This window comes from Vigna radiata, chromosome 7, assembly GCF_000741045.1.
Source record: "Vigna radiata var. radiata cultivar VC1973A chromosome 7, Vradiata_ver6, whole genome shotgun sequence".
NCBI classification, from domain to species: Eukaryota; Viridiplantae; Streptophyta; class Magnoliopsida; order Fabales; family Fabaceae; genus Vigna; species Vigna radiata.
In genome coordinates, this window is record NC_028357.1 from 44,638,907 (window position 1) to 44,701,733 (window position 62,827).

Here is a 62,827-nt window from a genome sequence, read left to right on the forward strand (position 1 = left end):
AAAATAGACATATTAAAATCAATTATTAAATCCATTATTAATGAATTAATTTAATGTAAAATGTAGAGATAAAAATAATATTGTAAATATTAGAAATTATATTAGATCGTTTAACCGATCTAATTTATACGTATTAGATTGGATATAAAGGAAATTTATCTAATATGTATATATTAAATCAGTTAAAAAAAACAATGAATCAAATTAGTATTCTTTTTCATCATGTCCAAATTCATAATTTATAATTATAAGAATAGGAAATGGAAGAAATAATACAAGGATTGTAACACAATTTTTTTAGTTGTGAAATTTCATCATTAAATTTTTTTAAATACAATATTAATAGATATTTTTTTAGTGGTGATTGTGGTGGTGATAGTAAGAACACTGATACTTATATGTAAACATGACTACGATAATTAAATCATATATCAACAACAATGTTATTTATCAAAATCTAGTAAGGGTGGCAAAAATTACATTATGAAGTTTGAGACAAATGAAGAGATGGTGAAGAATGTGATAGGTAAAAATAAGAATAAGATTATTTCTTACAATGATGTAAAATGAAGAGGCAAAACTATCATCAAAGAACTACAATAAAAAAAAAATGGGTGAACATAGAGGAACCGTAATGTTAACTAGGAAAATCAATACATTGTTCAAAGCTCAATTGACCATTCAATACAAAGAAAAAAAGAAACGCAACGAAAATATGAACAAGAAATATCGTAGAAAGCACTTGAGCTGTTGTCATATCCATTACATGATGACAATTTATGATAAGGCAGAAGTTTAAATGCAATCATTATTGTATTGTAGTCAAGACGATAAGTCTGATATATTTTTAAGCAAAAAAATTAATGGATAAAATATCGATGAATAACTTTTGAAGAATCATTGTTGTGTATTTATCATTTTATATGAGTGTTATAAAATCATTATTTTTAATTAAGAAACAAAATTAAAAATAGTTTATATTGAATCTATTAAGATACTAATTCAAAATAAAATAATACATGTCAACTAATTATAAAAGAAATAATGTTACCTTACCTATAAATACAAACTCAAAAATTTCAAATATCAACTAGAAGGATTTGAAATATAAATATTTCAATTTTCAATTATTATTTAAAAGTACATAAAGTACATAAAGTATTAAAAATATAAAAATTTCAATTTTCAATCAACTTATTTAACCAAATAGTTTATTGAAATTTTCACTTTAATTTACATTGTGTTTCTTTTAATGAATGTGTTGTGCACCATGTTAGAATAGCGAGGAATGAGTGTGTTTATTTGGGATGACTTAAGGGTATTTAGAAAGATTATTTTGAGTGAAGGGTAGGATGGAGAATCCTTGACAACATAAGGGGATTGCAAAGGAAAATGAGGTCAACAAGAGTGATTTTACACAAAAAGTACTTTTAAACATTGAACATCTAAGAAGATCCAAGAAGGAAGAAAAAAATAATACCAATTATGGATTAACCCAACACAGAGATAATAATAATAATATATATTAATTTTAACCATAAAAGAAAAATAATAATATTACAATTTAATCTATTAATTTTTTTTTATCTTCATAAACTTTAATTTTAAATATCATCACCTTCACATCTAAATCTCTTAAAATAAATAACATAAACTTTATCTTTAAAGTCATTCATTTACTTCTCATCAAATCCATCAATAAAAAGTGAACAAAGCCTAAAAATGAAAAAAAAATAAATAAAATTGATGTACCTAACTATAAAGTCAAATTGTAACAAAATTAATCTAGATCTTTCCTTAAGGTTTATCACTTTATACAAAAGTTTGATTCAATTCAATTATATTTAAATGAGATTAATTACGTTGAACTTATAAAAGGTGTATCTTATTTTATGAAAGATTATTTCGCATAAAAATTTGATACTGCTTGCTTAAGTATATAAATGTTTTTCGAGGTGATGTGACATGTAATTGAGAATAAATTTACAATTACTTGCTGCCGTAGACATATTTGTCTTCTGTAAAGTATATTACAAATAAAAGTTCATTAAATAAAAATGAAATTTTAGAATTTTTGTTGTTTATGATGAATTGTAGTAAAAAAAATATATTTTAAGAGATAATGTTTAATTATTATTATTAACATTTATTTCTAAACTTAAGAAGAAAAAAAAAAAGTCAAGAAAGGCAGACACACTTTATTTTGTCTTGGATACAGGTAAAGAACAATTGGTCGTGTTTTAACAGTGAGTGTGCAAAGAATCCAAAATAGGAGGCTTGTTTTAACTTTAAAGAAGTCATAAAAGCATGAAGCATCGGTTTATGTCATTGATTGCATGCGCTCATCAAAACTCAATTTTCGCCTAACTCATCATTATTGGGATGCAACTGCGGGGAAGACCAGTATTCCATTCGTCACCTCTCATCACATTAACTTCTTCACTTTCCACCTTTCGTTACCAATTTTTCATCTATTAATAACACATAATATTATCATTATTTATTATTTAACTCAAATACCCATCAGGAAAATAGTTGACTCGTTTGTTTTTTTAGTGATGCCAAGCAAAGGAATGAGCTCAACTAGAAAAAAATAGTTATTCAGAAACTATTTTAATTAACGTGCGAATTGAATGGCTGAAAAAGATAATGTTAAGGGACAATAATAATGCGCGAGAGAATGTGTCAACAATGTTTTGTCCTCATTATGCAAATTGGGCACCTTAATTGATTGAGTTTGAACGCAAATTTCATTGGGTGAGAATGGAAAGAAGAATACAAAGGCTTGAGTGGAACAATGAACATTAGCCAGAACTTTTTTTTTTTTTTTTTTTGACTATTTAAACTTTGGCTGTTTTGTCTCTAGCAATAGCATTTATATTAAGTATGATGCCGTAATTATTTTCTCCATTTGAAAAGACTTTAGGTGATTTCATGAGCCTAACACAACACTTTTTTGTGAATCTCTCTTTTCCCTTACACCAAAGCCGTGTTTCTTTTGTTTACCATCATTTTACTTCTTCTCCCTCTCCAGCACATTCAAATTTCAATCTCTTTCTAAATTATTTACCTCAGTATGATTGTGAAAAGGTGTTGTTGCTTCTTAGTTGGTTTCTTCACAAGAGAAAAGTTTCCCCACTACAGCCTTTTCAATTCCATTCCCATCCCCACCAATAATAGAGAAACTATGATGATTCCAAGACGCCCGTTATTTTCATCCCTACACCACCACCCTTTGATTCTATTCCAAGGATCCTTCCTCTATATGCTCACAGAACAAACCTTAAATTACTTTTAAACATAACACAAACTTTAATCATACAATTAGTGAATTAGGTTCGATATTTGTGATGAAAATTAAAGAAGAAAAGCACATTTCCCACAAGTTTAAAAATTTGACATTATGATAGGGTGACAGAGGAAAAGGGTAATTGATGGAATGTAATGAGGCAAAAGGTCCCATAAGACTTTTCAGTATTGCAAGGCAAACCCCACTTTAGCATGCCCTTTTTTTATTATTAAGATATGTAAAAAGTGGATGATAATCATGTCATGAAGGTCAAACTTTAAGCAAACACATAGAGGAGCAAATCACTCACAACTGGGAAGAAATTAGGGCCATCTCCTCTTAAAAGTTTTTTGGTAGCTTCTTGCACTCAAAGCAAGTAGACTTTCCTGCCTCCCCTCAATCTCTTCTTCCACAACTATTCTCCTATCTCTCTCTCTTTTCTTCTTTTTTTTCCCCCTTTTTCAAGTTTAGATTAGAATAAAAGAAAGTGCTCTTGCTTTTTCAAGAGACGAAATCAGTCGGCAGAAGAGCACCAATCAAGCTAAACAAGACCGTTGGTTCCCCCTTTTCGCAGAACAAGAATTGTACCATCATTTCCTTTTAAAAAGGAGCTATACGGTGAAAATAAAGTGTGAACAAGATGTTTTTTTCATACACCCATCTCACTCACCTCTCATAATTACCAAAATTAATTCATCTCCACCATTAAATATTTAATGCTTAATATCATTAATGTAAAACTTTATAGGGTTTTTTTTTTTAAGGAGATCAACCAGATATCATTGACACAAAGCTTTTCATACATACACTTATTTAAATCGATCATTAAGACCAATTATTCCTTGTGAAATACAACATAATAACATAATAAAATAGAAGCTTAATCGTTATATAAAGAGTTGGTTTAATCATTTGTCAAGTCTTTATTTTAGATTAAATATCTTTTTTTTTTCATATTTTAATTGGATTTTTATTTTGTTAAAATTGCAATAATTACACGTTAAATTGAGTCTAACGACTTATAGGTAATTCTTATGTGTCTATTTTATTTTACTTTTTTAAAACAAATTAAAAAGAATGAATTATAAATTAAAAAAAAAAATGTATTAAATATGGTTAGAAACGACTGAAATTGTTACAATTTTTATAAAATAAAGATTCAATTCATATTAGAAAAAAGAAATGGAGAAATTTGACATTTCCACTCAATTTTCGTGAATGATTAAGTCTAAATAATTATATAACCTTGAAATAATTTATAAGTTTTTTTTATTCAAATATATGATTTAGTATCATGCTTTAATTCCTAACAATAAAATAAATAATGTATTAATACGTGCGCTGTACTATTTTACATTATATATTGTTACTAAAGTTATATGAATGATTATTTTCGATGAACAGATAGTGTAATAAAATTACAAGTCTGTTAAACTTTTATATTTGCCTTTGTCGTTTACGTGTAAAACGTCCATGTAGTAAAAATCACTTCATATCGGAGAGAATTCTTGATCATAGTGGAAAATAAATAAAATATTAGGGTCAGTCTGGTTGTAGAAAATTGACATGTACGAGATAACGAGTTTCATCATCATTGTCATTATTGTACGCACAAAGATTTTAAAAAATTGGCTTATAACAGATAAAAAAAATTAATAATAATCTCAATGATTAGATCAACATTAATAATTCAAATTATGTGTTTAATTGCAAACAGCCCGCAATCTTTTCATTTAAGAAAGAGAATAACACAAATTGTTCTTAATCTTTTTATTTAAGCAAAGAAAAACACCATCTAATGAAAAATTTAAAATCAAACTTTAATTATTTAAGATGTGATCAACAAATCACAAAAGTCACGAGCAATTCACATGTGAGATTTGTAACTAAATACAGAGTCCGAATCATCATTACTTTAATCTAGCGTTAATTTAATATTTTCATTTATCATAATAATTAACAGGTCTTAATCTGTGAAATATGTTTCGCGTATGATTGTATATTAAAAATCACCCAGGAAGCGAACATTTTTAATCACAGTCATTATATTAAAATTAATGGTTTATGTTTTGAATTTGACATGGGCATTTTTTTTTTTATGGATGAACTGAACAATAATTATAATTATAGTTATTTAATTTAACCCATTTTATGAGATCAAGATTGAAAATAGAGAACAAATGTAACTCAATTATAATTTCAAATAAATAATGAAATATAATTTTTTTAATAATGGAATTTCCTTCTATTTTAACGTGTATTTTATCTATTTATATTACTCCCTACGTATAATACACGTTTACAAAAGTACATATATAATATAACAGAATATTTGTAACATTAAATTTCAAAAAGCTATATGTAGATGCATACATCTTAAGTTTACAAAAATTTAATACATTTAACTATCTTTATGTATTTTTTTTCTACTTTTTATAATGTTGTATGTTTCCCTACCAAATATGATTACATAAATAAATATAACAAATTACTTTAAGCCACAAATACATGAATAACCAACTATATACCAATAAAAATAGTGTAGTTAGTTGCTCTCTACATCTTTTATAAGATTTGTATTTTAACTAGAGTGATTACTTAACTTTATTTATAAAGAGTTTCGATATAATAATCTCATTTAGTTTTTCAACACCTCGAAATCTTGTATATGTGATTAAATCGTCATTAAACATTGGATATTGTATTTTCTTCATAAACTTTGTAGTTAATACTATAACTCTAAAGTCAAAAATATCATCCTATGTATTTTTAACACATACCCATAAAGCATAAGACACCCACAAGAAATAACATAGGCATAAAGACAACATATTCATATATTACATTATGTCAGAACAATAGTGATGCAACTATTCTTTATTGTCAAAAAAAGATTAAAAAATAATTGATTCTAGAGATATAATTTTTTAATAAAATAAAAAATAAACACCCATAATTTATTCATAAACTTCTTTTATATATTTAAAAAATTATCCCTATAGATTTTTCTGGTCTTAAAATATGCCAAAAATATTGCTGATATTAAAAGGAAAATACAGTAATTCACTTTATGCATCTAATAGTAATCATTAATTATTTTGAGGATTCTTTTCTAACCCTTCACACACGCAGGTTCATGCTTCAACCAAATCATTTATATTGTTCAATCCAACAAGAGACGTATTTTAATATTTTCAAGGGAACATTGTATACAGTAGGAAAAAAAAAACATTTTATATCGAAAATGTGAAGTCGCACATTTTCCGTATTTAATTTATCTATTAAAAAGTAATATCTGTAGGAAATGATATTTTTGAAAAGTTTCGTACAAAAATATTTCTAAAGGCCGAATGAAAATTTATTTGTTTCAAATTAAAATAAAATTTGTGATGAATTATTACTCTCCTTAACTAATTTGATATTAAAATAAAATAAATATTTCAATAATAATATTAATATATTATTTTAATTTCAACAAACAAAATTAAATTGTTTATAGAAATCCTAATTCTTAGGATTCGTATTTTCCAAGGATGAAAAAGAAGTTGCTACCAAACCCTTAACAAGATTAAAGATTTAGCTTCTAGTTAATTTTTTTTAAAACGTAAATATATATTGAGAATGATCAAAATATAAAAAAAAAATTATCATTTACGTCCAGAATTTTCAAAAACAAAATGAATTAAAAAAAAATGAACTCTTTAATTATTAATAAAAACAGACGATTTTGTTTGAAATAAAAAACAAAAGTGAATAGAGTTTTACGCTATTGTTTTTTCTTTTTGATAATATTTGGTGTATATGTTGAGGTAGTTTTAGATAATAAGCAGAGACAGTTTGTTTAAGATATAAAAAATGGTGAAAGAAAATTGAGGCGTCCTGATTAATTGTTTTGATGTATATAAAAGGGTATGTTTTTAGGTTGTAATTGGTGTTTGAGAAGATAAGTTTAGATTGGATGATTTAAGATGAAAAATACTTATAAGGTATTTATGGTTGGAAATCTTACATCGACGTAATATATTAAGTGAGTGTAAATTTTATTTTACAAAATCGATCGATTTTGTGGAATTGAGTGAAGTTTAAATTCACTTTTAACATCTATAAATGGTGTGGGGAATATATATGAATAATTTAACATAATTGCTTCAAATGAGTAATGGACGAAGAGGAAATCATAAAAGGGTAGCTAGGTCCTTATGATGAGAGGAGCACCGCCCCATGTAATGGCTATAAATAATGTGTATATATATACAATTTTTGTATAGTTGGTGACATAAGGGATAAGAAGAAGATGCCAAATTCCCACCTCAAAAAGCTTTAGTTTGAATGAACAAAGCATCTTCTTTACTTAAAACTTTTTGATTACATGGAATCCTTAAAGTGTTACTAACTATAGAAAAACCCACTTAGATGAAGCCAGATGAAAAGTTACTTTCTCTCCACTAACAAATGCTGTTCAGGTTTTGTTCATCTCCGAAAACCATTAATCAATATCTCTCCCACACTTTACACACAAGCTTTTAGCTACCTTTCTACCACAAATTAACAACCTGAAATCGAAAAGATACCATGCTGCTGCCTACGTAATACACTTTAACCACACCACCCCCACCTAATCCTTCTACTAAGATTCTTCTTCTAACCCTTAAAATCAGGGTTTTTTAAATCTGCTTATTAAAGTTGTGACAAATCTTTAAGATACCCATCCCTTCAAGGGACCTACAACAATTCATTCACTCATAATCACCACCCAACTAATCTCATTCATCTAATTTACTCTCCTAATCTTTTTTATTATCTCTGCTTCCATTATATAATAACCAATCATACCAAATGTTTTTCCTAACATTAATTTTCTGTAGTAGATACTAACGAAATTAAAACTCATGTGGTGACCATATAAGGATATAGAACCAATACCCCTTCACTAAATCTATATAGAATATTTTATTCCCTTCACCAATTTCGTCATTGTCTCATTTACTAGCTTTTCAAAATCGTTTACTTATTCCTTCTCTGGAGCTTGACTTAACTTTTTTCTCGGAATAAAAATAACATTTATTTAAAAATAAAAATTACTTTATATTTTTTTTCCTTTGGTTTTAAAATATTATATAAAATAAAGTGGAAAGACAAAATAAAAGAGGAGTAGAAAAATAGAGAGATAATTAACTTTTTTTTACTTAATTTTCGTTGAAATTCTTTCTTTCAAAAAAATTAAAGAGAAGCTTTCACTCTAAATAGTGGTATTTTAGAATTTCTTTTTTTGCCGTGGACTATTGGGGGTGTGAATGTCGGTTGGCCCACTAATTTTGATCCGGATTGGAACAAAGCGATTCACAAAAAACTAATACGATGAAAGGCTGACTTACATAAATTAAAAAATATTTTAAAATGTTGTTTATAACTTTTTAATCCTAAATTCAAACATCTTATCAAAATAAAATAAGGATTTATTCTAAGTATAAGAATTACAAAAGAAAACTTCAAGGCGAAAAATTTACTGTAAGTAAATAAAGAGAAAATACGTGATTAAAAAAATTAAACTGAACCATATAATAAAAATATAAATTTATAAATATTAATATATTATATTAATAAAATAATGAATAAAAATGTTTAATCTCTTCAATAAATAAATAACAAAAGACTAAAAAAATTAATATGAGTTAGTCGGTGTAATGAATTTGAGGGAGAATAATTAGGTAGATTTGAGATAATTTGAAGATAATTTTTTTTGTTATTTATTTGAGTGAATTTGAAGGTAATCGAGAATGGATTTGGAAGTAATTTTTTTTAATCTGTCACATAAATTAAATCCTACACTAATCCTCACAAACTTTATTTTCAAATTCATCCTCATTTAGCTCTAAATTTTCTCAAATAAACAACAACAAAAATTATCTTCAAATTCATTCAATTATTCTCCCTCAAATCCACTCAAGTGAATAAGGCATCAGTCTCATATGATCCACTTCACATCTATAGGATAGTTTGTTTAATCATAAAATAAATATTTTTTTAAAAAAAATCACTTATTTAATAAGTAGATACAATTTACTTATTAAAATAAACTGAAATTTGACTATATTTATTTTAAAAATCATATTAAACAAACATATAAGAAAAACATAAATCGTATTTATTAAAAACATTTTTTTAGAAAATAAACATTAAGAAACCTTCCCTATATTTAATTTGAGCTAATTTTATTTTATTTTGAATGTTAAGAAACTCACAATTATAGATATTCTATATAGTTTTTAATGCCACGAACTTATGGTATGTTTTATTATACTATCTAATAACAGAATTTTAAATTTTTTTCTGTTTTAAATTTATTAAAAATTTTAGGAGGAAAATCAAATTCTTGTCTTAAATATCTCTTTGATTTGAAGGAAAAGAAAAGAACTCTTAGGTGACCAGTTTCTGTGTAATTTTGGAATCTAATATTAAATTATTATACATATAAACTAAAAATATAATGGAAAAAAAATGTGTATAATGAGAATTAGGAGAAAAAAAAGAAATAAAGATTTAAAAAAAAGTTATATTCTTAAAAGAAAATGTTGAAAGCAGATGAAGCATTGAGAAGAAGATAGTTTAAGAAGTGAGTAAAGTTATGGCCATGCGCATCTAGTTCTTTAGACCATGTTTGGATTGGAAGCTAGGCATAGGCATATCATTGTCTTTCTCATTGATTTTTATAGGACCTACACATTCAGAATGCATTCAATATAAATTGAGACGTAAACTACTTTCAACCAAATTCATAATTGCATCAAGCTACGATTACCATCTGCCCTTATCCATCGTTCAATGCATCTATGAATTTAGGTACCATATTTAATACCACCACACCTTCACCCAAAGTAATAAAGGAAAACATATTCTTCTCACAACACAAATTCATTAAATAAAACTATATTTCAAAATTATTTAAATTCATTTTTTTTTACTTTTAATTTATTAAATAATTGTCTTTAAAATTAGCGATCCAGAATATTACTACTTTAAGTTTGGTTTTTAATTATTTCGGTGACTAATTTTTTAAACTCGGATATCATTAATTCAATATCTATAAACAATTTTCCTCGTAAATATCTTCAGTACATCTAATTGATAGATATAACATTTAGAAGTTTCAAGTTTGGTTTAGGCAATTGAAATAAAAGAAAAGAGACGTATGAAATGATGTATAGGATGTTTATTGGAGTTTATAAATGCAACTTAATATTACGATGACTTGATTTTATTCATTTTAATATTTTCAGTGGCAAAATAAGGTAAAATAAGTTATTTTTAGTTTACATCTTTTTCAAATAAAAAAAATTTTAACGTGAGCGAAAACGACAATATATTGTACCTCCAAAAGCAAAGAATTTTAGTTTAGCTATAAGAAAATACACTGTCAAATATTAAAATAGTCTAAGACTCGGTATTTATTTTTAGTATCTTAGTTAAAGAATTAATCTAAAATTATAAGAACTAGGATATATATATATATATATATATATATATATATATATATATATATATATATATATATATATATATATATTGTAATTATCCATACACAAAAGAATTATTATTTGTAGTTTTGTCAACTAGTTAAAGGATCATTGACTAAAATTTTTTTATGGTTTTATTCACTTAATCTGTGATGATTTTATTAAAGATTGTAATTGTGATATTTTTCACTTATATACATATATTTCCTCAATTCATTCATGTTATTCATATGGATACACATAAAATTCACTGATTAAACATATATCATATATAATAAAATTATCAACTTAATTCATTTCTTACATTTCACACGCAATTTTTTTATCAATGATTACATATCATAACATAAATGACTGACAATGTCACATATATTTGACTCTATTTTTAGAAAATATTAAATTTAAAAAGGATTGAGCCAGAAAACTGTGTCTACTCTTGTTGGAGAACTTTCATATATATATATATATAAATAATTACAATATGTCAAGTTGATTTTCAGTCCACTAAATAAGCTAAAATATCATATACATTTATTACATTTAATTATACTAATTAAGAGAATAACCATTGCATATCTTTTCCATTGACAGAAAATTTACACATTTAAATTAAACTTTGCACCTATCATGTTACTTTTACTAAATTATCTCAAACATGGGAATGTATATACTCATGTGAAAGGTTAAATTATTATGACCCACCAAATATAATTCTTTCTCACATTGCATACTAATTCTTAGTAAATTTCCACCTTTGAATATTTTTTTTTCTATAAATCTAATATCATAAGAATCAAGACATTTATTTTAAAATCTCAAATTCAATCTATATCATAAAAATATTCACATAATATTCCCTCATTAGAAATAATTACACTTACAACGTATAACGTTATATATCACAACGTAAACATCATATTATTATTATCTATATAAATTTTCATTCAATTTAAATACTCATAAAGTTTAATTCATCATACTATAATAATATTTAAGTATAATATGTTTATAAAACACAACAATTTATTGAAAAACAAGGCTTTTTACATTTAGAAAAATTTGAGAACATGTCATGCAAAGTCTAGACAATTTTGTTTCGCCAAAACACTAGTTTTGTTGTTCAACTAATTAAACACGTGTTGAAATGCTTGTAATCGTTATTTTCCTTGCTTAGTTATAGTGGACAAAACTTATAAGATCTAAAAACTTATAATGCAATCATTTGTATATGCAATATATTAAGATTATATTATTTATAAGTATATAATTATTTTTATTATATACAAATAAATAGTACAATATATATATATATATATATATATATATATATGATTAGACAGATTAATCTATTAATTAATTAAAAATAATATTATTACTAAGGATAATAATAATAATAGTAACCATGAATACTGTTACTATTATAAAAAATAATAATACTTGAAGTTAGTAATAAAATAATAAAAATAGAATAACATAAATATATCAATAAAATAATAAGAAAGGGAATGGAGAAAAAAAAAGGACAGAGAAAAAAAAAATAAAAGGAAAGAAAAGGAGGAAAAGAAAAAGATAGAAAAAGGAAGAAATAGGAAAAGGCCAAAGAAGAAGGAAGGAGGAAAAGAACACATATTTCTACATCTTTTATGATTTTGAAGTTAAGTGAGTCACACTTTTACCATTATATCTTTTTGTTTTATTTGATTATCTATTTATATTTATATTAAGTGTGTTTATAGTTTTATTTTTATTTATTTGTTTATATTTCTAGTTATGTAATCATCTTACTTATTTTATTATTTTTATCACATATTGGTATTTTTTATTTAATTATATTTACTTTCAGTTACAGAATTATCTTATTTATTTCTTTATTTATCTCTAATTATGCATTGTTTGTATTTATTTAATTATATTTGTTTGATCGTCTTTATTTATTTATATTTACTTTAGTTATGCATTAGTTCTGTTTATTTGATTATATTTATCTTTTTTTTCTATTTTATTATATATATTGTTTAGTTTCAAATGTTTATTTAATTATAATAAGTAGATATAATGATAATAATTATCGTGAAAAGATAGAATTTTTTATAAATAAAAAATTGACTATTGTAGTTAGATGTCACTAGTCTAAAAATGATAATGTGTTTAAATATGCATAAATACTTCTGCAAAATTGTATTTCTATTTTATCAAATTTGAGTATAATATTAAAAATTAGAATATCATATATTTAGAAAAAGACATAACAAAACTCTCCAATTCAAACTAAATTCAATTTTGTCCAAGGAACAAATTGATCGCTTAATGACTATATACGTATAAGTCAATTATTCAAATTTTAATAAATTGTGTCAAATTGGTAAAAAAAAAATGTTTTAGTTCATTTTCATATATAGAGTTTAATAATTTATTCTAAAACAATATTATTTGAAATGAACTCAACTCACTTGAAATATTTTATATCTTATCTATAAAAAATACAACATATTTCATATAACTCAATTCAACTTAGTAAACTGTGATTTAAGACATGCTAGTAATATATGTTTGTAATGCAAGCATTATTTTAGTTTCACTTACAATAGTAAATATCATTCTCATTAGTTTCATTTAATATTATTTGATATTACAACCAATTTAAAGCTTCACATACACATACAAATTCACTATTTTCGTCACTTTCAACAATTACGTATTTTATTCTTATAACTCATTAATATTTGGTAATGTATATTAATAATCAATTATGTTCCAAAACTATAATTGTTATCAAATATTTCTAAAAGGTATCATCATCATATATTATATGTATAAAAACTTCAAATGGTTTGGATGTTTTCGAACAAAATACATTCCTTATTCAAAAATTCAAACTCATTGTGACCAAGTCACATCACATCCTAAATAATCTATCACATTGTGCTAGAAATTACAACTTGTTTCTCTTATATTTTCAACTTTGTTCTCAAGCTTAACCTCTCAGCTTTATTACTCTCATGAAAATATTAAACTTATCCATAAAATACTATTATTCTGTTTAAAAAACACTTTCATTTAGTTTAGAATTATTCTGTTTTACGTCGAAACTTTTGTAGTGGATTCTATCATAAAAACGACGAGCATGAAGTTACAAATTCAAAGAAAATGTATAAAAAGAATGATAATAGTTTTTAAAGAGAGAGTCTTTATAAAATAAAATTGGATTAATTAACTTTTCCATTTACAAATTTAGTATTGTAATAATAAAACAATTAAATTTTTCTATTCGTAACTGCTTTTTAACTCCTTATATAAAATATGAGAGAAATTTAAATATTATTTTTAACAAATATAAAGTTGATTTATTTTACTTAAATCTAAAGATAATGTTAGACAAATAATCAAACCACTTTGAATAATATCTAAAGTTGATTACGACAGAAGACTGGAGCGTGAATCTGCCTTCCTCTATGACATGAACAAAAAATGAAAATTTCAAAACAATTTTTATCTTTAAAGAAAACAAAATAAACGAGATATTTTAACACAATCGATAACAACAGAGTCAATTATTTATACATTTTGACGTTATAAATTAATTATATTTTTAATACACTTGTTATGTCATAAATACTCTATTAATATTTAAATTTTAAACAATTATAAGAATAATTAATTAAAAAGTATACCGAAACAATAAATACAATAAATCTATGATAATGAAACATTTTTCATCAAATTTAAATAATTTTTATTTTCCATTCTCTAATAAAAATAAAAATGACGTGATTTGCAGTAGTTGTAGCAATAAATAGTTTACTATAGATTACAAGAACCTCGTGTGTTTATGATTTTATAGCTAAGTGGTTCAGTTTAACTGCACCAAATGATCGACATGACTTGACTTGAATTTACATTAAATAAAGTATCTAGAGAATTCTATAGGCATTTATTACAGTTCCTACATATAATTCAGTGTTAAATCAAATAAGTTTAATGATATCACACTACAGTATAAACTTAATCTTAAACTATAGTTAGTACTCCCTCATCTCCTCATTTTCATAAAACATTTAAAAAATATAGAGAGAAAGTTGATAAGGAAAAAGTTTTTTTTTTTAGATATTAAAAGTAAAAATTTAAAGAAAAAATATATTTTAGAAAACTATTTTAAAAGTTTAAATTGATTTACTAATTTAACCTTTCTCAAATATTACCTATTATAATAGTCCAGTGTGGAATCTCAAGTATGAAATTCAAATTGAAATGTTGGAGATGGAGGTACTTTAATTTAATCTTTTATCTATGTTTGTCCATAGCAAAGTCTTATGATGTTTATATTTTTATAGAATTACTTTTCTCTGTGTATAATGTGACACCCGGACACTGACGAGGACGGAGAGTGATCACCGGTGCAAGAAGCATGGTGCAGGGGGCACGGACAAGGAGTGGCTCCTGGCAAGCTTCGAGTGGAAGGGGCACATGGACGAATCGAACATACACCAGAATGAGAGGGATCTGGAGATTGTATAGGTATGAGACTATACAGTTGAAAGATAGCTTAAAGGAATTGATTTGACTATTCATATCAACAAATGCATTTGCTTTTCGGTAGCCTAACTCATAAGAACTTCATGGTTAAGCGTGTTTAGCCTAGAGTAATTATGGGATGGGTGATCTTCCGGAAAGTTTTCTCGGAAAGTGTGTGAATGAGGACAAAACACACTAGAAAGCCTCGTGTTGATGTGTGGGGATAGTCAGCAGTTCCTATAAATTGTCGGGGCGTTACATATAAAATATGAGGATATATTCTCCTGTAAGTTTTTGAATGAAAGTGTACCTAATTATGAAAAAGAAATTATTATTTATGATACTTAAATATTTTATATTTATTTGATACTATTTTTATTTTTAATTTAAAAAAAAAAAATTATAAAATTTTATATTTTTTGGACCATTTTATTTTTATATTCTGTGTTAAATGAATGTAAAAGTGTATCATGATATTATTATATACGGAAAAATGAAATTGAAATTGAGATTTAATATTTAGAAAGAGGGAATTGTGATAGGGATTTGGTGGCTGTGGGTTTGTGGTGAGGAAAGATGATATGTTGTGGTTGTGAGATTATTTATGCATATTTATTGTATATGTATGTTGGTGATGTACTGGTGAGATTTTCTTGGTGCTGGAGCTCGTATTTGGAGCTGTCTGGGTGCTGTGTTGATTCAGGGGTTTCATTTATGAAGAAATTGACAAATATTAAGACAATAATATGTTAATATAATTTTTTTTATAATATTCTAACACAGTATATGAATGAGGTCATTTTCATTTTTTTTATTGAATTTAGATTAAATAAGTGAAAAATAATATAAATATTGTTAAAATATCTTTTCACATAAAATATTAATAAATTAATCATTAATATTGTTTTATACGTTTAATTAATCATAATAATAACATTTATATTTATATTTTTATCATATTTATTATTAAAATAAAATGATAATTATTTAATTTTATTTATTAAAATAAATTTTTATTCTTTTATAATGTTTATTTTATGATATACAAATTTTCACAAACTTTTTTTAAATAATTTTTTTTAATCCAAAAAACATCACAGTGTTATCTTCTTCATCTTTATAAATTCATCTACTACTTTTTTTTTTCTCAAACTTTCTCCCTAATCCAACAACATCCTAATTCGATATCTACATTAACGTATGATAAAACAAAACTAATATGGAATTGTTGTCTTCCAACACACATATTTGTTTTGCCATTTCTAATCTGATTACAAATTCATTAATAATAATAATAATAAGAATGTGAATTTACTGTGTTAAATGAAAACCAGATGTTTGTTTGGTGTCAGCAATGTGAAGATGAATGAGTTTAAAACTAGAAAAAGTACAATACTAGCAGCTGACATTCTTTGGTAGCTTCTTTGAAATTTCCTGATAATCATTATCTTTGTCCTATTCCCATACCCTCACCCCCACACAATTCCCTCTTTTTCTTTCTCAAACATCATCATCTCACCTTCTTTGCATGCCCTAATGGGAATTCAGCACCCAAAATTAAAATTTCAAACCAAACTTTCATAAATAAACTACATTTACAATTTCCTTCCTATAGCTAAAATTAATTTTTAACTCCGTCCTTCTACCCACCTTCCAAAATTAAATGGCTTAACTTTCTTCAAATTAATGACTTTTGTATGCAGGAAAAAGCATATTTCTTTACAGTACCAAACATATAAACTGTGATAAAAATCCACCATTGACATCATCATTACAAAAGGAACAGATTTTTTGTCATGTGCAGACTATCTTTTCTTCTTCTTAAGAATCATTTAGTCAACCCTAAATGTAACTTTCAAAATTGAGAAGGCTGGTTTTCTCATTAATCATTAGAAGTTTCTGGATTGCTCAATGCGTGTGTGTTATGGAATTTCGACATCAAACTTAAAAAAGTGGGGTAGAAATTAGTTATGTGATAGTTTTCAGTTGATTTAAAGGGTAGATAGTTATTGGTTAGATGATTTAAAAGTGTGTATATATATATATATATATATTTAAGGAGGGTATAGTGAAATAAAGAAGATAAAAAAAGGTGAGTGAGAGAGAGTTTGAGGTGAGAAAGTAGTGAAATGAGTGTAGGTTGGTGGTGGAAGGGAAAGAGTAAAAAAGAGAGACACATGTATATAACAGTTAGTACATTTGAAAGTCTTTTTGTTTCCAAAACTATCGTAAGTGGTAGGATAGGTTAGGCTGATGCATTTATGCTACGACATAACTGCTGCTACCATGTCCTTGACTTTTCCTTCTCCGTTAATATCAATCAATGAATAAAAATAAAAAGAATAAATAAACATTTTTTTCTATTTTCGTGGTTCACCCTTTTCTTACATTCTTTTTCATTCCCACGTTAAATAAACGACCAACAACAGTGGAGTCAAAGCCCACTAATCAAGGAGAGTGAGGTAGACAAGTACGTGGCAGTTAATGCAAAAACGTGAACTGGGTTGGTGACAATGTGAAAAGAAGCCCCTCAAAAATACCACCGACACCTTCTCACGCCTCTCCTTTTTTCTTTTATATACAAATTAACATTTTTAATTCTTTTCTTTCTTCCACATTATCATTCTTAGTTTCCATACAAATTCATTTCTTCAGTTAATTTTAGGTTAAGAAAGGCAATTCTTTTATTGTGAGATATCCCTCTTTCTGTTGTCTCAGTTTGGTCCCACAACTTTAGTTCCCTTACGCTTCTTTCTCCAATTAAATTATTTCTTACGTCCTTTTCCCTTGGGGCATTCAACCACAAACTTCTGATATTTTTCTTTTTCTTGTCTTTATTCCTCCTCCTATAATTTCTCAATGGATTAGGCCCATCATCTCAATGAATCATAACCAGGCCTCTTTACCTTTCTTTCTTCCTTCTTTCATCTTAGATTACTCAATTTATAGGCCTAGAGCCATTTTCTTGTTTTTTCTTTAAATAACTTCTTTAAATTGGTTCATTCGCTTCATCAAATTTCTTCTCCCAACCCATAAAAACCTTCCGGAAAATGCTTTCCGTACAAGGAGGGAATGTTTAACTTCCAGAAATAATGGGGTGCAGGAAGTAATTTCCTATTCATTTTATTGGCTAGGCCCAATGTGTTGTTTATAGCGACTTCCTTTTTCTGTATTGCTGGACTTTTAAAAAAAATCATCAACCTTTATTAGGTTTAGGCCCGTGAACAGAGTTGATAAGTTCATTCCTGATGAAGACACAACGGTTTTACGGGCAGAAGCAAAGTAAAATTATTTAGAACGAAACTTCCATACAGCACTATAGGAATTGATTCTATTGCTTTGTTCCAATCATATTTAAAAGTTTAACATGATAATATCAATATTACACTTTTTTTTTTTTTTACTTTTTCTTATTTTCTCACTCTACAATAAATAGTATAATAATAATAATAAAGTAAAAATCAAATTACAGGTACAACTCTTACTAATTATTACTTTATTTTTTCTGATAAAAAAATTAATTGATTATATTTTTTTAGATACACCGTTAGATGAATTTTTTTTTTAAAATAAAATATATTTACAAAATTTGATATGTTTTATATATCAAAATCAACACAATATATACCTTTAAACATATATAAAAGTATGAATAGGTATAATGTCTAATAAAAGTTACAATAAAAAAAAAAATTCTATTAGTACTTAAACACTGAAAAATATTCTTTCCTAAGAAAAAAGAATTTGACATACAAATTTTTTAATTTATTTGATACTACTTTTCATTACTTTTTACTCTTTCTTTTCTTTTGAAAAAAATAAAAGCTCACTTTTTTACTATTATTTTACGTGTGTCAAATTCTATAATGAGTAAAAGAGAAAGTAGTCAAATGGTAAAATATCAAAGACAACAAAGTTATACGACACAGAGAGATTAACTTACAAAGTACACAGATTAGAAGTTGTGAAAAAAAAGGTTTTCTTATAGATTAGTTGAGAACATTGGATGAATTGATTGTGTTATTTATTTGTATCTGGTAATAGAAAAAAGCCATATATGTTGCAGACATGAAGAACTGTGTTTCTCTGCTTGCCTACAAAGAACAAGCTGGCTCGCATCACCTTAGGCTGACAACAACGTGCTGTAGAGAATACAATTAAAGAAAGAAGGTTATTAATATGAATAGAAAAAATTGACACTTGCTACACAAATTTTAAGCTGTACCTTTATTTGTGTCCTATTAAATGTGTAGGTGATATGTAGTCGTCCATCACTAGCTTGGATAACAGCAGGATATGAGAATTCCATTCCTAAGGTATCCTCCAGTGTAAGTGCCTCATGCCAGGATTCACCATCATCCTCAGAGAGCCCAAGTTTAAGCACACCCCTTGAAATTGTGTTATAAGCAAGCAACATTCTGCCATCACTCAGCTTAACCCCATCAATACCTAAGGCAACAAAATAAGTTTCTCTTTAATGAGCCACTGATGCATGCATGAGGATGTAAAATGGACGTGTTCCACAGAAGGAAAACAATTCAACAATTTCACAAGTATTTCAAGATCAACTTTTTTCTTGTTGTCCACCTAAATATTTTAGAAAATTAACCTGAGTTTGGGTTGGGGAGTTGTGTAGGCTTTGCATGGTCCCAAGTTTTGCCACCATCAAAGGATTCTGATATATAAACTCTACCAAGGCCAGTAAAGGATCTGAGCAAAACACGCAGTGTCCCCTTTTCAGTCAGGTATGGTACTGGCTGAATCACACCAAGAGGTGTGTTTTCAATGAAAATTGGGCCATACTTTCTCCATGTCCTGCCAAAATCTGTTGTAACCTGATACCATTCCACAAGCTATAGAAGTTAACCAGTTAATCAAGATCAACTGCTATTACATGACCAAGATCAGTTAGTTCTATTCTATTAGACACCTCTGCCCATGCTCCCCATGAGTTCCAGCTTTCAACAGAAGATCCACAGAGTAAGTCACCATTTTCTAGCAAGAGGGGCTGAAAAACAGTTACTGAATTCAGTACAAGAAACATAAATTTGTCCTGACTGAGTTATACACCCCAAGGCCAAAGGTACAGACAAAATGTTACTTAGTAAGTTAGTAGTTTTAGTTTCACCTTATTCTTGATAGGTCCTAATATACCAGGAGGAAGTTGTTCTCTTTCTGTCCAGGTAATTCCTTTGTCATTTGAGCGTTTCATGAATCCACTCCACCTGAAATTAGACAATCAGATTCTTCTCATTTGTTCGAAATTTTAACTAGGGCCTCGTACATTTGAGTACGATGACTACCAAGGTAATCAAGGTAAAACGTTTGATTCAGTAAAGAAGGCAAAAACATGTTAAGAAGAATATTGAATTTATATTCCATCTTTAAAACAATTATTTGCTATAAAACTTCACTTTCATATAGAGAGGTTTCCAGATTTTCTGTTCCTCAATTACAAAAATAAGCATTTCCTGAAAGAAACTGTGCTGGTGTGTATTACTGAAAATATTAACACCTATTTAAAATTACCTATATTTTACTAGAGAGTGATACTGAGTACCAATCAATGGAGTGTCACACATTCATATTTGGGAATGTAGACTTTTCATAATGCATGGTGATACCACTTCACAGATTCTTAACCATAAAAATATACAAAAAGCACCCATGAAAACAAAAGGAATCAAGTTGACGTTGTGTGGAATCCCAGCCAATGTATAATCCTACTTTATGTAGGACGTTGCAGAATAAAGAAATAGGTAGGAAATATTCTTATACTTGCAATTTTGTATACAATAAAGGATGCACTTCCCTCTTTACAAAGGGAGAGAATTTTACCAAAATTGGAGATCATATCTCAATTGTGCAGGACATGGGTGCAAAAGGAAGGGAATTTTGAAAAAAAAAAAAAAAGACAAAAAGAATAGCATCATTCACATGTTGAATTTGCCAGTAGTCTATTTAGGAATAAGTTTGGTGGTGTATAAAGTAATTATTCCCTCTAGTTTTGTTTTCTACAGAAAATGTGGAGATGCTGTGCTAGTTGTTTTACTCCTTCCAATTGTCATAAAATCACTAAAAATTAAGCTTAAATTGTTCCTAGTTTCTTCAATCAAAGGAATCTTATCTTACTATCAAATAGAGAATAGCTGCAAGCAAAACAGATATCCACTCTCACACACAAGAAGGTTGTAAGGTTTGAAGTTTTACTTTTGAACATCTAGGCCTATTCTGTAGAACAGCACTAACTCATTTGACGGAAGTTTGAACAGTACAGGGTTCCACATAGGAACATTTGGTTCTTCATCAGCAATTATGGGTGATTTCCATCTGCCATTCTACCAACCGAATTTGCATTCACAAACCAAAACGAGCTGTCAAAACTTTAGAGCCAAGTAACATCCCCTGCCACCAATTTTACAATGATAGGAATAGGAAACAGTTTATACAAGAATGATTACTAATTTGAAATCATATTTTCAGTATTCACATGTCGGCCACTTTAGAAATTCATGTACTTCCAAAGCTACATTTTTATGCATTCTGTAAATAGAAAATCTTCAAAATAAATTATTAATTTCAGTTCCACAGGAAGAAGTATTTCCGTTGATGACAACCAAGTGGAACCTCCAACTTCTGGTATGACACTAAATTTTCACAGCAAGAGCAATCCATCAGCAACTATAAACCAGAAAAATCTGGAAGAAGACGAGTTAATTAACGTATCTACCTTATAGGTCTGCAGCCATATTTTTACATCTGGTGCCCCCTCAGAAGAGCCCCCGAAATATGCAACCAGAAAATGGCCCTTCTCAACCTGTAAAAGTCAAAATACATATAATCTGTTATGTTAATCGATACAATGTTTAATTAAAACAAGGAAAAGAACAAAAACTATTTTGTAATTTACCACCTCAACAATGGTAGAAGCATGACAACTGATGAAAGGAGTTGATCTTTCAGGAAAAAGGAACTCCTCCACAACTGGCCCTTTTACGTAGCCACTGGTTTTATTTCCTAAGCCTTCGGCACCTGAATTTGTAGAGTTTTCCCTGCATAAGTTTGCAACGTTTTATTATTGAAGAACTCCCAGTGAGACTTAATCTTTTCAGTCGAGTTTCAGTTTTGAGCAGGCACCAAAAATTAATAGTATCAAGTAGATATAAGAAAAAAGCACCAACATAAAAAATAATCATGTACTTGAACCAGAGAAGATATAGAACTCCAAATAATAAATGTATGAAATTAACAAAATCAAATAATGGTTTTTCAGCTGAATGAAAGAGTGAAAGAGTTAAGGTGTTTGCATACCCAGAAAAGGAGTAAGCTCTATTAACCTTACTTACGAAGGCCAAATATACAAAGGTAAGAAACAAGGACATGGTTCCACTTCCACTCTTCCTCTTACAGACACCTTCAAGGAAAACTCTGTGGAACGTGAGACAGAAATTACACACTGTAAAACTATATTCATCGCACACATCACTTTTTTAAGGTTTCTTTCACTAATAAAAATTATATGAATAAATTTTCTCAAACTCTTTTGTTTTATTCAGTTTGGGAGTTGACTAAATATCAGCCCTCCACATTTTCAACTCTCATCGTCTGCCGTTCATTTTATTTGATGTTTTGAATGCTCAATGTTCTATGTCACTGACTGTGCTGTTTATTAAAATATTTGCTATCTACTGCACAGGATAAGCATGTTTGTGTTTATACAATTGAAAACAAAATTTGTGTACCAAGACGAAATATTTTATTGTGAAATTGCGTATATTAATTTCTAAATTATCGGTGTCTCTCTTCTTTTAAATTTAAAGTACTCCTCGTATTGGGAATGAATTTCTATGAAAATGGTAGGCTTATAGCAGATTTTTATTTTGACTAGTTAGTTTCCAAATTAATATTATTATAAAACAATAATGATAGTGTAAATGTTTCTTTATATATATTTATGTGTAATATATTATTTTATTTTATGTATGAATAACAATCAAAGTTCTTATATGATTTATGTGTTAGTTATGGTTTATGTTTAACTTATATATTTAGTCATTTTTTATTTTATATTTAACTACATAATATTTATATTTATAAGTGAATTTAAAAAAAAATAGAATAAGATTTTTACAATTCAAGTCCCGATGTACAAGAATTCTTTATTTACTTTCTCATGAGACTTTGATCACTATTGAAACAACAAAATTCTTTTGCAACATAAATGTCATTACTTATCAAAAAATCAAATAATCATTCGTGTATCATTCTAGATGTATCCATATATCCGTACAAATTTTATAATTTTCCATAATTCTTAAATGAGAAATAATTAATTTAAAATCACAAATCAATTAAATATGCAAATTAATATTTATTTTACATTTAAATACAATTAATCAAGTAAAAAGAGAAATAGAAATAAGAAAAAAATATATACATATACTTTTTTCAATAAGAAATAAGAAAAAAATCAATTGAATGAAAATATGAGTAAGTTTATTTTCAATTCTATTTTCAACACTAAAATAAATAAGTTTGAAAGATATTTTCAAAAACATTCTAATAATATAATTTCTAAACAATTTAAATAAGGATAATGATATTTAGACAACATTTTTTTCACAACATTTGAACATTGATTACATGTCAATCTATGATTGGTCAAAAATTACTCCACAATCAATAATAATAATCATAAACATTATTATGGAATAATTTTTGGCTAATCATAGATTGACATGTAATCAATGTTCAAATGTTGTGAAAAAAATGTTGTCTAAATATCATTATCCTTTAAATAATTAATTTAAGATTTGATTTGTTCAAACATCATCCTTTATTCATTTAAATCAATCTTAATCTCTTAACTCAAAATGCATATTTATATTCAAACAAAATTCATGATCTATTAGGAGAAACATTATAAAAATTTACTTTACTTATCTAAACTATATTCAAAACTCCATTAAAGAAACTTTATATTTAATTTACATAATTTAGTCACTGATAATCTAATCAATAACAATATCCAATTCAAAACATTTTAAACAAATATTTATCAAACCATATCCAACAACACTCATATTCATACATTTAAACAAATATTCAATCGACCACAATCCTTACATAAAAACAAAAACCTAATAACTAAGTTACTTTCACGTTTAAATTATATATTTTGCATTTTACCAAAAGCATAAATAATTTTATTAGTAATTCTTTACGAAGAAACTTTTAGCTCAACCATGAATTTATCCAAATCTAGGAACTTAGAGTAAAGTTTTCAAATATAACAAAATTTCAATATGTACTAAAAACAAGTTCAAATGATTATTTTTCCTCGTTGACTACATCAACTTTAATAACGAAAACACAAGGAAAATAAAAGAAAATATATATATATATAGTAAATAAAAACTTGTTCCGCTTGAAAATATGATTGAGTAGAAAAAAAAATCTGAGTTCCTCGTTACTTTGAGATGCAATTAGAAAATGAAACATAAAATCAATAATTTGGAGAAAAGTTGGGAGAAGAAAGTGAGAAAAAAAAAATTAAAATATTAGAGAGAGTGGTGTGGGAGAATGACACCAACCTTTACACTTTTTTTTTTTCATTTTTTCTTATCTATTAAACTCCTACACTAAATTCACTCAAATCATTGGAATATTTTTCATCTTGACATTTTCCATAAAATATAAAATTATGTGTGACTCATTATTCATTATTCACATTTAAATAAGTATTATCTGGTACTCTATTTTAATATTTATATAATTACAAATTTTTAAGTAAAATTTACACTAAAGAAAATAAATATTTTTGTTATAATAATTAGTATGATTTTAATTTTTTATAAAAGTATTATTATTTAATTAATATTTAAAATAATGTATAATTAGGTAGTATCACAAATACAAACATACCCACACTACCTAAGTGGAACTAAAATCAGACACAACCCAACAAAGATGTAATCGAATACAAATTCTTAGTTCTAATACAAGAACAAATATAATTAAACTCACCTGTGTTCAAAGTAGGATGGCAACGGGTCGGGTTGGGCATAGATAGTGTCTATTTGTAACTTGACTTGACAAAAAAAAAATTCATCTGCTATCCACCCGGATACCCACTTAAAAAATGCGCGGATATTTTAAAACCCGTGGATATCTACAAATATCTAAAAAAAATTATAAATTATTAAAATAAAATTGAAATAGAATTACAAAAAATATATAAAATATAAATATAAATTAAATTAATATAAATTAAAATTTAATTTTTGTTTCGATTGAATTGGTCCAAGGGTAGGTTGTCTTTATTTGCTTTGTTCTCTTTTGATCTTCAGTCCTTCCTGAGAATGTCATCCACTCCGATGGGTTGTTGACATGCAGAAGACACTCCGACGCTCAAGTCATATATGTTTCACATAGAGCTCTATATTTTATTAGGATAGGAGAGGATACTTGTCGACATCAATTATATATTTACAGGGACTATGACATACAAGTCCATTACAATATATTTTTAGGCAATCAAAACCCGTAATCAATAATAATCAATACCTGTATATTTTGTAAAGCGTAAGGTAATCTGATATATCAATGCCTATTAATTGTCCATAAATGACAATTAATTATGCGTATATTTCATATAATACAATTTTTGTTAAATTTAACCTTGTAAAATATAAATTAATGTTAATTTTAATTAAATTTAACTTAATAAAATAAAAATTAAATTTTTATTTTTATTTTTTGCAAGTTGCGGATATCCACACCAATCCGTTTATAAGCAGATATTAAAATATCCACTATCCATAGGTTTCGGATAGTAAATATTCGCGGGTATAAACTATGCATCACGGATTTTATCCGCATATATCCACGCACGGGCACAATTTTTTTTTTTTACATCCCTAATTCAAAGTCATTCCGCGTCTCCCTCCTCCTTTTTCTTATAAGCTACTTTTAATTACTCTATCATTTAATTTTCTTCCTTTTTCTTATAAGCTACTTTTAATTATTCTATCATTTAATTTTTTTTTTAGGTTAAATATATGTTTTAGTCCTCATATTTGTTCTCCATTCTCAATTAGGTCCTCATGTTTTTTTTTATCCCAATTTCATCCTAATATTTGTAAATTTGAGGCAATTAAGCCCTTTCCGTTAACTGGCCACTGACGTCGTAGGCCAATTGAAAGGGCTTAATTGCCTCAAATTTACAAATATTAGGATGCAATTGGGAAAAAAAAAACGGAGAGAGCTTAATTCCTCAAATTTACAAATATTAGGATGCAATTGGGACAAAAAAACGGAGAAGGCTTAATTCCTCAAATTTACAAATATTAGGATGCAATTGGGACAAAAAAAACATGAGGACCTAATTGAGAATGAGAAATAAATATGAGGACTAAAACATATATTTAACCTTTTTTATAAAAAGATGTATTAATAGAGTATTTATATTTTCCTAATGTCACATATGACGCTGTTTTTATAATTCTTAAATAAACAATTTAAAAACTAATCCTAAACAATCATAATTGCTTTTTTATCCTTTAAAAAAAATTAAAAAAAATAATCATAAAATAATATTCCCCTTTGTCCAGTTTTTAGTACTATTCGTATGCAACAAACAGAAAATACGCCGATACCACAAAATATATTATTAAATATTACAATTTATATTTCATAAATTTTTTAATATTGACAAAAATGAGATCACAAGTTTATTTTATCTAAACAATGAAACTTTTAAAATGAATTAAGCAGTGCAATAATGGTCTTTTTCCCTAGGTGGAGCGTGGATAAAAAAAAAAGTATGCAAAAGTACTAATACCTCTTTAGGACTAAATTTGCAGATTTTTTAAAGGACTCAAAATATAATTGTTTTTCTTTTCAGAAGACTATTTTTTGAAAATTTCTAAAAAATTATAGTAAAATAATAGTTGACAATGAGTATTAGTTTTGTTCATGCTTTAGAAAAAAGGAAACACCAACAACCAAACTTTTAGTTAGCTTTTTTATTGAACAAAGAATAGTATATGATAATGTAGATGGATTAAGTAAAAGACTGTTGTTTCTGCGTTTTCGAAATTGAAACTATTTACTCCACGTCAACTTGGTAGAAGAACAACATGCTGCAAAAAAAAGAAGATAACGGTTAATTCACAAAAAAAAAGAAACTCAACATCTTCTAATGATGATAACTGAAACCGTCAATTTATATTCAATTACCATAAAAAAATGATTTTTACCTTAATTTGTGTTCTATCATATGTATAGGTGATATGTATTCGTCCATCACTGTCCTGGATAACAGCAGGATAAGAGAATTCCATTCCCAATGTATCCTCCAATGTAAGAACCTCGCACCAAGAATCACCATCATCCTTAGAGAGTGCCACTTTAAGCACACCCCTTGATTTAGTATTATAAGCAAGCAATAACCGGCCATCTCTAAGCTTAATCCCATCAATACCTAGTAAACAAGGTAACACACAAATGTCATTAATGCCCAACATAGACAAGTAGCAAAAGAATGAAAAGGAGTAAAAAACTTCAAATTTGAAGTTATCAATGATCAACGTTACTGTTCAGTTAAAACAATCTTCATAACTATGCAGCAAAAATTTGAAAGCAATATAGTTCGCAAAATTGACCTGAATTTGGGTTGGGGAGCTGAGTAGGTTTTGCATATCCCCAAGTCTTGCCACCGTCAGATGATTCTGACATACATACTCTACCAATGCCATCAAAGGATCGTAGTAAAACACGTAATTTCCCATTTGCAGTCTGATAAGGTACTGGTTGAATCACACTCAGAGGTTCATTTTCAATGTAAATTGGACCATGCTTGCTCCATGACCTGCCTAAATCTGCTGTTACCTATTGCACACAATAAGTAATAAATGTCAGCATGCTACCATTTCTAACTATCACTGAAGCGAACCGTTCAACTAGGAGGAGTTCAGTTAACACCTCTACCCAGGCGCCCCAGGAGTTCCAGCTTTCAACAGATGATCCACAAATTAAATTACCATTTTCAAGCAAAATAGGCTGAGAAATAGTAAGGAAAATCAGAAGTAGTAAAGAATAAATTTAATGCATGAAATTCGAACCGCCATTGAAAAAAGTCAGTGAAATAGATTCTGATGTACCTTATTCTTTATAGGTCCTAATATACCAGGAGGAAGCTGTTCTCTTGATGTCCAAGTCATGCCTTTATCGTATGAGCGTTTCACAAATCCACTCCATCTGAAATAAGTATACTTCTCATTGAAAAAGAAAGACAAATAATAAACTTAAAATTACCTAAAGTCCTATATGGTGAGGGAGGGGAGGGAAGGGGAGGCGGGGATACAACTTATTAGATCAACAACTTCAATATGGACAAAGCCATCGTTCAAAGATTTCAATGTATGGGGTTGCAATGAATTATGAATATATCTTTCCAATATATTATGATTTATATGTCATGGAAATATATCCGTGTGAATTTATAATCTTTTTCTTTACCAATTAAAGATTTTAGCTGCTTTCACGCGGAAACTCTTCTGTTATACTGTTCTATCAATATATCTGATAGGAACTGAATTTACTGCAGATTAATAGAAAAAAGTACACAGAGAACTGTGCTAATGTGCACAAAGTATAGCAATTGATAGTGAAAGCAAACAAAACAGAAAAGGAAAAACTTCTGCCCTACGGCAACACCACCCAAGACAACCTGAAATTGATTCCCTCCTCTCTCATTTCCCCTTTCTTCACTTATCTCAGCCATTAACTTTACCGCCATGCTTTCCTCACCAATTGCTATGTCTAGAAGTTTGTTATAGCCTAAGTAAATCCCACCTCGCGTAACAATATGATTCAAACTACCCAGTTCACAGGATTTTACTAAGGAGAAACAATAATATGCATGAAAAAGTTGATGTTGTTCTATGTAGCATAGTTTTGTCAGAACCAAAAGCCCGCACCACCCATGAATTTCACTCAGGATGATGAAATGCATGTCGTTATCAAATCTCCAATAAAGACATTACTCAGAAGAAAAAAGGAAAGAGGAAAAAGAGTTATCATGGAAATTTCCAAATACGCACTTAGGTTATATCTGTAATGTTGGATAGTGAAATTGGACCGGAAAAAAAAAAATTGGATGCCAATCAACCAAAGTGGAATCACAAACCTAGTTCTTTCAACAACTACCATATATGAGAACATTGCAGCAATGAATGTCGGCACAGATGAAAAATAGATGTATGAGGACAAAAAGTTATAAACTTTACTTCTGAACTTCTTGGCCTATCTTGTAGAAGAGAAGTATCACATCTGATTCAAGTTTGAACAGTACAGGATTCCACATAGGAACATTTGGTTGTTGATCAGCAATTACAGGTGCTTGCCATCTCCCGTTCTATGCACCAAAATTTTGATCAGAAAGTCAGTTCAGCATTGAAAATTTAGAGTTCAGTACATCCCTCCTACAGATGTGAAACTATAAAGACAGTTTTTGACAAACAGATTAGAAATCAAAATCTGTTACCACTCTCTAGACACATTTGGAAAACTACTCAATAGCAACTCTACATTACGACATCCTGACTCTGCCAGGCAGAGCAAACAGCTATTAAACAAACAGTAAATTATAGAAGTAGAGAAATAAAAGAAACCCTGGCAGGAGAATATACTAAAGCCCCCAAAATCAGACACCAAAATTAGTACAACTGTATGAAAACGCCCAGTTTCCCATTAATTGAAAGACTTGGGGGTAAAGCGTATGCATTTTACCTTGTAAGTCTGCACCCATATTTTGACATCGGGTGCCCCCTCGAATGAACCCCCAAAATAGGCAACCAAGAAATGATCCTTATCAACCTACAAAGGTCAAACAACGTGTCATTGGGTTCATTTCACCAAAAAGAAAAAAAGAAAAAAACATCAATAAATCTTTTTTGGTGGGTAAAGATTTTTGTATCAATGACCTCAACAATGGTAGAAGCATGACAACTCTTGAAGGGAGCGGATCCAGCTTGGTAAGTGAACTCCTCCTTTACTGGTCCTTGTATTGAAAAATCTTTCGCCATGCCTAAAGGTTGAACTTGCGAGGTTGCTGTGTTCTTTACTTTCGCACTGCTCGAAACACTCATCTGCAAAATGTATCCTCTAGTTTTAGTAAATGAAAATCAAATTGTGAACAATGACATAAGAAGTGAAAACGGCGTAGTACAGCAATGGGTTGACCTGCATTTTGTTGGCTATACCAAGAAGGAGGTATACCAGGAAGACAAACACCAACGGGATTTCTGAGTTCAATTACATCATTTTCTGTGCAATACCTTATAATAATAGATTAATAAGTTTTTCAATTTTATATATTTATTTAATTTTCTAATTTTTTATTTTTATCTAATTTGTGACTTAGAGTGATGCTTATATTTCCAACACACATTTCATGGGACAGCTTTCCGAAAGAGAAAAAAAAAATTGAGGTCTAATGTAAAATAAAGAGTAAAAAAATTAATTAACAAGAATTCTTACCTGCTTAAACAAAAGCGGTTTTTTCATGTGTAATTAACAAGAAGATGATGGGAGGATGATATGATTTTCGAAGAATAAAAAATTAAAGGTGGGTTTTATTTTACAGTGTCAAAATACATGTAATTCAGAATGTTGCATGATAAATGAAATCGGAAAAAACAGCAGAAAGAAACACAACAGACAGAGTGAAGTTGGGGAGCATGAAAAAGACAAGGAAAAAAAATGAAAAGTTAATTCAAGAAAAATAAGTAAATAAAAGTAAAACTCTTTATTTTATTATTAGTTGTTATTTAATATATTTATTATCATTAAATATATCATAATACGATATCTATATGTATATAAAATGTGTTTGGTACAGATTAGCTACTAATTTATAAGTTAGTATGATTGATAAAAAGGATTTTGATAAATTAATTTAAAGTAGGTTTTTTTTTGGAATTTATAATTTATAAGTTACAAATTATTTAAAACTAATTTTTAATTCTTTCCATTTTTTTTCTCAATTATTAATAGTTGTTTTAACATTTAAAAATTTATAATGTAATATTGTTTAGATAATTTACACTAAGATAGATTTTGTTATTTGTAAATTATACAACTATTTTATTTGTTTAATATAAAATAAGAAAAATAAAAATAATTATGAAGTGCGGAGGGAGAGAAAAGAAAAAGAAAAAGAAAATATTAGGCGAAACTGGTAGAGAAAGGAGTGGGGAAAGAGGAGGGAAGAAGAAGGGAAAAAAATGAGAGCAAGACAGAGGAAGTAAGAAAAATATATTTTTATGTGTATTTCTTCACATATATATGATAGTTAACGCAAGGAGATGAAACATCTACTATTTTATTTATTTTATAATTATAATTATTTTATAAATTATTTTAATTTTATTCTATTTATTTATTTATATTTATATTACTTACATTTGTATTTATTAAGTGTTTATATTGAGGTATCAAAATCATGGTTTAGTTTATTCTAATAAAATTTGTTAGTAATTAGATCTATCATTTCACATACTATGTTATCAAATTATTTATTAATATTTAATTTTATACTAGAAATAAATATGTTGAAAATTATATATCATTAAATGTAAGACCATTTTTCAATTAGATTTATTAAAATAAGTTCAAATCTATCGGTCAACTTAGTCGGTCACGATTTAAGTTGGATTAAGTTAACAAAACTTTATAAATTTCAGTAGATCTGACGAATCCAACTCACTTAAGTTGGATACATGATAAAATGGATTGATACTTCACTCTTAACTTAAGAGTTCAATCCAAAATATAATAAACTTTTTTATTTTTTGAAATTTTGGAAAAGAGACTCGCACCTATGACACTTTGTTTATTATTTACCTTTGTATTTCATTACTATTTTTATTTCCCAAAGCAATAAGATATAGCATATAATTGTGATTTAGCTTTTTAGATAAATAATTTATTTATTATCTACGATGACAAAAATTAAGTTTTTAAAAAATGTTTGGACATTTTGATTTTTGATTACATGATAAAAAAAAGTGTTAGATTGAAAAAAAAACTGAATTTTTTTTAACTAAATAAGCTAATTTGTTCACTCCACTATGAACTGTGTTAAATTTAAATTTTTTGAACTCATTAATAAACTAATCAAGTTAGATTGTTTCATTAAATAACTAATTAGTGATAGATTGGATAACATATTTTGACAATTTTATTTATAATATATAAGTTAGTATACTTTATAAATAGGTTTTCTAAATTTAAATTAAACTTAAATTTACTTTTTAAATGTATCTTATAAAAAAGAAAAATTAACTTAAAAATAAATCCAAAAAAAGTTAAATTGAAAACACTGTGATGTTAAACTTATTTTTGTCTAGTCATACATGTTCGTTTCCGAGTAACATACTTAATCATATAGAAAATCATCTAACTACTACACAAACAACGATGAGGTTTCAACCTTCACGATTGGTAGAATAACAAAGTCAAACAAATGACCATTTAGAAAGGACATTTATGAATAAGATATGATTTTGAGAAGTAATCGGAATATTAATAGCTTGACTTTCATGAATATAAAAATGAAAATACCACATGATGCAGAAGATATAGACATTTTTAATACTCTGCTTAAGGTTTCAAGCTTCTTGACTAAAATATTTTGGCATCATTGTAAAACTTAATTTTGTCTAGTCGTTCATTTTCGAGTGATACACTTAATCATATCGAAGGTTATGTAACTATTAAATAAACAACAACGAGATTTCAACATTTACATTTGTCAGAGAAATAAAGTCATTTAATTAAGAAAATAAACGGCCATTTATAAAGGACATTTTATGAATAAGATCTGATTTTGAGAAATAATCGAAATATTAATGGCTAGACTTACAAGAATATAAGAATATCACATAATACATAAGATATAAACATTTATATTTCATGTTTTTTGTCTGTAACATTTTCACATCCATGATAAAACTCGATGAAACTTTTTTCAGTGTTCGTTTTTTACAAGCAAAACAGTTGTTGCAGTATCAAGTGATAATAAAACCCTGAATTTCATTTCAATTCCTTTATACTGCCTACATAGATACTAATATATATTTTTTTAATTGGACTTTATTATCGTAATAGATATTAATATCTATCTATTTTTTCAATTGGAATTTATTATCATATTAATATTTATGGTTTAATTATTTATGGAATTTATTATCATATTAATACGATCGTTACTTTTGTGTCGTTTATTTTTCTGTCTCGTTCCTGACACAACTCACATATCTTGTGAAAACAGAAAAAAAAAAAAATACAGCATAACAATGTTAAATTGTGTTTTGAGAATTTTAATTTTCTGTTCACAAACTCATGAACATACTCTATTAATCTCCATGTGAGTTTTTGCTGTAAATGTTATGAGCGTTTATAAAATATCTGATTTAATGAAAAAATTGTTATTCTTTATTTTATTTATTGTATAAGGTTTATGACTATTAACATACTCTTTAGTGTGTAGTTTTTGTTGTGATTTGGTCTTGATAATGGTATTTCTAAGAAGAGATGTAACAAATAAAAAAGCTTTCCTGAAACGAATCAGTGTTGAATAAATATATATATATATATATATATATATATATATATATATATTAATTATGTTTTGATTTTTGTCAAGTAATGTAAGTCAATCCCTACCGGAAAAAGTTAAATTGTTTTAAATATTGAAATAGAATTAGTGTTTTGAAATATACCACAGGAGTGAAAATTTACTCAACTAATATGAATACTATATTTAAATTTAAAAAAGAAAAACAAAAACTTAGAGACCCTAGTTGAATATAACTACAGATACAGGAATTAGAAGTGAGGTGATTTTACTTTGAGCAGAAGCTGGTCAGTGATGCGCGGCAACATTTCAGAAATAAAATGGTTGACAATGACCGCCATAACCTTCACACTCACAGCCATTTCCATCTCTGGTACATATAAGTTATTTCAATTCCGATTGTAATCACTCATTCACCATCCTCATACTTAGTCACTGAATTTTGCAGCGTACGCATTTAAGAGAAAATGGAACGATATGAACTCCAAGATCGAGGAGCTCGAGGCATCTCTGAAGTCCTGCTCTGAGAAATGTGCCTCCGAAAGGCAAGGCCGAATCAGGGCTCAACAGGTCTCCATCACTTCTCTCTCCCAACCAACCACTTTATGCCTTCCTAATTCCGTTTCCGACTCCGGTAATTGCAGGCTTTGAGAGAAGAAGTAACAAAGTCGCAGCCTAAATCTGAAAACCTAAACCTCACTTGTTATCCCATGATGCCAATCGGTATCGTCCACTCCTGCTTCTCCACCAGGAACGGGACGCCGAGGCAACCGTTACTCGTGCCACTTGCTAGGGCGTGTTTGGTTTTTAACACTACTCGCGTTCCTCCGGCGTCGCTCGAGGGTTTGGAGGAATATTCTCATTGTTGGATTCTGTATGTTTTTCACTTAAATACGGATCTTGATAAGCTGTGGAAGCATCCGTCTAAATCAGGGTTCAAGGCCAAGGTGCGTGCCTCTGGTTTCAACTGATAATCTGGACCCTTTTCACATGAACTTTTCCTTAGTTTCTTACAACTAATTCTAAGTCTTTGTTATATACTAAAGAGGATTTAATATTTTTAGTCATTGAAGTTAAATCAGAAGAAAGAATGAATTGAAATTCTGACGTGACCCAAATGTATTTTTAATCTTTGTACAAGTTAGACTAGGCAGTTTCTATGAGACTTAAGTTCATGAATCCAAATTAGCATACGTGAGAAGATTAATTGATTTTATGTCTTTATTTTCTTCTTTTATCAATACTTAAAAAGAAGCTTATTCAATCATAATCTTAATCTACATTGTCATAGCTATGCCATGTTATTTTTTTGTTTTATAGAAGTCTTTTCATATGGATCGGTGGATGAATAGGTGAGGGTTCCGAGACTGAAGGGTGGAAGAAAGGGAGTGTTTGCTACACGATCCCCACACCGTCCATGCCCCATCGGACTCACAGTTGCAAAGGTAAGGACACTTTTTGGTTTTGTGAATCTGAAATGATTCTTCTCACGAATGACACTTTTACTGATGGATATGTCCCTGATTTAGTGCATAATGTTGAATATTGGAGACCAGCGAACAAGTCTCTCTGAAAAAATCACTTTATCCTTTGTTATCTTTAGATTGCTTTGTGATTCCTCTCAGCATTACTAAATTGTTGCAATGCAAGTCTACGGTAAATCATTCCCAAGACAGTATCGGATTTCAGATCCTTGTTCTTGGGCTCATTGCATATGGTGGTTATTCCCCTTCGCCCCAAGTATGAATTCAGTGTGGTGTGTTGTTAAGAAACATACAGTACTATTTTACATTTTAAAAATGCACGTGACAAGTATGTCCATAAAAAAATTGCATTGTTTTGAGGCAGGTTGGTGCCAAGCAACAACAATGATTCGTGTAATAAAAATGTGACTGTCACATGTCATTTGTCTTAAGAGTGGATGAGAAGAAGTATGAATCAGTGACGTAACAAAGGAACCGCCGATCATGGAATAATAGCGACATATTAAAATTGGGCTAAACTGCCGATAGGAAATTGAATTTCACCCTTATTATTATGTGATTAGGAGAATCTTAGTTCTTCGATGATTACTTCTTATACAGGGTCTCATTAATGCACTTTTTTTTTCATGTTGTCTCTGTTCCCTTTGCCATCCACTCCCAAGAATTTCAATTTCTGTATTCAAATAAACAAAAAGGACGGGCGTAGTTTGTAACTTTAATTTTATACTGTAGGTAGAGGCTGTACAGGGAAATATGGTTTTGCTCTCGGGTGTGGATCTGGTTGATGGAACTGTAAGCCTCCATTTTCAGTCTCTGCTTATTATGCAAACTTTAGTGAAATTCTGTGCCACTCGTGGTATCGATATTTGTTTAACTGTGAATTTTATGCTTTTATGTAAATGCATAATCATGTTGCTTCCAAATCTCATCAACAGCCAGTGCTAGATCTCAAGCCTTACCTGCCATATTGTGACAGCATCCGAGAAGCTACAGTGCCAAATTGGTTAACAGTAATGCCCCGTTTTCCTTTCAGCTATATATTTCGCTGCTTATATTGGTTTATTTTTTCTAATTAATGTATAACATTTTTTAACAATTTGATCTTTGAATTACTGTGAGTAACTTTAAACAATTGTTAGCTGGATATCAAATTTAATCTTCACACGTGTGAAAAATGATATATAATAAATCATCACTACCTTTTACTACACAATGAAACTCTTGTACTCTTGTATTATGATTATTTGAAAGCTCAGCAGTGAAATTTACTAGAGCAATATTACATTTTCTCACATCTCTCTGCAGAAGTTTAATGAATTATCTCTTAAAAAAATTGTCTTTCTTCAGGATGATAACTTGCTTTCTGTAGCTTCTATTAGCTTTTCGGAGGACTTCGCTTCAGCTCTCGAAAAATGCTGGATAGTGGCGGTGAGTTGTTAACTGCTTAATGCATCATGTCCACTCTTTATATTTGTTTTTATTTAAGAATAGATTCACTTTTCCAAATGATTGCAAAGCAGCTCCTTGTAGCTTTAACATTTTTCATGGAAGAAAATTGATATTTTAGCTACTCTTGTGAAATTACAACCTTGTTATAATAATAATAACAATGACATGAACATATAAGTTAATAAAGGAAAATTAGTAAAATATTATTTGTTGTGTTTGTTCAACAATAACAAGAAAAAAGCACAAGAAAAATAATGAAAGAAAGTACTTGTATAATAACATAAGGTTCTATATACAATGTATCTTCTCAATGCAACATATATAGCATATACATAGAATTCTCTATTTATAGAACTAAGGAAACAGAATGACCAAAAACTACAAAGACAATTAAGACAAAACACCATATAATACATGTGTTAGATGGTACACGGTCTAACTAATATGAACACTATTAGACGCACTCTAGTAGACAATCTTTTGTACCATTCATGATTATGATACAAACTCTTTAAACTGCACTCGTACAAACTCCAAACATTCTCAATTCTAAGCTCTATAAGTTTGGTTACATGCTAATTACCAATCATGGTGTGCCACTTCTTAAATCATTGAAAAGTTCTAGTCTTTCTTTTCAAGATATAAATTTACACCCTCTGCGACTAATCATCTATGGTAGTGAGGAATAAGACCTACTGTGAGTTTGAGTTCTTGCTGGACCTCATAGGTTTACATGAGCATACTCAAACGGCTCAAATGGTCTACTGGATATATATGTTTACTAGTCCCAAACTTCAATCTATGAGACTTTCCAAAGTATGCATTGATCACAAAACTCCAACTCTTTCATTCTATCACCTCCTAGCTATTTGCCCAACTCCGTTAAACCTCTATCACTAATGTGCCCCAATCTTAGATGCCACAGTTTTGTCTTATCTTGCATCGTCTGCCTAGCTACAAACACGTGTTATCACTATTCTAGTATATAAAGACTATTCTTTTTCACTTCCTTAGCAACTATAGACGCTCCTTTTAAAATCTTTATAGTACCTTGTTCAATCTTGGTCGACAAACCCATAAGGTCAAACATACTAACGAACAAAAGATTTCTCTTGAGCTCTTGAACACATCCTCACATCTTGCAATATCATTTCTTGGTTGTCAATCGTCTTTAACTTGATTTATCCCATGCCTTGCACCTTATAGGCTTCATTGTTCGCAAGAAGAACTACACCTCTTTCTTTCAGTTCTTAGGTCTCAAAGAACTCCTTCATTGAACATATGTGGCGAGTGCGTCCTGAGTTCATAATTCAACTTCTTTGTGTAATTGACACTAATGCCACTAACACTCTGGCATATTCTAGCTATTAGACACTACTACAACATTAAAATGTTCTCTTTTGTAATGACAGTTTCTGCCCTTCTCATTCTTTTCCTTCTTTGGATTGTCTGTCTTGTAGTGACATCTCTTGTGACAATTATAACACTCAGGCCTTATATCTGCCATATCATTGGATGAATACTTTGACTTATTCCCTTTCACCTCCCTTATTTTCTTTCTCTTTGACTTCAAGACATTCAAACACTTCAAGACATTATAGTTTGCCTTATACTCTTGAAGTTTTTGTAGTTCCTTAGTTCAAATTGTGGTCTAAACCTCCTTCAGAGTAAAGTCTTATCATTGTCTTTGAGCTTCACTTCAATGTTATCCAAATAGTCAGAATCTTGTTAAAATCTCCCAGCCACTCCACCATCATTCTTGATTTAGTCATCTTGAATGAATACAATTGTTACTTCAGATAGAGTCTACGTGCCAAAGTATTTGTATATACAATAACTAAAGTTTCATACACATTGATGTAGCAACTCTCTCCTCCATGATTTTCTTGGATGTCAGTTGACTACAAAACCAACGGCAAGTGCACCGGTCGCAGCGTAGCAAGTGATAAATATCGTTTCTCCCAAGGAACTTGTGCAACACATGACAATTTTTCCTTTTACAACTCAATTAGACATCAAAATACACAAAACAACACAAGAAACTCTTTTTGGTATTTTATCAAAGAGTTGGTGTGCCAGGAATTTATATTTAAAAGAAACTTCGTTGGAATTGAGTTTCATGAATCATATGAATATAAAACTTTGTTCAATATTTCATTATTTCATTTGAATATTCATATCAAGGCATACTAGTCCAAATCCCTTAGCAACTAGTTCTAAATTAATATATCAAACTGCTAATCTCTTAGTCAATTTAACATACAATTTGCATTAAGTCCGATGTTAAGAATGACCAAGTTATTGAGTCTATCCCTAGATCCCAAATCACTTAAATGCTCTATTTATGTTCATGTTCAAAATAAATCAAAGACATTCAAATATCATTATATTTCCATACAATGATAGTAAATTCAAGAAAGAGCATATGAACGAACAAGTACAATTTACTACACAACTTTTCTACTTTTAATTACAACTTTTCAATGAGAAAAACACATTATTTCATGAATAAATACAAATTTGAGTTAATTAATAAGTCTGAAAATATGTATTTTTTCATACTTATCAATGTCTTATTCCTAAGACACAAAGTTATGGTGTTTTTGACTTTGTCGATTATGTCAATCTTCTCCTTTTGAGACAATGACAGTAACATGTTCACCTCACCTTTATCTCATCAACAATTTCTTGTATCAAAATAACTTCCATCTTAAGCCTCCATAATCTGAAGTCATTCTTAAAAAAAAAAACTTGTAAATAGCAAAGTTGGTGACCATGTCTTCAAATCTTGCTCTTCTTGATTTTGTACCTCTTGTTCCTCACAGACGGTGTGGATTGTTGGGTTCATTAAATAATAATAAGAAAAAACACAAGAAATAAAACAACTGTATTATAACAGAAGGTTTTATACACAGTATGTTCTCACTATTACATATATTGCATATATATGAAGTTCTCTATATAGGACTAAGAAAACGAAATAACAGAAAATTGCAAAGATAGTCAATACAAAATGCCATCTAATACAGGTGGTGGATGGTCTAATTAATCTTAAAACTACTGGACATTCTTTTAGCATTTTTTTGACATTTGGTTCAAAATTATCTACAACCATTTTTTAGTATATGTTTTTACTTAGCTTATATTGCAAAACGAGGATGACCATGGTGGGGCAGCAGTAAGGCTGCTACTACCTTGTCACTTAGAATTCACGGGTTCAAACCTAGGAACGAGCTCTCTCCATTGCGTCCTTTCCAAACCCACTTGTCGGGATTTGGGAGTCTCATGCAATGTGTCACATTTTTCACCTTAAATTACAAAACGTCGGATAGAAAGTCCCCGGACCCTAGTTTGAATAGCTGTAAAGCCCCTTAATTAAGGAGAGAAAGACCGAAAACAACTTGAAGTGAAATTATTAAAAAATATTCAGATTTTGGCTTCCCTGAAATTTTGGTTACTGCCTTATGTTGTTATTGCTTAAGTCACATTTTCAATCTTGTTCTTGTTCCGATGTAATTCATACGAGTCTATGATTCAGGAAAAGAAGTCATTGTATGCATCACCAGGTGAGTTCCAAAGCTTGATAAAGCAGGTTCTTTCATGGGATATTCGGTCATTGAGTCAACGCAATCGACCACATGATGCATTACTTAATGAAAACGGTGAACTATTGGGTAACGCTTCTGACGTAGATGACCACGAAAATGCTATCAATTCCAGTGAAATCATTTATCACCTGATTTTGGAGGGACTTGATGTCTCTTACAGAATTGATCATGTCGGTAATGTCATCGTACATAATGTGTCACCTGCTGTGCAGGATAATAAGCATAGTTTCTTTAATTACTTGACATGGAAAGACAAGTTGCAATGATTTCTTTTATGATACCCTATTACTTGTTAAGCTATTTTAATTGATATTTTTCTTTTTCAAAAAATGCTTTTGCCCTTTTGTTAGTAGTAATGTAAGCTTTGAAGGTGTTTGGTTTCCTTTATGGTCATTTTTAATTCATGTTTTTGTTACAATTTCGCTAATACCATCTTGTATTATTTTCAAAATTTTGTGAAGAGATAAGCAACATCCCACAAGTTATTCTTGTTGTTACCATCTTATATTTTTTTAAGAAACTATATATGATTTTTTTCGAAAAATTTTATAGACAAAACATTGCTTATTTTGTAACAGTAAAGAAATATATTAATAGAATGTTTAAAAGCACAATGTTACAATTCTGATTTCGAAAGTACCAGTAAAAGAGTATTGAGTATAAAAAGTTAATTTCAGCATATTTATCTTATCCTACGCAATCCCTAAAAAAATGTCAAACCAACCAATTCTCTTATTACCGATGAAATTCGCAACCAACTATCTTATCACCGATGAAATTAGCTAACAGGTTAACTTCGGATTTATATTTTGGAAAATAAGAAAAATATTGAAATCTAAATTCAGGAACTGGATTTTCTTCATTATTTTTACACGAAGAAGTCAAAAGTTTTGGAATTTAAAATTGTGAAACACTAAAGGCAAGAAAAATAAATGAAATACTCATACCATATTCATTACCCAGATATTTTAAATTTAAGAACGCAGTTCTACAAGAAACTCTAATTACAACAGATTGACTTGTATAATGATATAATAATAGGGTCATATTAAGATTAAAAACTAGGTTTCTATAAAATACCATCCTTCAATAATTATATTAATATTTTTAACTTATTAAAAACAAAAATGAAAATAAAAATTTATAAAAATCTGATTTATTACAAGACTGATTGAAACAAAACTAATAAAGATATACAATGAGATGCATACAAGTAGTGTGATTTGACAAAACGATTAAAATAAGATCCATTCAGTATTTTTAAAATTCATGGAATGAAAAATAGAGTCGTATTTGTGAATATGTTTTGAATTTGTTTCTCTTTTAAGTAGGAATTATAGTATTCATTATTTAATTTTTTTTTATCATGTATGAAGATAAAGATGAATATGTATATAAAATGTCTTTTCTTTATATCCTGCTTAATATACATCTTGGTGTTTATCTTCATTTTGTTTAAATTATTAAAATTTACATAGTTTATATGTATATAACATTGAACATTTGAAGAATTTTTTGTTTGGTCCAAATAATTCTCATTATCTATCTGAAAAGTTTTTCAAATGTTCAATATACTTTTTATCTTAGGGTTGAATATGTTTTTAGTCCCTATATTTCGGGGCAATTTTGGTTTTAGTCCATTTTCAAACTAAGGTACAATTTAGTCTTTCAATTTTAGAAAACTTTGGTTTTAGTCATTTTTATCAAATTTTTTTAACTTTATTTGCTGTTTGTTTACACTGTTTGACACATTTTTGCTTCAATGTTAATTGAGAAACGTGCTTGAAACAACAAATAAATAAAGTTAAAAAAATTTGATAAAAATGACTAAAACCAAAGTTTTCTAAAATTGAAGGACTAAATTATACCTTAGTTTGAAAATGGAATAAAACCAAAATCGCCCCAAAGTATAGGGACTAAAAACATATTTAACCCTTTATCTTATTATGTATTTTGATCATTATTTATTTATTATTCTTTTATCATGTAGAATATTAATTTAATAATTTTTATATAATTATTTTTATTTTCTAACTCATTTCTATAAATTTACTAACACAATTATATAAAAATGTTTCATTTACTGTAATATTCCATATCTAAATTTAAATTATTATTAGTTTAATTTTTTTTATATGTGATTTCATGTAGTGTATTATAATATTTATTAATGTATAAAAAAGATATTTCATTATAATTTAGAAGAAGAAAGTAAAGAGAGATTTGAAATATTTTTAAATTTGAATATTTTTTTTCTTTTTAACTTTATTAACTTTGCTTCATTAATATTTTAAAAATTAATAGATTGTTTGGTTGGTATGAAATTTTATTTATGGGCAATTACATTATATTTTATATAATCATTTAACTCTAATTTTTTTATTTTTAATATTGATTTAAAATTTATACCGTTTTAATTTATTTCTAAATATTTGACATTGAATATTTGATAATTTTATATTTTTTTATGATATTTTTATAAAAATTAATTAATTGATATTAAAAATATAAAAAAATGTGTGATAAGTGAATACAGATATATGAGTTACATAACTGGTATGAAATGAAACAAAAATTATATACCTAGTAAATACGAATTTTTACCACGAAATAAATGAAATAATGAAACTCATTATCTATTGTCTTCCCTGAACTAAAATAATACTTTCACTCGTAAATAATTATCACCGAAATTGTTTTAATAAGGAGATAAAGACAAACATTTTTAGCAATTTTCAACAATTCCTATTTTAAAAATCACACAAAAATAATGCTTTTACTCATAAACTCCACTACAAATGTTTTAACAAAGAGAGAAAGACGAAGTTAAAAAAAAATTACAAAAATTCACTCCAAATTCATCATGTAACACCTCAAAAATATAGGTGTAAACTATATTTAAGAGTTCTTACATTTACAATAAAATAGAACAATTATATAATTAAGAATTAAGTTATAAAGTGTTAACTGTATAGTTAACTTAAAATAGCCACAAATTAAAACTTTACAAAAATCCTATACTGATACAAACTATGCACAAGACCAATTAGTCATTAACCGAGAATCCACAATAGCATAACTCAGTTAACACCGAGCACTAGAGGATGTCGAATGGTCAATGAAGGACCCTTAGCGAATTGCATAATTTTGCAGAATTATGATCAACAGTAATCTTTACTGATTTTTCCCAACTTCTAATCCTCCAAACTTATATCAAATACATCCTTACACATTAATTAAGAATATCTAAGTCTTTCTAACATCATTAGAAGAGTTTCATCTCAGATTTGTGAGTAAATTCTGCAAAATCATGAACTCAATGACCGAAAGTTAGATTTCCTACTTTTGGTACAATTTTGAATAATTCAAAGGCTCTAACCAATTCTAATCAACTTGTCCATATACTCCCTCCAGACCAAAACCACATCGAACACAATTTCTTCATTTTTACCATTTCACTTCCTCACAATTCTCTCGACATAGTACTTAGAATTTTGCAAAGATGAAGGTAACATGACCATAGTATTCAATAGCCCACACAAATTTTGCCGAACACACAAACATTCAATTTCACATACATGCAACATCATCAAACAACATTTTCATACATCATACACCTATCAACTAAATTAACTAGCTTCCCTTGCCTCTTAACTGGGCCGAACAACTCTACCACTTTAGGAATTTTGCTCTCAACACCAGAAAATCCTTAGAACCTATAGTTCACCGATTTGTGAAAATAGACCAACCCAAAATATCAGAAATATGACCAGAAGTATGAATAAGAAGGTGATGAACACATGCAACCAGAAACTTGGTTTGCATGTGCTAGTAAACAAAGTTTCTAGGAAGAAAATGAATTTACTGACTCTAAACTTGATTTTGATCGGTAGAAAAAGATGATCTTGACTTCCAGATTGCTTAAACAGTGCCTAATTGTTGAAAAGATAAAGTAAAAAAGAAAAATTTTCAGAAAAAAAAGAAGAAAAGATCGAAGCTTGTGTTTTAGAGAGATACAAATTCTGAAAAATAATGAGATAAGCTTAATTTGGAATTTTCTATAAAATGTTCAATCTCTTTATTTTTTAGACATTTGTCCCTCCACCACACGTCACTTTTATGGTTCTGACACATTTGCCTTCAATATTTAAATTAATATTGATAAATGATGAACTTGTTTCTTATTTAACATTTAAAATTATTTTTATATTATATTACGTCACACTATCATAGTGTTTGTAGTATTATAGTTTAAGATCTTCCCGTCATTACTGCCGTGTTCGTTTCAAATGATTTACTGTTACTGATGATTTGGAATGATGGATTTCCAATGAATTTCGTGTTCGTTTTTATTGATTTGTGGGCGATGAAAAGAGTGGATTTGCGGGATGAAGCAAAATTTCAATCCTCCCTTCACAGCGCTGATTTGCAAGGAATCATTTACAATTCCAATTTTACCCTTAATATAATATATTTGATTAAAATGGATTCTTAGCATGAATAATAATAATAATAATAATAATAATAATAATAAATAATAATAATAATAATAAAATAATATATTATTATTATTATTATTAACGTTAATTTTTTTACTTTTTATAAATATTTTTATAATTAAATATAATATTAACATTTATATTTTATTACTTTAATAATTAGAGACATTTTGGTAATCTTCAATTTTGATCAATTAAATAAATTTTTTCATCTGTAACATCAATCAAATCTTACACTAATTTTTACAAACTTTACTTCCAAACCCCCTCTCAATTACTCACAAATCCACTCAAAAAAATAACAAAAAAAATTACTCTCAAACCCATTCAAATCATCTCCCTCAAAAGAACATAGCCTACACGAGTTAACTTTAATTTGTTAAATTTGTTTCATTAAAATTTCACTTTTGACCCACATAATAATGGAAAAGAAAACATAGTACGTTTTTAGTGGCGACAGGTAGTTGTTGATGTTGAAAGGACAGCTATTAAGAATGGTAAGAAATATCTAAAAGGATTCTCAATTATCGGGATGAGTTTTATTTTCTCAAATAACTATAAAAATAGTATGTGTTTTTATCCGATTAAAAAATATGAAAATTCTTTTTGTCTAAAAACATTTTACTTTTAATATATTATTAAAACGGTCTCATTTAAATTGAAAAAATATTTAGAAAATAAAATTAAAAACAAAATATAAAATCTGAAAGAATAATCTCTTTTATATATATATATATATATATATATATATATATATATATATATATATATATATATATATATATATATATATATATATATATATATTATAACATCTATCTAAGGTCTTTTATTATATCACATATCCGTATATATAGATTATAGGTTGGTTTCAAATTTGTTTAATATTTTAAACTTTAACTAATATATATTAAATTTAGTCATCATAAAAATAGATTATAGGTTGGTTTCAAATATGTATAAAAAATATTATACTTAAAATTAGTATACTTATTAATATATAGAAAAATAAAAAAATATTTTAATAATTGTATTTTTATTCCATAACATAAAATAGATAAACATATTTATGTTTGTGTTTTCATTAATGATATTAATTATTATCATTACTGTCAAATAGAAAACAAATTACACTCATATAATATAATTTTTATATGACAAAAGAGGCTAATAAAAAAAAACCATAGAGAATGAGTATGTTTAAGTTATACAATATATTTAAGTTCTACTAGTTTATCAATATCACAATAGTAAAGTTGTAGTGTTAATACTTTTATGTATCAACATGTGCTTCTAGCTTTTATATTTGAAAGACTAACCGGAAAGAAAAAAAGAATACAGGTGCTAATGTTAAAAAATTATTATTATACTTAAAAAAAAAATCAACTATAATTTAAATGACTCGTAAATCTATTGTTAAAAATAAATCTAGAAAAAGTCATTTTAAAAATACATTAACTATTTCTTCTAATTATTTCTGTCTATCAAAAGTGTTTGATTTTAATTAGTTCGCAATTAAAAAAATAAAACAAAAGAGCGAGAAAGTGCTAATTTTTTAAAATTTAAAACAATATAAATTGATATAATTAAAACTTAATATTTAAAAATCAACATAGTACCAAACACTAAAGAATCTATAAACCATTTATATAATTTTGTTGTTACCCGCATTAGGCCGGTCCTTGATGAACTAATTGACCCAGTGTTAGTTGTCTTCTCCTTATTAATGTTTTTTTGGATATTTTTTTTTTTTTACCTTTGTTGTATGGAATTTTTTTTCCTTCTATTTAATAGTATTTGCTTTAATCTTTGTTGTTTAGAGTTGATTTTTTATGATTTTATTATCTATTACAAATAAAAAAAATAAGTATCATAAAACTAAAACGAATAATATACTATTTATACTATCATACAAAGACACGATGACAAAAGCACGTTAACGTAAGCCTGCATAACAGGAAGAAGGAAGAAGAAAGAAACAAAAATAAAAAAATTGATATATTTATTTATAGAGATTGAAAACAATTAATACTAAAAAAAATTTAAGTATTTTTTTAAGATCTAAAAGTAAGAATTTTATCTATTTGAACCTTGAACTTGGTTTAGGAATGTCAAAATATTTATAAAAATAATATAATTTTTTTTTTGAAGATGTCAAATATATAAAATATATTAAAATTTAAAATAACTAATTTGAATTATATATTAATTTATATAAATATAAAAAAAAAATTGAGGGGCCAAGGCCCCTCTGTCACCATTACAGTTCATCCCTGCTTGATCCCACCCTGAATGATAGGATGATATAAGAAAAACAAGAAATAAATATTGATAACATTTTATTTAAATGAATACAAGGCAATTAGACTAAATACCTATATCTCCAATTGATATAATATGGTAAACAGAATTAGTTTTCGTATGTGAAATCATAAATAGTTTTCAATAACTATAAGATGTGGAATGTATAATTTTCTGTCTTTAAATAAAACAATGAAAACCATTAACAATTAGCACTACACCATAGTTAGGAAAAAGGGAAACTAAATCATCAAGGTCATAACTCTCCAAAAGTTTTTAATAAAAGTTAGTATAAACTTAAAAAACTACAACCCTAACTAGTTGATTAATATGAGACTAACTTTTCATTACATCATAGTATCGCAATTTCATTATGTTATTATGGTTGAAACTTTAAAATAATATATCATGAGATTTGGTCAAAATTACAAATATTTCTTAACAAATGGTTTTGCTAACATATTAATCTTGTTGAAAAGTATCAAACAAAATTGAGAAGCACTCATATTGTAAGGAAATACTAGTATTGTTAGAAAGTATTATAGAAGGTTGAGAAATACTAAATTGCCTCGAAACATCATGTAAAACTTAAAAGCACTAGACTGGTTTTTTCGAAAAGTACTAAGTAAGGTGAATAACACCTCAACACAATCATATACAATTTTTAAATAAGTAACCTAACTATAATAAACATCCACAATCAAACATTATAATTAGACAATAACTAAACCAACATTAACGATATAGAATCATTTTCAATGTTTATTAAAATAAAGAGGGATTACAAATAATAAAAATAAATAATTACATAAAAATATTTATTATTGATATGATTGTTTATCTTATATTACTGTTATAACTATTATATATTACTGTTATAACTATTATCCACATACTTAAAAATCAATACTGAAACCCCTAAGATCAAGAACCAACATTGAACTAAAATATTTTAAAATACAAAGATTAATTAATTAGAAATACATGGTGTTATAAACATTATTTTGATGTCATAAGAATGTAATGTGTAACACAAAATATTGTTGAGCACTCTCAATATATGACTTTTTATTGTTGGTAAATCAAAACGTAAAATAGGTAGAAAAGATTAATCAATCGTGAGTGAAGATGAAGAATTTAAAATCAAATGAGTTTTCTAGACAACTATATATTTTCCCACAGGAACACTTTCCGTTTGAGTGACTGATGCTTTTTACAGCATTTTTCCAACCCACATTTTTTTATCTTTTGCAAAGAGATATTTTTTAGGTTAAAATTGTAGTGTCTCTATTATTAATTCTATCTGCGTTGTGAAAAAAGTTTTTTTTTTTAATTTTTTTTTTACAATTTATTTACAACTGATAGTTTATTATTATCTGTTTCAAATATTTTTTTAAAAGTAAATTCAAACAAATCAATAAAATTACGATACATATCTTATAAAATAATTATTAAAAAATGTTATTAAAATAATATATTTTTTATTTGTTGGGTATTGGTACGATGTGGTTATCACTGTGCCCCTAGTGGTCCTGCATAGCAATGATTTCATATATTTGCTTACAAAAGCATTAGTTTTGCGACCATAAATGAGAACATTACCACGATTTCCTCAATATTTTTTTATCTGGTATTTTATTTATAGTTACTAATTATTTAGAAAACAATTTAAAAGAAAAGATGTCGTATTGCTATTATAAAAAAAGTGAATTAAAGAGTTAACGAAACAGACTTGTCCTATTGAATTAAAGTAAAACAGACTTGCTATTAATAAAGGAAAAGTGAATTAAAGAGTCCATCAGAAAATATGACTCGTGATCTGTACTGTTAACAAAATATTTTCAATTTTGATCTAATGAAATATATTTTATAAATTTTAAACAGCTCACAATTATATTCTTTTAATTAAAATTTTGTAATAGTTAATATAAATTATAATTTTCTAATGTCAAACATCTCTTTCTTATGTACACCGCGCTTCTTATTTAAAACAAAAAACACTTTTTGCTGTTATATCCTCTCTGTACCTATATATATATATATATATATATATATATATATATATATATATATATATATATATATAGCTATCAAAACGGGTAACCTGGCTCGACCTGCCCAGTCCATCACAGGTTGGTCACTTAGTGAGTCAATCCAACCCGACTCATTTATTAGCGAGCCAGAAAAACTTCAACCCGGCTCAACCCACCACGGGTTGGTGGGTAAAAGGGTTGGCTCACTAGCCCATTTAATTATAATTTTTTTTAAAATAAAAAAAATACAAACTTTCTGTAATTTAAATTTAAACAATTTTCAGAAACATACAAATAAGTTTATTATATATTCATCATTTTTTGTTTTTGTTGTAACCCTTGACCCTTGTTCTTGTTGTCTCCAAATTCACTAATAAAGATTTTTCTAATATCAGAACAATTTCGACAATCAATAAAAAAATATTAGTAAAAAAAAAAAGAACCAGTACTCAACAACATCAACAAAAAATTAATGGTTTAATCGGTAACATAATTTCCCAAATTCAAAGATATCAAAAAGAGTTTGTTCAAATAATATATACTTAAATTATTTAAATAAAATGAACAAAATCTGATACAAGCATGTCACAATATGAAAAAAATCATTCCATGTCTTCAAATCCCCCAGAACAAAAAAACAAATTCGCAAACCCCTATTTTTGTCATTATAGGGTTTTTGAAAAAAAAAAGAAAGAGAAGTGAGAAAACAAAAATGTGGAGAAAAGAGAAGAAAAAAAGAAAGGGTGTTTTACCTGCTCCTTGAAAGTGAGCAAGTACGTGATTTGTGAGATCAAAGGTTACTTTTTTGGTATAAGTGAGTGAAGAAAGTATTTTATTTTTTAGGGTTTCATAAATAAAATAATAAATTAAAAAAATTAAATTAAGTAGGTGGGTTGGTGGGCCAACCCGGCTCACCACGGGTTCAACCCGCATGAGCCGGGTTTAAATGAGCCGGGTTAAAATCTGATCCGCATGTAAGTGGATTGTATTTTTCAAACCCAACCCGGCCCGAACCCATGACGGGCCGGGTTGGCTCACAGGTTGTGACCCATTTTGACGACTCTCTCTCTCTCTCTCTCTCTCTCTCTCTATATATATATATATATATATATATATATATATATATATATATATATATATATATATATATATATATATTCTTTTAAAGATGTGTTTGGATGGAAAGTCAATTTTAGATAGTGAAAAAAATAAAGGAAATGAAGAAAAAAAAAAGAAAAAAAATGATATTGTTTATGGAGAGAAAGAGAATAAAAAGTGAGATGAAAATTTATAATAGATTTAATTTGTAAAAAGTTGTATTTAAAAATAAAAATATATTAAAAACATCAAAATTTGAATTGATAATTTTATTTAATTTATCATTTCATTTTTACTTATATTTATATATTTTAATTATTTATAATATCAGAATAAAAGAATAAATATTTTATTGCTTTTTATTTAATTTTAATCAGTTTTGTTTATTCGATTATAAATTATTTTGACTATAAATTGTTGTAAATTTATAAGGAATACTTTTTTCGGATTTTCTCGAATGTGAGAATGGAAGGTCTGCTGGTGTTTTTTTTTTTTTTTTTTTTTTTAATTTTTCGTAATTGAATTTTCTCGTATGTAAGAATGGAAGGTGTGCTGGTGGTTTATTATTTTTTTTCCGTATCATTTTTTCGAAAATCAATGCATTCCTTTGTGGGAAACAGTACCGTAAATTAAATAACCCATGACAAAACTTTAGTTGGAAACATTAATACAGTGCTAAAGTTTCCGCAATTTTATTTTCTATAATTACTTTTTTATTTTTAAGAAATTTGTGTATTTTGATTAAATTTGTCCTTTTTCCCGATAAATGATAGTAAAAAATATTGCAGCCGCAAGTTCCTTTAAGTGGAATATAGTTATAATATACACCAGGCTGTATAGACAGATCACTACACCTTCTGCAACAATAACCCTTGTACTGGATTACAGCATTGACTTCATTATTTTGATTTGGAAATTCCACTTCGTGGTTCTTTTCCAATTTAAATCATTGTAAATGGTAATCTTCATTTAATGCGTTTTCTTATGGTTGTCTGGTATTAGTTCCATTAATTTATCTTTGTCAGACTTGTTTGGTATTCGTTGAGAAGCTTCCTATTAATGGTGACACGTTACGGTCTAAAGTAAAAATCATTATTATAATCAAAATTATTTCACAAATTATTTCAAAATTAAAAAACCAAAACTTGTTTTTAGGAAACATGATCCATAAACTACACATATTCTATAATTCTATACTAACAATTATTTTTTTTAAGTGAGATCAGGCATGCATTAACTCTAACCCCCACATGCGACAAAAACTAAAGTGCAAAACTTAAATTCTAAAAGGCATGTTTGCTATGATCTACATGGGATAACATTACTCTAAAATCGACACCTTCCTAACATAATCATAAAAGGGGATAAAATCCTGCTTAAAATAACAAGTAAGGAAATTTAAGGTTATAATAAATAAATAATGTTTCTATCAATAAAAAATATTTTATTTTTTTATTTACAACTTATGACATAAAATAAATAAATTATCCATTATTTATTAATTTCAAATCTTTTATATCCATAAAGCAATTTTTTTTTTTTTTACAAACGAAAAGTTAATTTTTGTTGTTAATGATTAAGATTGTTTACTTATTTTTACTACGAACATATCCAAATAAAATATTAAGACATATTTATGGCTAAATTAAGTATAGGAGTGGATATGAGGTCATTTATATTAAACATATCACCCATATCATATAAAAGTGAACTAGTTTAAGTTATGTCAGATTTGACTAGATCACAAATGAAATCTAATATAATCTAATTATATTAAATCGTGTTAAGTTAAAAACAAATATGAAATGTCTAAAAAAAAAGGTAAAACATCTTTGTCACTAGCATACTTTTATACTTAATGAAAAATAAATGATGTATTGTATTCAGATATCATACACTGATGGCCTTATTTCTCATAAATAATTCTTTATTATTTTTATTTTCACCATAAACAAAATTGATTATTCATCACCATCAAATTAATGAAAATACATTATACCTATAAGTATAAAAAGGCGTTTTTTGTTTTAATACAGCTCACGCTGGAAATTTTAATAGTAGAAAATGAATAACTTTCAGTTTTGAATAAAAAAAAAACTAATTATTTATTTAGTTAGTTAAGTAATGTCGCATTATTATTTTATTTTAGTAATTAATTTAGTATGTATTTGTAGTATAGTTAGTAAATATTTTTAGTTTTTTTATTACATTCAGCAAGTAATAATTGGGAAAGAAAATGGTCAACTTGATCTACCAAATATAAGTATAACACCAAGCCGGTTTTCTAAAATAGGATAAAGTGATTTTTGTTAACATTATTATTTAAAGTTTTAATATCTAAAATGAATTACAGTGTATTTGACACTTATTCTACAAAATTAGCATTCTGCAAAATTGTGGTATATTTTTTAAAAGGGAAAAAGATGGTAAATTAATTTTTGGAATTTGAAATAGTTGAGTTGGCAGCCAACTCTTAGGAGCATTAGTAAAAATAAATTACGGTTATTGTTTAACTAAAATAGGATTGCGATTGTAGATATGAGCTGTGTTGTTCTGTGTCGAAGACTCGTAATTGACCAAAGACAGAACAAGTTATACATAAAAACTGTACATCAAAGAAGAGTTTCCTCTGTGAATATTCTCTTGTTTTCCGTGAGCCACCATTCTCAAGAGCACCATGCAATTGCCCAGCCAAACGCTCTTGAGTAATGGTGTGCTCGTCAACACACACTGGAGATTTGAGAAAAAGATGGATGGTTCAATTAAAACATTGCTATCACCCAGCAATGAAGAGAAACGGTACGCGTATTATTATTTATCATTCCAGAGAGTTACATCATTACAGGAAATAACTGGTTAAATGTTACTATTCGTATAAAGAATTTGAAATGATCTAGAGAGTAATAATGAACGAAAAGGCATGTGTATGGTGGGGACGTGTGAGTTGGAGAAATAACTCCTTTTGTGTAAATACCGGTAAAGTGAGGGGCCATTTTCCCCACCCCACAAGAAAAAGTGTTTCCACAACATTTTATTTATTTATTTTTCGAATATAAATTATAAAATTGGCGTGCTTCCAATCCAACTCAAATTTACTGGTTGGACTTTCTTCTTTGCCTGCGCGCTGGAAATACTGCCTTGAGGGTCAAGAGTTGCTTCACACATGCACTTTTTTTTTTTCTTTTTGTTTCAGTATTCATAAATTATGATATCACAATAAAAATATAAACTGATTCCTCTTTTGATTTAAGTTTTGTGCAGAGTGCATACGAGAGGCGAACCAGAGGGTTTGCCTCAAAGAAGAAAGGAATCCAGCGGTCGCCGAGAGAAAAGGACAGAGAAGAAGAAGATGGGATCGCCGGCGGCGACTGGTGAGACGAATAAGATAGCGGTGCGGTCGTCGATTGTCGAGTCGTTTCGCGGTTGCGGTCTGTCCGGGATGCGAATTGACAAGGAAGAGTTGAAGAAGCAGCTCACCATGCCGCGCTACCTGCGCTACGCAATGCGTGATTCCATTCGTCTTCAGGACCCCGCCGCCGGTGAGTCCCGCTACATTAACCGCGCTGACGGCGAGGATTCCGCCGCCCCGGCCTATCCCATGGTCGTCTTCATCAACTCCCGCAGCGGCGGCCGCCACGGGCCCGCTCTCAAGGAGAGACTGCAGCAACTCATGAGTGAGGAGCAGGTACTGCTGTTGTAAATTGCTTGCGCGTGTTTAAAATTTCGCTGTCGTTCTGTCGTTATAATCTATGTTTTTCCGAATCACTTGTCGCTAAACAGAGGAAACCGTGAAATCAATTGGATCTTGTTAATGAGACGCTGAAACTTCTGAAATGAGAGAAGAAGTTTCATTTTGAAGGATTCTACTGGTCATAGACAATGCAAATGTTTTGAGAATCACCGTGTCCTGTTACATAACTGTTTTTATTTTTTATTTTTTATTTGACGCGTATGTGAAATTCAAGTTAATCTGTAGACATGGTTTCGTGGTTCGAATTTTTACTTCCGTTATTATTTTCTCTATAACTTTGTTCGTCTTTACATATCGTGATTGTTGTTTGGTTGTACGGTGCAGGTATTTGACTTATCAGATGTGAAGCCTCATGAATTCGTACGGTATGGATTGAGTTGTCTGGAGATGTTGGCGAGTCTTGGTGATTCTTGTGCCAAAGAAACTCGTGAAAAAATTAGGGTTATGGTATGTTGATTCGAGAACTGGAACATGCATTACAATTCATTCGGTATAAAGTATAGCGTGTGATTGCTTAAGTTGTCATGATTCTTACACCACATATCATTTAAAGACTATTTTCCAAACTTCCCGTATTTGGTTTCTTTCCGTTGTGCATTCTTGATTTAAGAAAATGGAAGTTATTATAATTAGAAGAGGATTTTTGTTACTTATTATATTTTTCCCTCCTAAATAAAACTGAAATAGATAAGGTGACAAGTGATTGGTTATGTAGTATTTCTTTAATTTCTAAGTTAAAAATGTGATTGATTACACATAATGGGAATTGTAGTATGTACTGGATTCAAATATTTGATAGGACATTACTATATTTTGGCAATCTCAAAACTGGTTGATTCGGCAGGTTGCTGGAGGTGATGGTACAGTTGGTTGGGTATTAGGATGTCTGACAGAACTTCGCACACAGGCTCGAGATCCAGTTCCTCCTGTAGGGATCATACCGCTGGGGACAGGCAATGACCTTTCTAGGAGTTTCGATTGGGTAAGCCTCCATACACCCGGAAACAATGGGTTAAATGAAAGTTGAATCTACTGTACTAATCTGTCTTTCTGATATTCTTCAGGGTGGGTCATTTCCGTTTGCATGGAGGTCTGCTATTAAGAGAACTCTTCAAAGGGCTAGTACTGGGAGTGTTAACCGTTTAGATAGGTTTTGTGTATTTTGTATATAGTTTATATGTTTTTCCTTTACTGAGTTAAGTGTGATGGTGGATATGAAGTCACATAATGAAATGAGTTTGTTTTTCAGCTTTTGCCATCGTTAGTTTCAGATAGAGTACGACGACTGTAAATTAAAATTATTTGGGCATCTTCTATATATGAACTTTTAGAACTGTGGAATTTGTGTTTTATAAGGAGATATAGTTTTATTCAGTTCTCTTTGATTTGTGGCTCACATATATTAAATTGGTATAATATTTTTTAAATTGCAGTTGGCGAGTTTCACTTGCAATGCCAGAAGGCACATCTGTGAAGCTACCGCACTGTTTGAAGCCTACAGAACAGTTCACTCTTGATCAGGTTATTGTCTGGTTTCTCATATCATTAATGCGTTTTAGCAGTGTATATGAATTTGTTAGGCTTGTTTTGGTTGTTTTTCTTGAGCATAGAGTATGTGGTTCCCAAATGCACACATCCTTCCTATATAGGAGGCAGATTAGGTCAGTGTTGTCTTTGTTTCCCAAATGGACATCCTTCATATATAGGTATCAAAGGATTAGATTAGTAATAATATTTGGTGATATTTATGTTTTTCCTGAAATCCCAACTTCTTACCCAAATAATGAATATCAAGTTTAGTAAATACGATGACCCATTGGTTATTTTTATGCTATAAATTTTAATCAAAATATACTTCTGTACAGCATATGCCCCATCATTTTTTATACAATTGGCTTTGTCAAGGTCTTTCTAGAGTGTCACTCCGATCGAATTTGATTCTTTACATGATGGTTGTTTCAACTCTCTATTTACTGTAAATTTGGATAAGATTGCAAAATATTGCTTCAGCATGCAACTTTTCCCTCTTTTCTGTAACTTTTTTCCTCGATTGTTGCTGTTGGGGAGTTGTAATATGCAATTTTTTGTGTCTGTTCTCTGCAGAACTTTGAAATTAAGGGAGCACTACCAGAGACAGTTGCAAGTTACGAAGGCGTGTACTATAATTACTTTAGCATAGGTACTTTAATATGTACATTAGTAGTGTTATACTGGTCACTTTAATGAAAATTTCTGGAGATGGTATCATGTCTATTTTAGATTTTTAGTGCCTTAGATGGTAGTTGAGATTAATTATTGAGAAAGAAGTTACTACATTACATGTGATACTATATGTTAGTTGTATGACGTGTTATTTTAAAACCAAATTGCTCCTTGAATGGTATTGATGCATCCTAGGGAGTATTGCAAGAATGGAGTTACTGACTTATCATGCATGCTGCTCATATTTTTAATGCCTGAAGTTTGGCTATTAGGCCTACAACTATTTTGTGCTACAGTGGCTTCAGGCGCTTAAGCAAGATTTGGCCATGCCATGGGATTGCCCCACTGAACATAATTGAGAATTCCTTTATACCTCGGATTTTTTATTTTTTATTTTTTTTGGTTTTCTTCACCTGTTTATGAGTGTGTTTACAACTTTCTTGGCTTTTGGGTGGTTGATGGAATGGAAATGTTTTCAGACAGCTCAATTGAATCTCTAATCTGTATTTCTAAGCATTCATAGAATATCTTGTTATCCTCTACAGGAATGGATGCCCAAGTGGCTTATGGTTTCCATCATCTACGAAATGAAAAACCTTATCTTGCAAGCGGTCCAATTTCGAATAAGGTATTAAAGCTATGGAGTTGTGTAACGTGTTTTATTAGTTACCTTCTTTCTTGCTTGCTTTAGTTTACTTAATTACATGTTACAGTTTTTAAATGGTAATCCATGTTCTTTCTTCTCTTTTTTCCCCCTTTGCTGCACGCTGTATTTGAGATTGAAATCTTAGCACAAGTGTTAACAGTCTAATAGCTACCACTCCTAAAAAATGATAGAATAGTTTGTGGTCAATAATGGATTGTGATCATTAATAAATCCGTTTCTTTTTGGGTGCAGATTATATACTCAGGTTACAGCTGCACACAAGGCTGGTTTTTCACACCTTGCGTTAGTGATCCAGGTCTAAGGTAAGATATGCCAGCTAAAGCTGTTTTATTCAGAGCTAAAGCTGTTTTATTCTTGTTTTTTTCACCGTATGTGAAACAGATATTACTCTTCATTGGAAAACAAAAAGAAGTTTACTATTGCAACGATAATTATTCTTTTGTTAATGTGAGGAATTGGAAGTATGAGTGGACAAATGATATTTTCAACCCATACTTCTGTCTGCTGACGGGTTCTCAACATATGCATGTTTCGTGTCTGTTTCTCTATTATTTTTGTCGGACCCCACTTTTTCAATGACTAGAGAGAGACACAGCATGTTCCATAACTTGACCTTGTCATGTGAAATTTGTACATGAGAGAATGCATAATCCCATCTGTTTGACTTGACATGATTTCACCTTTTGAGTGCAAGCTGAATATAATTTTACACTACTGCTGAAAAGTAGAGAAATTCTCCCCTTCAATTTTTTTGCCCTTGCTTCTTATAAACACAAGATTGGATAATTTAAGTTGAGAAGAGCCATTTCACACTCCACCATGCATCGCCAATTTGATTATTCTTCTGTTTCCAGCATGAGTCTTGTGTCTTAATCTGTTTTGTGACAAATAAGTAGAATGATGTCTTTGGATTTATGGTGATGTGTAGTTTCTTTCCATTGATTTCATACGAGTTATCATTAGAGATGAAATTGTATTATGATTATTTATATTGAAAATTAGACATGTTATTTTTATTTTATAGTAAAGGAAGAAGACTGAGTTAATAGCTAATTAGAATATTCCTCATTGGTATAATCATAATCATCCTTTCTGTCATTAGGGGACTTAAAAACATTTTGCGGATGCATATCAAAAGGATCAATAGCTCAGAGTGGGAGCAGATTGCAATTCCTACAAGGTACATTTCTCATCTATGGGGTAATTGTTGCTGTTGCATATTTTCAAGTGGTAATCAAATCAATGTTTTAAAGACAGGCTGATGATAGGTACCTATTAGTAATTATTTAGGTGTTCGTTGGTAAGGGAGTTGGTTTGGTTAGTTGGGCAGGCTTAGATAGTATTAGAAATAAAGGGTATGGCCTCTAAATAAAGAGGTGGTTGAGAGAGAAATTAATTTCATTTGGGAAAGTGTGAAGTGGGCAGAGTTGCAGTGTCTCGAATATCTTGGGAAATCTCTTATTTTGTATCTTCCAACCCTAATGTAAGGCTGCTACCACCTTGGCACCACAATAGGGATTTTAGGTTGATCAATAAAAATTCCATCTTTTGCTTAGATTCTGGAATAGTTCTATCCAAGGAATCCTTGCCTTGTAACATTTGTAGTTTTTGAAGTGTGCATGTCTTTGTCGTTCATATAGATTTTGGAAATTTGAATTAGTTAAATTTTACTGCAAAGTAATTTAGCAAGAGTCACAACTCAATATCTCTTGTGAAATTTTTGTTTTGTTCCACTTTTCATGACGTAGTTACGTTATTCCTTTCAGTGTAAGGGCAATAGTAGCTCTGAATCTTCATAGCTATGGAAGTGGGAGAAATCCATGGGGTAAACCAAAACCAAAGTATTTGGAAAAGGTATGTTGCATGAGATAATACCTTATTAAGGTGATGATATGAAAGCATCCAATCTCGTGTTCCTTTCATTTATAAAAAAGATCTAGAGATACATACTTAGGGTTATTCCAAATTAATTGTTTGACTGAATAGACTTTTTGATGCGATTTCAGAGAGGCTTTGTTGAAGCTGATGTTGCTGATGGGCTCTTGGAAATATTTGGTTTAAAACAAGGATGGCATGCATCGTTTGTCATGGTTGAACTGATATCTGCAAAGCACCTAGCTCAGGTACCACAATTTATTGTTTGTGTTTGAGTGAATTGCTTACCTAGGTTCCCTGACCTTGACTGCTTTTGTCTGAGAGGTTAATACATTCTAAATAATAACCCATTTGCCTTGGCTTTTTTTATCTGAAGAGTCTCATACTGTTCTGCATCTGTGTTGATCATCTTCACTTGTATATGGCTAATAGAATATGGAAAGATATAGTTATAAACGTCAGATATATGATTTTGAGCACCTCAACCAAGAAACCTAGTATATCTTGATTCCCCCGCTCAAGTGTTTTTCTGGGAAAAAGGTGGTGAGAAAAAAGCTAGCCGATTGGAAATTCAATGACCATATAGTGAAAAACCTTTTTCCTGTCTGCCAGAGTAGAGGGTTCTTTCTCTTTTCTTTTGTATGAAATTTGTTCGCAAGTCTGGTCATAGCCCACCTCTCTGAAATGGAATGGTCTTGGTCTTCCTTATTCTTTATATTGCCATGATTTGCGTTGTGAAATTGTCTTTCTCAGTGATCAATACACCACCACTGGTTTTTCATGATTGTTCAATTCTATTTTATATCTTTTAGGCTTCAGCTATTCGGTTGGAAGTGAGAGGTGGACGGTGGAAAAATGCCTATATGCAAATGGACGGAGAACCCTGGAAGCAGCCATTGAGCAAGGAGTTCACCACATTCGTGGATATAAAGAGGGAGCCTTTCCAGTCACTTGTTATCAGTGGGAAAAAGTAATTCTTAGGTGGTTGGCTTTTCCACAGCTGGAATTCATGAAAGGCTTTTATATTATGTGCAATCTTAGGAATTGGCTGTCCGATATATGGAAAGTTTGCTGTTGTATAAAATAAGTCTTTTTGTTTTATTAAAATCTTGTTTATGCTTAGTGGAGAATAATTCTTTGATGGTTTCCATAGCTGGCGGTAGTCATGGAAGGCATATGTATATGTAATCCTGAGCATTGGCTCTCCATTATATTTGTATGGAAAAGTTGCGGAATTTTTTATTTTTTTTTGGCTAATGAACTATTTATTTGGCAGGAATGTAATATTTAAGATGTCAAGTTATATTATGGTGTTTACAGAACTAGATTTATAGAAATTTTCTGGTATAATTTCTATAAATTTTTATGAAAACATAAAAATAAAATAAAATAAAATATTGTTTTCGTAAGCTAAAATTAGACTATAATTTAATTTTTTGATGTATTTTTCTCTTTTACCAATACTTAAACTAAAATCTATCTAAAGCCACGTCATAGTCATATTTGCGTATTACGAAGACTAGTGATTATTAAATACTTTCAATTGAGAAAAAGTTAAGCGTGTTCATGAAGGTTGTTTATCAATAATAATATTATTTTAATGTTGGTCTACAAACTCAAGTTATTTAAAATTGAAGAAAGTTATTCAAATGAGAAATGAAGACAGTTTTTAAAAAATATAGTTTTGAGTTCGAGTTATTGTTGAAACTCAAAAGAGTCTAGAAAGATATTGATTTAATAATACTGTCAAATGATGTGTGTAATTTTACCGATAATATTTCATAAATCTTACATATGTAACTATAGTTCTTATGATTGGACCGGGCTTATCAGTTTGATAAAGAACCAATTTCTGCCCAATTAAGTCGTTGTAGAAACATAGTGATGTATAAAATCAATCAAACTTTCTCCACACGGTTCGAAAACTTAGTCAACAAAAAAAAATTCATCAAATCAAAATTTTAAATTTTTTCTTGAAAAATAAATATCAATCTAAATCACTCAAGATTTATTGTTTCTTTTCTAATAGTTTCTATTAATCAAATCCTATATCATAATATAAATCTATAGTACTTATTGATATTTTAACAAATTTCATTAAAAAAATTAAAATGGTTTCGTAATATATATATATATATATATATATATATATATAGAGATCGAAATTGCGTTTTTAAAGCGAAAATTCCGTCTTATTTCAAAATTTCACTTTCCAATTTGTTAAACGAGCTTAAACCTTCTAGATTACGCCTATAAATTTCGTTGACCAATTCTTAATCATCCTTCTTCTCTTTAATTTAATCATACAAGTTTTTTTTTTTTTTTATATCTTTTCATTTCTTTTATCCTCTTTCTTTTCTCTTCCTTACCACATATTGACTAAATAATTATTCAAATTAAGATTTATTTATGTTAATTTATTATTAGATTAAGATCAAATAATATAATAGGACTAAATTGATATGTCTAATCCTAACAAATGTCTAAACCTAACAAATCAAAAGTGATTAAATTGGCGCCACAATCACTTCTTGTATTTATGATTATTAAAATGGTTGTATCTAGTACGGATATTTATTGTGTTCTATTTGGACTTATTCTTCTTCTATTTGTGACTATTAAAAAGGTTGTATCTACTACCTACATTTGATTGTGTTATGTTTGTACTTGTTCTTCTTGTATTTATGAGAATGATAACAAAAATTGTATCTAGTGTAAAATTAGTATTGTATTTTTGTTTGTAGTAGTTTAATCCTTCAATATAATCTTGAGTTATGATACATAGATGTCTTTCTACTAACAATTGATATTTTTTAGAATATATGCCGTCTTTTGAAATTTTTTTTTTTCATTGTATTCTTTTTAAATTATGAATAATTTATCCTGTATGGTTTTTATTTATTTTGGTTTAATTCCTCAATGTTCAATATATTGGTCAATATAAGAATTGTTACCACCAAAAAAATATATATATCATTAAAAACTGGATGGTTTATAAGAAAATGAAAAATATAGATTTATATAAATATTTGCAATTAAAAAAATATAAATTAACAGGGTTCAAACCCAGTAGGATTCATAATTACACAAAATATATTAGACTTAGTGAAGGTTTATAATAATATTATATCCATCATGATATGCATTTAATTTAAGTATCTATTTCTCTTTTCAATAAATACAATAACAAAAATGTCAGCCTTACATAGAGAGTGTTACACATTCAAGTTTTATCTTATTTTTTACAAACTAAACATACATTCTATTTTGTCTATCTTCAAAGTTGGATTCTTTTTCAATTGAATATAGCATGTTAACAAATGTTCAATTTCAATTTAATTAGAAAGGCAAACACAAAATGAGAAGTCCCTTTCCCATAATATATAAATAATCTCCGAATGTAATAAGGAATCTATCTTTGACAAGGTCTTAAGCCTCCGTTCCAAGAGTAGAATCATGAATTGGATGAGTGCGTGCTTCCTTCTTGAAAAGATGAATTGGGGACATAATCTCAGTCAATGCTTTAGCCATCAAAATGACCCTTTGCCAAATAAATCTTTCTGAAATCAATAACGCTAACAAAGTAGAAATCCCAGAAATCAAGAAAAGCCCAGAGAAGCTATGAAAGCTGAGACTGAGAGTTTCAGAAGATATTTCCCCAGACGAAACTTCTCCTCCAATATAATTCTTACCAAAATATTTTTCGTCGATCTCATTCATTATTCCACTTTCAATCACATTCAGGATGGCTCTCGAAAAGTAAGCCGTGAGATTGGAATTTAAAGAGAATACCTGGAAATATAACATAAATAAAACTATACAATAAGTGCACTCTATATAATTCGCATTTGATATTAACTTGTTATTTGAAGTTAACTAAATTACTTCACCCAAGACATAGT

At 28.6% G+C, this 62,827-nt stretch overlaps 4 protein-coding genes across 8 annotated transcripts; 2 read left to right on the forward strand and 2 right to left on the reverse strand.

Annotated features, from left to right (window-relative positions):
- Positions 1-19,242: 19,242 nt before the first annotated feature.
- On the reverse strand, positions 19,243-22,804 carry LOC106767434. The gene is made up of 9 exons (XM_014652328.2): positions 22,627-22,804; positions 22,229-22,367; positions 22,046-22,132; positions 21,526-21,653; positions 20,444-20,540; positions 20,246-20,323; positions 19,925-20,150; positions 19,541-19,764; positions 19,243-19,457 (listed from the first exon to the last, which is right to left on the reverse strand). Exons 1-9 carry the CDS (start codon positions 22,695-22,697, stop codon positions 19,434-19,436), a joined length of 1,074 nt encoding a protein of 357 aa, XP_014507814.1. The 5' UTR covers positions 22,698-22,804; the 3' UTR covers positions 19,243-19,433.
- Positions 22,805-27,318: 4,514 nt separating this feature from the next.
- Positions 27,319-30,646, reverse strand: LOC106769580. 2 transcript variants are annotated; one of them, XM_014655254.2, is made up of 9 exons: positions 30,562-30,646; positions 30,303-30,467; positions 30,109-30,195; positions 29,607-29,734; positions 28,479-28,575; positions 28,300-28,377; positions 27,981-28,206; positions 27,576-27,799; positions 27,319-27,458 (listed from the first exon to the last, which is right to left on the reverse strand). In XM_014655254.2, exons 1-9 carry the CDS (start codon positions 30,565-30,567, stop codon positions 27,435-27,437), a joined length of 1,035 nt encoding a protein of 344 aa, XP_014510740.1. In that variant the 5' UTR covers positions 30,568-30,646; the 3' UTR covers positions 27,319-27,434. The 2 variants fall into 2 exon arrangements, with proteins under 2 accessions (XP_014510740.1, XP_014510741.1); XM_014655255.2 differs by having other exon boundaries at positions 30,548-30,604.
- Positions 30,647-34,198: 3,552 nt separating this feature from the next.
- Positions 34,199-40,880, forward strand: LOC106769579 (tRNA (adenine(37)-N6)-methyltransferase). Its single transcript, XM_014655253.2, has 8 exons — positions 34,199-34,331; positions 34,407-34,528; positions 34,603-34,905; positions 35,311-35,403; positions 36,175-36,234; positions 36,378-36,452; positions 36,790-36,870; positions 40,430-40,880. Exons 1-8 carry the CDS (start codon positions 34,253-34,255, stop codon positions 40,763-40,765), a joined length of 1,149 nt encoding a protein of 382 aa, XP_014510739.1. The 5' UTR covers positions 34,199-34,252; the 3' UTR covers positions 40,766-40,880.
- Positions 40,881-53,446: 12,566 nt separating this feature from the next.
- On the forward strand, positions 53,447-60,228 carry LOC106769196 (diacylglycerol kinase 7). 4 transcript variants are annotated; one of them, XM_014654705.2, is made up of 13 exons: positions 53,447-53,574; positions 53,692-54,115; positions 54,506-54,628; positions 55,026-55,163; positions 55,246-55,331; positions 55,615-55,702; positions 56,285-56,360; positions 56,929-57,011; positions 57,282-57,352; positions 58,153-58,230; positions 58,817-58,904; positions 59,057-59,173; positions 59,738-60,228. In XM_014654705.2, exons 2-13 carry the CDS (start codon positions 53,780-53,782, stop codon positions 59,897-59,899), a joined length of 1,446 nt encoding a protein of 481 aa, XP_014510191.1. In that variant the 5' UTR covers positions 53,447-53,574; positions 53,692-53,779; the 3' UTR covers positions 59,900-60,228. The 4 variants fall into 4 exon arrangements, with proteins under 4 accessions (XP_014510191.1, XP_014510192.1, XP_022639592.1 ...); XM_014654706.2 differs by having other exon boundaries at positions 53,451-53,574; positions 53,682-54,115; XM_022783871.1 differs by having other exon boundaries at positions 53,510-53,581; positions 53,682-54,115.
- The last annotated feature ends 2,599 nt before the right edge of the window (positions 60,229-62,827 follow it).

Bases quoted from the DNA above. Each gene is read 5' to 3' on its own strand.
- LOC106769196 (XM_014654705.2), top strand. From the start codon at position 53,780: ATGGGATCGCCGGCGGCGACTGGTGAGACGAATAAGATAGCGGTGCGG. The intron at 54,116-54,505 runs GTACTGCTGTTG...TGTACGGTGCAG, and splicing joins AACTCATGAGTGAGGAGCAG to GTATTTGACTTATCAGATGT. The intron at 57,012-57,281 runs GTATTAAAGCTA...TTTTGGGTGCAG, and splicing joins GCGGTCCAATTTCGAATAAG to ATTATATACTCAGGTTACAG.
- LOC106769579 (XM_014655253.2), top strand. From the start codon at position 34,253: ATGCGCGGCAACATTTCAGAAATAAAATGGTTGACAATGACCGCCATA. The intron at 34,332-34,406 runs GTACATATAAGT...TGAATTTTGCAG, and splicing joins CACAGCCATTTCCATCTCTG to CGTACGCATTTAAGAGAAAA. The intron at 36,871-40,429 runs GTGAGTTGTTAA...TCTATGATTCAG, and splicing joins AAAAATGCTGGATAGTGGCG to GAAAAGAAGTCATTGTATGC.
- LOC106767434 (XM_014652328.2), bottom strand. From the start codon at position 22,697: ATGTCCTTGTTTCTTACCTTTGTATATTTGGCCTTCGTAAGTAAGGTT. The intron at 22,133-22,228 runs GTGGTAAATTAC...TGACTTTTACAG, and splicing joins ATGCTTCTACCATTGTTGAG to GTTGAGAAGGGCCATTTTCT. The intron at 19,458-19,540 runs GTACAGCTTAAA...TATTCTCTACAG, and splicing joins TTAATAGGACACAAATAAAG to CACGTTGTTGTCAGCCTAAG.
- LOC106769580 (XM_014655254.2), bottom strand. The intron at 28,576-29,606 runs GTAAAGTTTATA...TACTTATTTCAG, and splicing joins ATAGGCCAAGAAGTTCAGAA to ATGGAGTGGATTTGTGAAAC. The intron at 27,459-27,575 runs GTAAAAATCATT...TTTTTTTTGCAG, and splicing joins ATGATAGAACACAAATTAAG to CATGTTGTTCTTCTACCAAG.